The 72,089-nt window shown below is 43.2% G+C and overlaps 3 protein-coding genes and 1 long non-coding RNA gene across 4 annotated transcripts; 1 reads left to right on the forward strand and 3 right to left on the reverse strand.

Annotated features, from left to right (window-relative positions):
* Positions 1–18,670: 18,670 nt before the first annotated feature.
* On the forward strand, positions 18,671–28,071 carry LOC119654958 (odorant receptor 33a-like). Its single transcript, XM_038060616.1, has 3 exons — positions 18,671–19,432; positions 27,451–27,811; positions 27,876–28,071. The coding sequence occupies exons 1-3, from the start codon at positions 18,693–18,695 to the stop codon at positions 27,924–27,926; spliced, it is 1,152 nt and encodes a 383-aa protein (XP_037916544.1). The 5' UTR covers positions 18,671–18,692; the 3' UTR covers positions 27,927–28,071.
* An 11,769-nt stretch (positions 28,072–39,840) lies between these two features.
* On the reverse strand, positions 39,841–40,099 carry LOC119655792. Its single transcript, XR_005249955.1, has 2 exons — positions 39,996–40,099; positions 39,841–39,928 (listed from the first exon to the last, which is right to left on the reverse strand). It is a non-coding gene; the product is annotated as an uncharacterized LOC119655792 (long non-coding RNA).
* An 8,291-nt stretch (positions 40,100–48,390) lies between these two features.
* LOC119654113 (odorant receptor 33b-like) lies at positions 48,391–49,916 on the reverse strand. Its single transcript, XM_038059276.1, has 4 exons — positions 49,858–49,916; positions 49,177–49,806; positions 48,752–49,112; positions 48,391–48,689 (listed from the first exon to the last, which is right to left on the reverse strand). Exons 1-4 carry the CDS (start codon positions 49,914–49,916, stop codon positions 48,639–48,641), a joined length of 1,101 nt encoding a protein of 366 aa, XP_037915204.1. The 3' UTR covers positions 48,391–48,638.
* Positions 49,917–59,360: 9,444 nt separating this feature from the next.
* Positions 59,361–60,399, reverse strand: LOC119656189 (odorant receptor 59b-like). Its single transcript, XM_038062544.1, has 3 exons — positions 60,237–60,399; positions 59,672–60,032; positions 59,361–59,607 (listed from the first exon to the last, which is right to left on the reverse strand). The coding sequence occupies exons 1-3, from the start codon at positions 60,362–60,364 to the stop codon at positions 59,557–59,559; spliced, it is 540 nt and encodes a 179-aa protein (XP_037918472.1). The 5' UTR covers positions 60,365–60,399; the 3' UTR covers positions 59,361–59,556.
* Between the last annotated feature and the right edge of the window lie 11,690 nt (positions 60,400–72,089).

A 72,089-nucleotide genomic window follows, 5' to 3' on the forward strand; every position in this document is an offset into this window, starting at 1 on the left:
CTGACCAGCCCGTTCGTTAGAGTATTTCCTAGAGTTATGTCTAGTACATCCTGTCTAGTGCTGGTCACAAATGTTGGAGTGTTCCCTAAGTTATATATTTCTAACTTATTGCTAAGAATAAATTCAAGAAAGTACTCACCTCTACGATTGGTGTCGTTGCTTCTCCAGACTTCGTGGTGGGCATTGGCATCGCAGCCGAGGAGTAGCGGTAACGCCCTCTTCTCACAATACTTTTCCAGTTTAGTGACTTGTTCCAGTGGAACCCGGCTCTCGTCTCCTGGGAAGTATCCTGATGCCACGGCCACCTCCCGAGTGCTCCTCCCGGCCTCCAATGAGACTTGGATAGCCACAAGGTCCTGGTCAGGAAGTCTGAAAGACATATATATTTTAAATTATGTTTAATAATTACGCAAGCTCTTGGTTTTTCACGAAAGGACAGGGGCAGCAGGTCCCTAGTTGATTCAGTCCTTTCCGCCTCTATGGCTCACGAGATTTCTTGGGGACCTCGGTATGCTTTTCACATGGTGTCCTCTCCGAGGTGTCTTTCCTCGGCTTTTCCCTGTGCATAAGGAAGGGGTATGTTGCTAAATCGATAGTTGATATGGCAACTCCAACCTTTGATTGCCTCCAGAGATCGGTCATCTACCCCGATTGTGAGGAGTTAACTTACTCTTTCCCTCCACTTTGCTTCTGAAAACTCTCCATAATCGCGTATGGAAATCCTGATTCTGAGCGATTAGGAGGTCTATGAGATTTTCCGTCTCTATTGTCGCGGTTTTTGGGAGAAAAACTGTCACCATATGTACTTCTGGTATATCATTCCCAGCATATGTTGACAGTTCTGCTCCTTCTTAGCCTGGCAATTTAGGAACTATGGTCCTAAACCACTCTGCAGTGTCTTTCGTGGCGCAGTACACCAGTATATGACCTGGTCGTCCTAGTGAACACAAGTTCTGCAGTCTATCCCTTACACGTCTCTATGACCACAGGGTCTTCGATGATTTCCTGCTTCTCACGAGTGAGTATTTGCTCGGGAAACATTTTTGACAGTCATGCCAGCTAATGGGGGGCTTCCTGAGTCCTGCCTTCAACCCTGACCTGCCCGAGTTTTCGCCCCCGTACCATTTAGCACCTGCGCACACTGATATCTGTCTCCTTCCTAACCTCTGATATATTTATCTCTGACGTGCTTTTGCTAGTCCTTGCTTTTTGAGCAGTGGCATTTGGTGGTTGTTGTCCTCGCAATATACTAATGTAGACCTTGGATCTACTGCTTGACGTCCCAACTGCGCTCTACTTGGGCGTAATCACTTGCTCTCAATATTTCGGAGATGAGCCTCCGAGTGGTTAACCAGTTTGTGTGCGGTACGGGGTCCCGGTTTATTGGTTGTAGTTTTTTATTTTTATTACTGGCACTCATTTGATTCCCATGAGTATGGGGGTTAGGAGGTGCTATATTCCCTCGTAGCATGGTAAGGTCTAACTTACTCACTGAGGCGACCAGGTATCACTGAGGCTCCGTTTGAATACAGTCAGTTACCCCCTACTGCAAACTATCCAATGGGCACGGTTTGCATGCCACCCTGGATTAAGGCAGGTGTTTTCGATCTTCTATCGAATGAACCAGAGTTTTTCCACCGGAGAAGGAGGGCGAATCCAATCGGTGTGACAATGGACTCCCAAAAAACCACTATGAAGGAGCTGTACAGCAACGATGCGTATTGAGAGATGGGTTAAGCGAAAAGAAGGAAAACTGAGTTTCCACCTAATACACGGTGAATATACATAGTAAAAATATTTGCATCGCTTTGACTGTCTTCAAAGTGCCGCTTCATGTGAAGATCCGGAGCATGTTATGTTCCATTGTTCGAGATTCGCAATTCAAAGGGGGAGGTTAAACGACGCTCTATACGTAGTTATCGAACCCAATGATTTTGTAGAGGAGATTGGAAATTGGAGCGTGGTAAACATAATTTTCATTGCCATATACGACAGGCTCAGGAAACGCGACGAACTAGTGACTTAATCGTGCTGTTGTAAACCAGAACCTAATACCTACCTAATACTTCACGGTGGTCCCGCGGGGATATGGGCGGCGAAGTGGGCGTGATTTTAGTAGGTGAAAATCCCACAAAACCCACGCAGCTGGCGCAGCAACGTCTTTTTAAGATTTCCCTCTCTATGGACAATTCGCTAGGCTCCAGTAATACATACTTTGCATGCTGTGTTGTACTTTTCACTATTTTCTGGAGATGTTTTCACATCTCCTACCTTCAAAACGCAAAATGTTCTGCCCTCTTCTTTGAAAAAATAACGATGGAGATTTTTTATCGTATCTTAAGTCGGACGAAATACTTCCAAGCGCATATATAACCTTACTTGAGTCGAATAGATTGAAGTAAACTTTTTTGGTGCGATCAGGTCCGATCTAGTCCCTTGATAGCTATATGACCTAAGGCCAGCTAAAGTAAGGTATGTTTGGGCTCTAAGTCTATTAATCCTCCAGGAACTCAAGTATTTCAACAGAAAGTTTATTGAGTGATTATCGTTTTTAACTATTCATAAGCAGGATATGTCCTTACTGAGCTACTTACGGTGTAGACTCAGTTGTGCTCGCTGTGGAGGACCAATAATACGTCCAAGTTGTGCCAGTTATGGGTTCTGTAGAGATCGAAGACCAAGTCCCAGTGGCTATTGGAGAAGTTGTGGTCATTTCAGAAGTTGGTGTGGATGTCCCAGTAGTTATCAGCGGAGTTGTTGTCACTTCGGAAGTTGGAGTGGGAGTCCCAGTGGTTGTCAGCGGAGTTGTTGTCACTGTTGTACTTGGGGTTGTAGAGGTCGAGTTCCAAATCAAGTAGTCTGACATTGAAGACCAAGGTCCAATCGTTGTCGGCAGAATTGTTATAACTCCTGCCCAGATTGGGGCAACACAACCGAGAAACATAAAAGCTAAAGCGACTGATTTACCCTTCATTTTGTTGCCGGATAACAATGGGATTACTCTATAGCGATTTGAGCATGTTCAGGTTATTTATACCAACTTAAACGAATATCGGTCTTATCAGAACAACTTGAGCTTATCATAGTTAATTGCTTTCTTGATAGTATGGAATTAACGCAATGTATTGCGTGACATGATATCCAGTGGATATAACTAAGCTTTGATTGACTTTCGACAGTTTGATCATGGATAAAAAAAGGTACTCTTTATATATCTCCCTATTTATAAAAAGTCGGTGCATTAGATTAGCTAACATTGTACCGGAAATCAACCCAATTTACTTATCGGATAGCATTTTGCATTGATGCATGGGCTTGTAAGTATATTTGCGTGTGATGTAACATATGAGCATTTACCTTATATGACCTTTTACCTTATATGAACCACGCTGGAGCGGGGCCATAAAATCAATGCAATTGGCAACAAATCGGGAAATTGGAGGCTGCACACTTCGGATATGAAAGGTTTTCCTTACGAGTGGACATTTCCATTTTTTACGTTACTAAAAATTTAAGCTATTCCTTCATCTATTTCCAAGTTCGAAGATATGTATACATAATGAATACTTAAACGAAGCCCTCTGTCCTTAGGCTCAAAGGAAAATGGCGTTTCAGCTTGCATGTTAAGGGTTTCATGGACCACACATTCTACTCAAATTTCATAAAAACAGGTTGAGTCATTTTTGAATAAATTGTGTGTGATAGACAGAGAGAAATATTAAAGAAATGTATCTCTCTTACGGGTTTTGCAGATTCGGTACCACACTTCTCCTATGTGGAATTGTTTGGTTTATGTGGCATATATTTGCTCATCTCGGCTGCGTGAAGCAAGTGGTTATGGTAAGGTTACCTAGAATATAAAACTAGCATGGAAGACGAGAGGGCTCGGAACTCTAGGCTTGTTGAACTTTGGCAAACGTGTGAATCCACCATTAAAGTTGCTCAGTTCTCGGCAGGTCATTGCCGCTGATAGCGATAGTGCCTATTTCATTAAGGTTAGTCAAAAATGTCGAGAGGCACTTTTTTGATGAACATCAAAGCGTATATGGGAAATATTCAGCGGATTCTGCTTCCTCATTAAGCAGATAAGATAAGTACCATCTTGTAGAATTTTAATTCTGAATGTACATATGTCTAGAGACCAATCGGAATACACGATATAATAAATTTTTCTTGCTTTTCAATAAGATGAACTACATTTTTGTTTGGTTCTGACTGACAAATTTTGATATGTCCAGCGGCTCTAGAACTTGTCCTTATGGAAAACACATCCTCATTTGTTGATAGCAGCATTGGCTAATGCTGGTGACATTCAAATTAACGGCCAGGGAGAAATTGGAATTTCTTTAGGTCGATAGCGCTCAGAATGAAACCTACCGCTCTTTTCTTGGGTGGACAACCAAAGTAAACAAATTAACATTTTGCTAACGTAATAGCGATTTTGCAACACAAGAGGCACTTATTACCTCCTTCGGGAATGGGAAAAAGCAAATGATCGTCAAGATTCCGAAGAAAGTTAACCGCTCTACGTGTATTTATTAAAGGAATATTTGCATGTTTCCTGTAGTTGCAAAGGTGTTACACTTTTTGGGGGTCATATGAGGCATCACTCTCCTACACTTCACCCGGTATCAAATATGGGGCCAGTTACGAAAAGTACTAATTGAGCCCTTGATACCCAACATGGATGCATTCTGCGAAAAAAAATTGAACCCTCCATTCACATGTATGGGGAGGCCCCTTAAACTTAACACAAATGGTGCCACTTACTGTATGTAAAGGGAAGAATAAACCACATGCTCTCACCAATTTTCGTGACAATCGGTCTAGCTGTTTCCGAATAAAATGGGTGTGGCAGACAGACAATCAAACAGACAGACGAACCTTAAAAAACCACTGCTTACTACTATACTCTTTAGCTTGTGTTGTCATATATGTGAATGTAAAGTTCTGACCTCCTGTTTTTCTCGGCTAAATTTTCCCTCTTTTCCGTTGCGGCTAATAAATAATGGATAAATGAATATCTGAGCAAATTGAAAAGACTTAATTATTAAAATTGATTAAGCATTTCATTTAAAACTAATTCAGGTATACTTCCCGCTGCAATATCACCTCTCTACTGAAATCAATATCTTCAAAAATTGACTCTTAATTAGACCCCGGCACCCCTTCTCTACTCTTCTATGTCAAGCGTTCACAGGACAACCCACTTGTCGATCATTTTAGGAGAGACAATTTCAATGCATGGTGTAGCAAGTAGTGAAATTGTCGTCCTTACTTAATGTGTGACCTATTTACTGCCGATTTTGTCTTTCAATTACATCACGTACGGATGACAAGCGTGTTCGCCAACAATTACATCGGTTGGAATAGCATCAGACCAGCATACTCCGACGATACGTCAGAAGCAAGTGTTTGCGAAAGCGTAGAGTTTTCGAGTAACAGGGAAGATCACCTTACACGTACTACCCCCATATAACAACACAGAAAGGACATTAATATTTCCCAGTCTCTCTGATCTTGGTGCTGAGATAACTGCATTTCCAGATTTTAGACAGAGCAACAAGAGCGGATTTAGTGCTGTGAATGCGTTAAATGACCTCCAGTTTGGTGCACCGTCGTCAGAAACTACGCTCCCTAAACGTGGCACCATCGATAATGTGCCTATCAATGCATATAAGGAGGATGCGATGACTCTTCTGACTGAAAAATTTGGCCTTATTTATATATATCTTCAAACCAACTCTAGCTACTTTTCCTTCCAAAATCAGAGCCATTTGGACAAGGTCCATGACTCGTTGCAAGAGAAAATGTTATCAACGTAGTCGAGGTATTTGAAGAATTCCTTCACATCCTTTATGACAGCATGAATGACGCTACCCATAATAAGAAGAAATAATTTCGGTGACGAGATGCAATTCTGACGAACTCCGCTTTCGACCTAAAATTTGACTCATGGACTGGTACCCATGATATAGCATAAAGCCTGAGAAACGCCTACTAAAACAACATTAACAGAGCCTTAAGCAAATATCCCAAGGATTTTTGCTCTACTCAGATACCCAACATATTTTTCTTCCATTGAGCCAGATCCGGCATCTGGAGAAACGCTACATTACGAACTTCTGCATTAGAGTCGACGCAGTTGACTGAACTATCGGAAATTCGAACGCAAAATTATAAAAACGACTCAGGATTTTCAACATGCCTCTTCGTTGATATTATTGGAATTATCTCGAAAGTGACAGCGGCTTTTCGTGAAGCAGGAACTTCTGCAACACACCAAAATAAAATTCTAAGAACGTGCTTAAGGGTTTCAACACAACACGTCATTTTGCAACCATTGGTAACCGTGAGAACGGCGTGCTGCCAATCAGCAGCGGAGCGGCTTCGGTCATCACAGTCCCCCAGAAGCAAAATCTGGAGGAGTTCCTCAAGGTCATACAGAACTTCAAGAAGGATACTAAGACTCGGACATACTTGGCCCCAGCCGCTAAAGGAGTCGGAACGGCTGGTTTGACGATGAATGTAAGCTAGCAACGGAACGGAAGAATGCTGCATACCGAGCAATGTTGCATTCTCAAAGAACGCGGGCACGCGCAGAGACTCATCACGAACTCCGTCGAGCGGAGAAGCGACTTCACAAACGGAAAAAGGAAGCCTGGGAGAACCAACAAGTCTGTGAACTGGAAAAGTACAGGGAGCAGCCGCACCAGGCGCGGAAGTTTTACCAACAAGTCAGCAGGATGAAGCCTTATACACCTCGATGCTCATCCTGCCGAGACAAAGAGGGAAATCTGATTTCCGACAGAATGGGCATATTGGAGCGATGGGTTGAGTACTTTGATGAGCTACTGAACAACCAGAACATCGGCGAGATGGAGGTCCCGCTAACTGGAGATGACGGATAAATACTGCCACCACCAAGTTTAGGAGATACAGTCCGTGCAATTCATCGGCTAAAAAATCATAAGTCGCCAGGAGCCGATGGAATTACAGCCGAATTGGTTAAATATGGAGGCGACCAGTTACACCAAGTGGTTCATCAACTTGTGCTAAAGGTATGGGACAGCGAATCAATGCCTGACGATTGGCAACGAGGCATTATCTGTCTCATACATAAAAAGGGAGATATAACACAGTGCAGCAATTATAGAGGTATCACGTTGCTGAGTACCTATAAGATATTCTCCACTATCTTGCTAGGCCGGATAGCCCCATACGCCCAGAACATCATTGGCCCGTACCAAAGAGGCTTCACTCCAGGCAAATCACCAACAGATCAGATTTTCTCTCTGCGGCAAGCGATGGAAAGGCTGTTGGAATATGGACAACAGTTGCACCATCTGTTCATCGACGCTAAAGCCGCCTATGATAGCATAGCCAGGGTAAAACTGTACACGGCCATGGGAGAATTCGGTATCCCGACGAAATTAATAAGACTGACTAGGCTGACCCTGACCAATGTGCGAGGCCAGATGAAAGCAGCAGGATAACTCTCAAGACCATTCGACATCAACAACGGGGGCGCTATCATGCGTCCTCTTTAACCTGGCCCTCGAGAAAGTGAGCCGTGGTGCTGAGGTAAATGCAAGAGGTACGATCCTCTTCAAGTCCACCCAACTACTGGCCTATGCAGACGATATCGACATCATGGGAACCACCCGAGACGTACAAACTGCCTTCATCCAGATCGAGCAGGCGGTGATTGGCGCGAGATCTTGGGCTGCACATCAATGAAGGCAAGACAAAATATATGGTGGCAACGTCAGCACCGAAGACGAATCAACCAACAACTTCAAACCGCACTACTCAAACACGAAGAAGAATAAGGATAGGAGAATACAACTTTGAGACCATTGACAATTTCTCCTATCTAGGGTCGAAAATCACAACCGATAACAACTACGATGATGAAATCCGCGCACGGTTGTTGTCAGCCAACAGAGCCTATTTCAGCTTACAAAGACTGTTCCGCTCGAAACGTCTCACCATAGGGTCAGAGCTCTTACTGTACAAGACTATGATCTTGCCAGTCCTCATGTATTCCTCGGAAACTTGGGTTCTTAGCAAGAAAAATTGCGAACTCTTGGCCGCGTTCGAGAGAAGAATCCTCCGAAGAATTTTTGGCCCCCTACATGAGGATGGACGATTCCGTAGCCTACACAATGACGAAATCTATGAGCGATACCATGACCGTCCGGTTGTGGATAAAATCCGGCTCAATAGGTTACGGTGGGAGGGTCACTTAATCCGTATGGATGAGGATGATCCCACCCGGAAAGTCTATAAGGGCCATATCTATGGTAGAAAAAGAAGACGAGGCAGACCCTGCCTAAGATGGAGCGATGGCGTGGCTCAGGACGTCAGACAGCTTTTAGGGATATCGAATTGGTGGACCTCGGCGCCAAACCGGGATGTCTGGAGTTCCTTATTAAGGCAGTCCTAGACCGGATACCGGCCTGTGTGGAGTTGCCCCTGTGTGGAGTTGCCAAATCTCCCATCAGGCGCGTCCCTTCGTGCGGATAAGGGAATGCTCGGCGAATGTGTCATGGCCATGCACATGCACGCATCCGGAGATGTGCGTGTATGGGCATGTTTATGCGCAGGCCGGGTAGGTGGGAAGTAAACGCCCACCCGTGGATAAAAATTGGCTATGGGAAGGATACTCAGAAATAAAACCAAACATGGAGGAGCAGAAGAAGAATGAAGTTACGGTGTAGGGCTTCGGAAACCCAGTGCCAGCGGTTTTTGGGAGTGAGTAAGCGGGCTCCCGGCCGTCGATATCCAACGACCGCAGTGCCTCAGTAGTGGGAACCTTGGCTACTGTGGCATCTAATGTTACAAGCGTACGGGAGGAACTTGAACTGTCTCCAGTGATGGATCCGTTCAGAAGGAGCTCGATTTTTCGCAGATCCCCTCGCACATGGGCACAAGCCCCCACGATTGCTACCCCCAGTGGGAAGCGTATAGCGGGAGTCTTCGATGAGGAAGAATCACTGACGCCGATTCACCCGAGCGATGTTTTGGGCAATGATCAGTCTGGAGCTGTCTTTACTGCCCTCGGTAAAAAGATCATGGAGCTGTGTGAGTTTATCAAGGAGCGCAGGAACATTCACCAAAATATAAGGGCCATGATAAGAGGCATCCGTTTGACGTACGGCAAGGCCCAGGAAGAACGAGTAGGGAAGTCGCCGATTGGAAAAGTGAACCAGGCAACTCAAGTAACGCCGGTTCAAAACACAAAAGGGGAGAAACCGGGAAAGAGGCTGCGCGAGAAGCTGAATGACTCAACAGGCCAGCAAATCCCGAAAAGAAAAAAGGACTCAATTCCCAAAAAGGCGGAGTTCATGAAAAGTAAGTCTGAAGCTACCAGTCAAAACACTGCAGTGGCTACCTCGAGAAAAGGGATCGAACCTTCAAGGGCGGATGCGGAAGCTTGGAGGAAGGTAGAACCGCGGAAAAGAAATTATCGGAGGAAGATTAGACCGGAGGTGATTTTCATTTCCAAACGAGGAGAAGGGTCATACGCCGACATTCTCAGGAAAGTGAAGGCAGACCCCGAACTCACCAATTTGGGAGACAACGTCAGCCGTATTAGACGGTTGCAGAAGGGAGATCTTATGTTGGAACTTAAGAAATCCAAGAACGTAACCGCGGACAAATTCTTAAGCCAAATCGGGAAGACTTTAGGGCAGGAAGCCGACATAAGAGCTAGCAGGCCGGAGATCACTATAATCTGCAAAGATATAGATGAAATCACGACGAAGGAGGAGGTTCGCGAAGCGTTGGAGAAACAGTTCGATCTTGCCGGACTACAAGAGTCAGTGGTGAAAACGCTAAGGAAAGCCTATGGGGGAACACAAACCGCCATCATCAGCCTACCAGTGGAGAACGCACTCAAACTGTTAGCAGCAGGGAGAGTGAGAATAGGCTGGGTTATGTGTCGCCTTAGGGAACAGGTGGCGTTAAAACGGTGCTTTAGATGTCTTGGCTTTGGTCACATTGTGAAGTCATGCACTAACCCAAATGACAGGTTAAAGCAATGCAGTAGATGCGGAGTGGAAGGCCACATCAGCAAGGACTGCGGAGCTGACCCAAATTGTCTACTGTGCAAAGGAAAGGAGGGTGTGGACCATCGGCACATTGCGGGCAGCAGCAGGTGCCCGGAATACAGGAGAGCCCTTAGCATAAATCGCAGATGAGGTTGATACAAATCAATCTCAACCACTGCGAGGCGGCGCAGGATCTACTCGCGCAAACCATCCGCGAGAAAAACATCGATGTAGCCATACTAAGTGAACCATACCGAAACCGCGGTGGTAGCGTTTGGGTCAAAGACCAAACGGGCCAAGCAGCGCTGTGGACTTGTGGAGAACAAGCTTTCCAGGAAATAATGGAGCACCCGGAGGGGAGCTTCATCAGAGCGAAGGTGAAGGGCATCCACATCTACAGCTGCTATGTTCCACCCAGCGCTACACTCGTCGAGTATGAGCGGATGCTTGCTGCTCTTGTTTTGGATGCAAGAGGACGTTGGCCGATCATAATAGGAGGCGATTTCAATGCGTGGGCTCTTGAATGGGGCAGCCGGGTAACTAATGTCAGGGGACGTGTTCTCCTCGAAGCATTCGCGGAGCTGGACGTGGTACTGGCGAATGTTGGGTCTTCGTACACTTTCCGGGCAAGGGGCCTGGGGTCTATAGTGGACCTGACATACGTGGGTGCCACTTTAGCCAGTGGAACCGCTTGGCATGTCAGTGAGGACTATACTCATAGCGACCACCAGGCAATCTGCATAGAGATCAAGGGCGGATCGACCTCGAAAAAGAGTTTTCGCAGAATGCCGGGTGGTATGCTTGGCTGAACAGTGAAAGCGTTCGAGGGGGACACGTTTTCCGCGGTGCTTAAATCCGACATATCCCTGAATGGTACGGCTGGAGAGAAAGCCACCCAGATCACTCGATGGGTGACGGAAGCATGCGATGCTACTATGCCCAGAAGGCGATTGCTCCCCAGTAGGCAACCCAACTACTGGTGGAACAACGAAATCGCAAGTTTGCGAGCCGCATGTTTTCAGGCAAGGAGGCTTTGCCAGAGGCTCAGGGGAAAACCCGGTGGCGATGATCGAGAGGAGGCACACAAGCAATTGCGTGGCCGCCTAAAGGAAGCGATTCGGAGGAGCAAAAAGAACTGCTTCAAACAGCTGTGCGACCATGCCGACATAAACCCTTGGGCGAGGCTTACAGAGTGGTGATGAAAAGGCTGCGGAAATCACCCCAGGTGACCTGTCCGCGCCTCCTGAAACAGATTGTTACCACGAAAATAGGGGAAGGCAAAGTTTTCTCCAGCTAAATGACGGCATAATACCGCCTGTAACTGTGGAGGAGCTGCGGGAAATATGTGGTAGGTTCGGTGACAACAAGGCCCCAGGGTTGAATGGCATCCCCAACCGAGCTTTGAAACTGGCAGTGAAGACTAGGCCCGAACTTTTCGCCAACACCTTCGAGGCGTGCCTAAAAGAAGGAATATTCCCTGCCCAGTGGAAACAGCAAAAGTTGGTGTTGCTTCCGAAGCCTGGCAAGCCACCTGGAAACCCAGCGTCGTATCGTCCTATCTGCCTGTTGGATACAATGGGGAAGATGATGGAGAGAGTCATCTACAACATACTCCTACCCATCGTCGAAGCCAGCAATGGTTTGTCGGAACGCCAGTTTGGTTTCCGACGCGCCCACTCTACGGTGGACGCAATTGGCATGGTGGTAAGCCCTGGTGACGTTGGATGTCAAAAACGCATTCAACTCAGCCAACTGGAATAGAATTAAACGGGCGTTGGCTGACATAGGTGTCCCCGGATACTTAGCGAATTTGGTGGAAAACTACCTCTCAGAGAGGACTCTCTGGTACGGGACGGATGAGGGCCCCGAAGAATACATTATCACAGCCGGGGTACCACAGGGATCGGTACTTGGTCCCCTGTTATGGAATATCATGTATAATGGGGTGCTTGCTCTTCCCGTCCCAGAGGGGACTACGATTGTCGGCTTTGCTGATGACCTAGCTGTGGTTGTTGCAGCAAAACACCCAGAAGATGTGGAGGTTTACGCAACAGAAACAGTGAGAGCGGTAAAGTCCTGGCTAGAAAAGGCCGGGCTGACCTTGGCAGACGCGAAAACGGAAGCGGCCTTAATAACGAAACGCAGGCAAAATAACACTGTAAAAGTGGAGGTCGGTGGACATACGGTCGTATCAAAGCCGGCTATCAAATACCTGGGGGTAATAATTGACACCAAATTGAGTTTTAGGGAACACCTAGAGTATGCATGCCAAAAGGCAGCCAGTGCCACCACGGCACTTGCAAAAATGTTGCCAAATATTGGTGGGCCGAAACATTGCCGGAGGTTGGTGCTAGCCGGAGTGGTGCCCTCCATCCTGCTCTACTCGTCGCCTGTGTGGACAGAGGCGGTTGCAAACTCTCAGAGACGGAAGCAGGTGAACTCGGTTTACCGGCGGATGGCTTTGAGGGTTTGCAGTGCTTTTAGAACCACATCAGATGAGGCAGTATTGGTGGTGGCAGGCATGATCCCGGTTGACATTCCGGCCAAAGAAATGAGTGTCCTGTACAATGCAAGACATATGGAGGGGCATGCACAGCGTAGAAGTGCGGCAAGGTCAGAGTCGCTTGATCTCTGGCAACGCAGATGGAACGAGTCTGCAAAAGGTCGGTGGACGCACAGGCTCATTCCCAACATTAGGGTGTGGCTTGAGCGAAAACATGGGGAGACCAACTACCACATTACCCAGTTCCTCACGGGACACGGTGGTTGCTACAGGCAGTATCTGCACCGCTTTGGGTTGGATGATTTTCCGAACTGTCCCAGATGCGATGGCATACCGGAGGATCCAGAGCATGTGATGTTTCACTGCCCACGATTTGCGATGGAGAGAAGGAGCTTACACCAGGTACTGGGCAGGAGCGGGACCCCGGAGAGCTTGGTTACTGAGATGCTGGAGTCCGAGGAGAAGTGGCTTGCGGTTGGCTCCGCAATCATCCAAATGCAGGAGGAGTTGCTGAAGGAACAAAGAAGGAGGAAAGCTGCAAATAGGAGAAGGATGAGTGCCTAAGAGCAAACCTACCCCGCGAAGTAATACCTCAATGGTGGTCCCGCGGGGCTGGGGCTGGAGAGACCGGGGGTGGTTTTTAGTGGGTGTGATTCCCACACGCGCCCGCTGTAGTTCCGCCGTTCGGGCGTCGGACGTGTCTTTCTAAGATTTTCCACCTCTGTGTACGCACAAAAAAAAAAAAAAGACCGGATACCGGTTGTTGCGCCGTTGATAATGATGATGATACTAAGACTCGACATAACGAGCTTCACTTTCAAACAGAAAGTGGCAGTACTCCATAAAAAATGGAAGATTTGCGAAGACAGTCATTTTTCAACCAGAGGAACTTTTGCAGTATCTGACGGAATACGAAGAAACCCAGGCCAAATAATAAAAGCATCGAATTTGCAGAAAGGCTTTTGGATTTCATCAGGGGAACGGGGCACATTAGCGATTCAGCGGATGGAATTTTACAATCAACAGAATTAGATGCGGTCAGACTAGAACGGATTAAGATTCAAATGTTCGATGGAACTTGCTCAGCTTGGATTTCATTCAAAGACCTGATCAAATCTCTTGTTCATGACAACGGGAGACTGTCTGGGGTACGGAAGCTACAGTATCTTCGAGCATCAGAAAAGAGAGGAGCGTCTCAGCACAATAGGCATCTTATGATAATATGTCGGATGCCAACTATTCAGCAGCTTGGGATCTCTTGGGACACCAAGCGCATTATTGCCCAGCCACTTTTGGCCCAGTTTTGGAATATGAAAACCGATGTAAAAGCCGAAGGCATCCAAAGAATGATTGATACGACTAACGAGCTCATCACGAATTTCCAAAGTAGAACCATTCGACGCAGTCATGGTGGTTATTCTGAAGTGCAAGCTTGATCCAGAGTTGAGAGCAGAATGGCACCGGAAAATTGGCTACACAATAGACGTGCCTAAGTTAGAGGCATTCCTAGAATTCCTAGGAACTCAGTACCACGTCATTGAAGAAATGAATAAATGCTCCTGCCCTAAAAAATCCAGCAACGTGGGGACATATACCGTTACCCATAACGAACTCGAAAAGTGCGCAGTATGTAAATCAGACCACGGGTTATACAAGTACTCTATGTTCCAAGGCTACACCATATACAAGGGAAGAAAATTTGTTAAAACAAGCAACTTGCGTATCAAGGTAGCGTGTAAGACTTCCGGAATGTATCAACACTCTATGCTGCATCCTATGACTACTGACAAATTTGCAACGCCAAAAAAGTCAAACACGAACCATTCTGATTAATCCAAAAGCAACCTTGTGAATCGGGAAAATATGTGGACTGCTATTAGCAAAGGCAATAATTGAGCAGCGTAATGTCAACGGCGATCTCATCAAGCTGCGTGCACTAATAGACCAAGGTTCCCAGAATCCCCTCATTGCGGAGTACGCGGCAAATTTATTGGGGTTGAAATGAAAATGTGCCTCAGTGATTATATTGGGAATTGGAAGTGCAGAGGACAAATACCAATAACCATGAAGGAAAAATGGTCAAATGGTGAAATAAATACCATCGCGTTAGTCATTGATACAATCACAAATCCTCTTCCTTCCAGGACGATACGCATTATTGGTGACATTCGCCCGACCCGTGCAGACCTAGCTGATCCATATTCCGGGACCAAGGGAAGAAACGATGTTCTCCTTGACGCAGGTGTATACGGGGATATTTTATCTTTCGGAATCATTCATGGAACCCCCAGGAAGAAGAAGAATGTGAAGCTCACCATCAAGCAACCACCAAACGATTGGAAGAGGGACGATTCGCAGTGCATTCAAAGCTGTCCCAAGGACAATCCTGGCACCTGGTCTGTGATGCTGAAATATGAAGCGCACGAGAAGAAGATGCTAAAAACTCAAAATTGTTTCGAGAGTACAACGAATGCTTGCAAGACTATATAGACTGACACATGCAGGAAATACCAAAGGGCGAAGTTGGATTAGCATTACATTATCTACCATATCATGCGATTATCAAGGAATGTAATACAACGACTCAGGTGCGAGTGGTCTTCAATGCATCAGCAAAAACTGCATCTATGAGATCCTTGATCCTTGACAAATACAAGTCCCAAGCGAGGATACAGATCTCCAATGGATCGTGTGGTGACCCAACGAAGCAGATGTAACTAGTCATTACCGGTTGAAGAGAGTTACATTCGGAACGGCAAGCGCACAGTTTCAAGCCACTAGAAGACTGCAACACTTAGCCATGAACGAGTAATGTTTTATGTCGACGATCTAATGACCGGAATAGACACGGCCGAGAAGGGCAAGAGCCTCTACACGGAATTAACTCTTCTGCTTAGAATGGATGGGTTTGATCTGCCCAAGTGGAACCTAGACCAAGTATTGGCAGCCATACAAGAGCTCCACCGGGGGTCAGTATACCCACTTAATTTCAACATGGAAGACCGAGTAAAGGCACTCGGATTACAATGCCATCCTCAAGGAGACATGTTTATGTTCAACATTGATGAAAAGACCCTGCCCACAGGGGGGCTAGCTAAAAGGACAGTGACATCAGCGAACATTTTCGTCCCAGAGAGCTATATTCATTCTATCTATAGCGCAGCGCTCGACCCCACCAAGGCAATGATGGAAATTGTGTTGTCACGGCATACACTACGTTAGGCTTTTTTTACTTTGTACTTTTCCAAGCTTGAGCTATTGCGCGGATCTGCTCTCACAGCCAAGAATAAAGCTCTCAACTCCTTATCTTAAGCGATTCAGAGACAGCCAGGTCTTGTTACCTCCTATTAAAACAAGGCGGAATACTTCTTCCATACAAGAGACCAATTTGGGCGAAGACGTTTCTTTCCTCCGCGAACGGTACATTACGCAGGGGAGACAGAAGTAAGTGACCCTCAAACGATGGTCCCTTTCGTGGCCAATGATGACATGACTCTTTTATTTCGCACATTAAGAAGACAATTCATAAGTCCACTGCTGATCGCAATATTGTCAATCTCGTCGTTGTGGGTCTGTCTGTCTGTCTGTGGTGAAAATTGCAGAAATTTTCAAAAATTTCACCGTTGTTATTATATTTAACAAGACCATGCCTTTCCATCATATGTTCTGGCAAGGTACTGTCGGAGCATTCAGATCACCCATCACGATTACAACCTCCAAAAATTACTCTGGAAGACACATGTCGGAAGTACTTGTCGGAAAGCCACGAGGGTTCTGATGACTGGGGTGCGGGTGCCGGTGTCATTGGTCCAAGGAAAATGTACTTTGAGCCAATGGGCAGGTACACTAGCATATTCCAGGAGGAAATATACGCCATATACAAATGTGCCTCCTTTAATCTGCAAAGGAACTACAGGGGGCAGAACATAGCTGTTCTCACCGATAGCCAAGCAGCGATCAAGGCACTCAGGTCCAACCAGGTGAACTCTAAACTGGTATGGGAATGGCTTGAGAGACTGAATACACTCGGCTCGTCCAACAAGGTTTGGATACTTTGGGTTCCAGGCCATGCTGGGTTGGAAGGTAACGAGGCAGCGGGCGAACTAGCCAGGAAGGGAGCAGGGATGCCTTTACACGGTCCAGAACCCTTCTGTGGAATCGGAAACGGTTTCATCGCTATGAATCTAAGAAATGAAGAGAAACGGTTGAGGCAACTATATTGGGCGGGCCTACCAGGGATGGAGCAGTCCAGGGTGCTTATTGGGGGATACGAACCCATACGCACAAAGGATTGCACCAAAAAGAACCTCCGAATCATAGTGGGAATTCTCACTGGTCATTGTCGGCTGAACTATCACCTAGGGAAGCTAGGGACACTGCCTGCAGGTTTTGTGAGGAGGCGCGGAAACCTCTATGCACATCCTGGGACAGTGTCCAGCACTTGTGCAAAGTAGGTCGAGACATCTGAGAGAACACTTATTACCGGATGCAAAGCTGAAAGATCTGGAAGTAGGGAACATACTAAAGTTCCTAACGGTTACAGGCCTGCTTGAGATACTATGATCAATAGGTACACTATAACCAGTAAAAGAGGCACAATGGTTCTTTAAAGACGCCAACAGAATAATAATAATACAACCTTATTTTCTGATCACAGAAAGTATCGTTCCTCCTTTATCGGAAATCTCCGTTGATACGTAGTACTGTACAGATCTTCCTTAACCTAGAAAGGAATCTTGAAGTCAAAACCCTGTCCTTGCGGTAGCTGTCAGTAACAATCCGACACCTGGTCCGCGTCTGCCACCACTTGTCTATCCAGAGTGCAAAAGGGTAGCGCCCCACTTCGCTTAGGCTTAAAATGTCACCTGAGGTTATTTTGCTGGAATTCTCGCCTAAGGTAGAGCAAGGCAGCACTCTTCGGCCTTTAACAAAGTTATCAAGGAGTGTTTCCATATTCTGGAAATGTTTTCGATAGCCAAAGGTCGTAGCCTTTGGCAACGGGTTGTCCTTATCCGAAGCGTATTTGACATTTTTGAAGCGATTAGGAGAGAATACTTGAAGTGTACTCTTAAACAGCAACGAACGGAGCTTGGATATGATATGGGAATATTCCACCTTTTGGTATAAGAAAGCTACTTTCCAAGTGGAACCAGTATCCTCATTTCGAATAAAACAGCATCCACGGCGATTTCCGGTACCTAAGAGTTGGGCCCACGTCACCTTTTACCAGTGTAGGTTTGATCACCGCTCTTAACTTCCCGTTTCTCTCTCATATGTCTTCCCAGGAGTGAGCCCCTCCTAAGCTCCTTATTATAACATTATATATTATATTATAATCAATTGTACTGCTATATGGGCCTTTGTTCTAACTTATAAGCAGCTGGTTCCGAACTTAGATACATCCGATTTATGACCGAATGGCACTTTGTTGGGGCTGCACTTAGGTGCTAGCGAATCTGAACGGTCGAAATACACCTCTTTTCCTGTGCCGTTGTCAAGCTTCGTCCTTGCGGTTGATATTAGTCAACCTGAATGACCACTTTGAGTATCTTTTACCATCTCATTAATTAATTAATCAATGTCAGATATTTACGAATATAATATAAGACTTGAATGTCCTTCTAAGAAGACAATTACTCTTCCTTATCGCTCATTTTAGATTCATGTAAAAATGAGCGAATTTAAAAAAAAAAGCAAGTATGCAGTTAGCACTCTTACTATCCACAATAATCGATTGAGGTAATTTTCTCAACAATTTGCGAAATTGGCTCCCCAAAGCGTCAACGTTGCAATTGATTGAGGGATATCATCTGTATGCAAGAGTTAAGCCGTTGCATTTGAAATTTTTTCATGGGAAAATCTTCAGACCTTCCATCTAAGATTCACCTTTTAGTTGGAAAAAGGATTCCAACTATTACAGTGACCAACCATTTTGAAAAGTAAATTATATCTCAAGGATAACATTTGCTAGAGGTAATTCCGCTGGCATTAATGTTTAACTAGGACAAACGACGGGATTTTCTCACATTTTTTATTGAAAGCACCACGTAATCAGCAAAAATCGGGTATAAATTGAATTTATCGGAAACTTTTTACCTAGTGTACCATCAGCTTCACTTTGAAAAGTATTCAAAATGGTGGACAGTGTATTTTGCAGAAAAGTAAAAACCGTACGCTTTTTGGACAAGTTGTGGTATTTTGCGCGTATACATGGCTATTTTGCAAGTCAGAACTACAATTTCTGGCAAATTATAATTGTGGCCTACGTCATCCTCGTACCGAACTTCGTAACAATAATTTCCTTTGAGTTTCAGCTGCCCTTCATCCGTGACATGGAGCAGTTGTCTGAGAATTTTTATATGAACATGTCAGTCCTGACTTGCTGTTCCAAGTTTCTAATTATCCTGAAAATGCGTCCCAAGTTGATTAGCATCAATGACCTCTTTGGCAAACTGGACAACGTGGGATTGACAGCACAACAGAGTGATAAATTGCAAAAGGAAATATTGAACTGTAATCGATTGACGACCTTTGTCACTTTTTGGTATTGGTTGGTGTCGACTACCACGGCCTTTAATGCAAGCCTATCTAATGGCAAAATACTCATGTTTAATGTTTGGACCCCTTACGACTTCCAACAGTCTCCCTGGGTATACTGGATAACGCTTTTATTCCAGTACAGCTGCTTTATCATTGTGGCCACACAGAATATGACAAACGATCTGATCGGTCCTTTGTATTTTATAATGCTCAGGGCTCACCTTCAAATTTTAATTGAACGAATACAGAATATCGGATGGGATCCCATGAAAACGCAAGATGAAAACTACGAGGATTTAGTAAACTCTATTAAGGATCACAAGATAATAATGAAGTAAGTAGTAAAACTGATCCTTTTAGCATACCTTTCTAATATCACGATTGAATGTCCTCACTTTTGCAATTATATAATATTTTACTTTATTTGTCAGTGTTGTAGATAAGCTGCCAAAATAAAATTAATAACGCGTATCTCATAAAGTTGACAAGCACAAGGTATGCCAAAAAAATGCAGACACTTGCGCCATAATCAAAATGTCTGTGTCCCTTCCAAAATACTCCTCGCCCCCCACTATCAAACAATCATCCCAACGGTGTTTCTGCAACACAACAATTTGCCTTAATCTCAGATGTGCTTCACTCCTTTCTAAATTCAACCCCGTTCGCGAGGGGGAAAACATCCAGTCAATCTAAGTCATTGTCATACATCGCAACCTTCACGCTATTCCTCTTCACTATCCATTGGAGAGATGCTGAGATTTGACGGGGGTCGAATTTTTCATGAACCTCTTTAAATGCATAGCTAGGGTCTTCAAAATGCAAGAGGTGAGGCTGATTGGTCAAATGTTCTCCCGCCGCGCTTGCCCCCTTTTCGTTTCAAGGTGTAGTGTGATTGTCTAAGCGAAATACAGCTCAGATAAATCTCTATCGTAGGAGCCATGGATTGGCATTGTGCCATCTAAATTCATTTCTTTTTCTCAAACAATAAGGCTGCATGACTTCCAAGCCGGGTTTCGCCTGGTAATCGTTCCGGTTATAGCTGAAATGCATCTGAGTCAGCAGTGCCTGGGTCTTGTCAGATGGTTTCATCCAAAAATCCTCCGACTTTTTAAGGAAAAATGGGCTACTGCCTTGACTTGCCTTGACGAGTCTCGCAAAATTGCTGCTCTTTGATGGCGCGTCAAAACAAAGGTGACTTGATACGCTAGATGGGGATTTAAAACCTTCGTGACTGCCTTCAGATCAGGCATTTGGCAAGACTGATCACAACGAGCCTACCCCGCTTGTGAATGACAAACGCTGAACAAAAAAAAGAATAGATACAACTGATGGCCCACACTCTTAAGCAAGCTCTGTAATGACCATATGTAGCTTTGTCCGTTCCAGGGTCTAATACCAAATATGAATTGGTGGATACTTGAAAGACCATTCTAAGTGACCGGAGTCGACCAAGAGGGCAGAGCTATCCAAAAAACCTGAAAAGGGTGGTGAAATTAACCATGAAGGTCCGCTCACAATTATTGAAGCTCCAACAAATCGTTTCATCGACACAGGCATACTTGCCTCTTTGTTAGCAAGGTTCGGAAAAGTTGGGAGTGGGAGGAAGTAGTTTGAACACTTCAGTCCCTCACGTGTTAATGCATAAAACTTCACGTGCCCTTAAACGGAAGGGTTGTTCCCCCACCTGGAAAACAAACAAGAGGATATAACGCGAAACTATCGGAGCCGCAAGAATCGAGACCCGAGTGCCGCAAACGAGATTCCTGCCTAATTACATCCTCAATTGATGCTTTCGTTCAAGAGTTCAAGATATTCAAGAGGCGTAACCTTCGGGGTTCTCATTTGAGTTTTGCGTCGCCACCGCTTCTGCTAAAAAAATTCGTTCTCTATCCGCTTGGTATTGGTACAGTCTTACATGCAATAGCCTCAGAATCGAAAGTGTCGATTTTCTTGCAATTATCCGTGATGGGGCCAAATTAGTGTTTGTCAAATAAAAAAGTGCGGATCGCTTGAACACGACAATACTTAGAAGATGTCGTTGTAATCTTAACACAATCGTGTGTCTCCAATGCACCTTGGTAACTGTGGCTGGGCTTCCAAAATATAAATTCTAGATATAGGGGCTTAAATGTCTGTCGAAAACCGCAATAATGGAAGGATTTGAGATCTTCCAAACGATCCTTGTAAAAATGTCCTATCTGGCGATAATTCTAGTAGACCAAATCTGAATGACAATCCTGATATTTAAACTGAGGGTTTCCCGAGATATACTTAACATTCACTTCCCCTTCAGATTTAGCAAAATTGCGGTGTAATTAGACAGTGGGCCTACTTGAGAGATACTCCTCTAACTCTTCACTTTACTACAACAACTCTACCAAATTGTTTTTCGTTAAATAATTCCCGAGTCTCCTAGCTATCGAACGCAAGACTAAAAAGTAGCCGTCGTCAGTGGATATCCTATCTTCTCCAACAAATGAGTTTTTGAATTCCTGCCTCCTATTCGGTTCTTCCGACAGACTGGTGCCAATCTCAGTATCAATCTACTGCTCTATATCTGAATAGATCGATGTTCCCTAATAAGTTCGAGTTAACCAGGTCCTCCACACGTAACAAGAACAAATGGGCAAAGGTATTGGTGTGCTATCAAATGGGAGCTCCCAGGACGCTATAATATTGTACGGAATCCACAAAGATGGAATGAAGCGGTCATGCTTGACATCTAAGAGGTTAATTATCACCGCCTGAGGCATCAAAATCATACATGTAGGTCTGAATCTCTCGTTCTGTCCGTTAAAGTTCTGGGCCTGTTAAAACTTTTCAAGTTCCCTCTATCGTCATGCCTGTCTGTCATAAATGCGACAGGACTTGAAGGAGGGAGGGGGCGTGCGTATTTGAGCTCAAAGTTCCAAAAGTAGTCAAACGTTTTCGGACCAACGTATCCTGAATGACCAAAACGCACATTATCTCTCTTCGTGGCCTCGTGCCACCGTGAGTTGTCGCGGTGCGCCAGGAAGTCAAGACCCAAAAGAGCCTGAATATCCTGGCGGAAAAACAGGAGGAAGGTGACGTTGGTTACGATATCAGTAATCTCGTTTATGGGCTATATTGCGAGTCACCCAAGATCGTGGAAAATTAACAGATAGTAAAAGCCTACTCAACCGTCAAGAAACCAAGTCAAGATTACAAAAAAGAAAATATTGAAATTAGAGCACACTTAGTTGCGGAGGGACTAAAAGAGAAAACCGTAAGAAAAGGAAAAATTAACAAACCAATATATAAATAACGTGAAAACTGTGAACACGAAAAAAATGGTTCCCCAAAATAAAACAATTAAAGCAAACATTGTTAGTCATAAAAAAAAGGAAAAACTTTTCATAATCCTGAAAGTGAATGAAACTCGAGGACTACTTATTCCGGTATTTTTAACTCTTAAATGTCACCACCGCAGAACCCATGTATTTCATCAAGGGTTTACATCCTCACTTCATCCAGATGAAATAGAACAATTTTAAATATTTCAATCACGCAACGAAAAGATTGCCGTTCCACAGAAAAGTAAGGAAGGACGTTCCTCAGAAGCTCGGACGACGACAGCTTCCTTCCTTCCCTGTAGACACAGAGATTTCCCGAGGACAATCACCTACAAGACGCTACGTGTCAAAAATAAATACAAGGAATGACAAGCCCTTAGGGTATAATACCAAGAAAAGAATGGGAAACTTTGCAGGGTGGATTGAGAAAATATGGCTTAGGAGCACTTGCTTCCAGGGAAAGGGCATGTAACCTGAAAACTGAATTCAAGTACTCGCGGCACCTTGCCGGGAACCAAGTTGGGAAACTATTGTATTTCTATCCGACACACCAAAATGAACTTAGCAGCCGGGAAAAGGCAAGTTTCCACTGGCTTACCTAGAAGCAACCTAACGAATGTCGTGTCCCACGCTGGGTGCCATTTGTAATGACAGGGTCAAAAAATTTGTAATGACAGCGGCCAAAGCTGACAAAGAGCTGACGAAGCTGACCTTGAAAATCCGCTCCACCGAACTGTTCTGTGCCTCCCTCTAGTCTGTTTCCGTCGGATCCTCATTTTTCGCCTGGTTGACTTCCATTGACTGCACAAAATAGCTCCTGCAGGTTACGGTACTGTAATTGTGAAATGGGTTATGCCAATTCAAATCGCCGATCTCCAATTTCAAGGGATTCGAAGTGGTATGTCTAATTTAAAGATCCTTACGGCGAAAAATATATTGAAAACTGCAACCGATTCTAAATCGGAGAGTGGTTCTAGCTCCAGCCAGTGGTCCACTATGCGGATGATGAGATTCCAACTCATGTGCTCAAATCTGGATGATGAAGGCATTAGGTTCTGCTTGGGGTGTTTACCTAACGAGCTGCCTTTGATCCTGGATAATTGACAACACGGGTACAATTTCTTCAGTTGGTTTAGACTGACGACCAAACATAATTTAGCTTTACCAATTTAGAGAAGATAGTCTACGCTGTGCCTGGAAACAGTTCATGCATCACACCGCACCTTGCTGTTGGTAGCCTGGAATGACTCCAATTGAACCTGCCTACAACAATTTGTGCTCTTCATTATACTAAAGTGTTTCAATCTTTGAGTAATCCATAATTGAATTGTGGTGAACACTAGTTCTTTTTATGGGAGGCAAAGGATCATTACTAATGTTAGTAAGCTCCCTTGCTTCCAAAATGTAACACAAATAGTCTATTGCTAGTTTCTAGTAGTTTCTGGCCATCCCTTTTGTATTTATATGCTGCGGAGTAGAGCTCCTTCTAGTAGAAACCCAGCGAATCCTGGAAGTCTTTTTTGGAATACTCCTCGAATCAAAGTCCCTCTAAAAGCCCTGATGGACTTAATATCCGCTTTGTTATAAGGGATAACAAAAAAGGCGCTCTTGCCGCTATTTCTTTTGCAAATGGTCTTTTACCGCTCTGCCGTTATCTGGGGCTGCTTGCTGATGAGGAGGGAGTTTTCTTCACCTCTATGAAAGGTCTCCGGAAATTAGGAATATATAACCCGATCAAACCACACTAGGTTCAAGGTTGTCCACAGGGTGAGGTACTATCGCCGCGTATGTGGAATATGGCATTAGATGAATTCAGGATTACGCAGATGACATTGTTTTAATTTGTAGGTGCAAATATGTGGATACTCTATTCGATAGAATTCAACTGGGCTAAGGGTTAGTAGTGCCTGGTGTAGAAAGGTGGGACTGCGTATGAAGCCAGCCAAAACCACCATAGTACCATTTACTTGAAAACTTTACGTGACATGGAGGTTAAACGGGAAACAGAGGTCAAATATTTCGGAATTACGCTAGACTAAAAATTACTCCTAAGATGGAGCGATGGCGTAGGTCAGGACGCCAGACAGCTTTTAGGGATATCGAATTGGTGGACCTCGGCGTAAAACCGGGATGTCTGGAGTTTCTTATTAAGGCAGGCCTTGATCGGATACCGTTTGTTGCGCCGTTGATGATGATGAAAAATTACTCTGGAAGACGGATGTCGGAAACACTTGCCGGAAAACCACGAGGGCTCTGATGATTTGTAGGTCCATACCAGGAAAAAATAGGGTTACACTTACAGCCGATGATTACTTATTGGGCGGTAATTTGAGCAGGAATAACTGAACTCAGCACAAAATCCAGGGAGGCACACAAACTGTAAAGACTGGCTTGGGTGTTTATCATTGGGGTAACGAGGATATGCCCAACGGCATCTCTGGAGGTTCTTCTGGGATAAACCCCCTCCATTTGCATATACAGATAGATGTAGGCAAGGAGAACAATATTCAGGATGACCGGCAGAATCAATGTGGCGGTGACGCAAATTATCAATATCAAGGGATAACATGACAACGAGGTTTCACTTCGATAAGAAGTTTGCAAACATGTTGGAGTAACAAGGCAAATTAGGGGAGCGTGGCTTTGACATACGGCTTAAACCAGCAACTGATTACTTGGTACACTGATGGATGCCTCACAGCAGAAGGAGCGGGTATCGGTGTCAATAATCCAAGGAAAATATATTTAGAGCCAAAGGGTAAACACGGCGGCAATATTCGGCATAGACAGATGTACCTCCTTTAATCTCCAAAGGAACTATTGAAGGTGGAACATAGCTATTCTCACTGACAGTCAAGCAGCGATCAAGGCACTTAGGTCCAACCAGGTGAACTCTAAACTGGTACGGAAATGGCTTGATAGACTGAATTTGCTCGGCTTGTTCAAAAAGGTTTGGATACTCTGGGTTCCAGGCCATGATAGGTTGAAAGGCAATGAGGCAGCGGACAAACTATCTCTGGTTTGACAGCTCTACCGATCCTATGATTTCGGATATCAAGCATATGGTTTGCCGCTTCTTCAACGCTTCCTATATGTCTGACAATCTGACAATTGACGCCCTTCGAGAGATGGTAGCTCGAGTGCTCTTGACTATGTTGTATGTTACTCAATCTGACTTTTGCGAATTCCAAAATGGAGTCATTGCGGGTGCTTCCATAGTCATTACGAAATCAATGCTCCTATAGATTAAAAACTTGATATCATCCCAGCCCGTCACTACCCAACATGACTTCCCACACTTACTATTACCATTTCCAGCCTGGTCACACTTCTCGCTTGGTCACACTTTGGAAAACGGGTTGTTTGCTCAAGTTGGGGAGGTGCACTTCAGTCACTACACTGGATCTGAATTCTTTTGTGGTGATTTGAAAACTCCATCAACAAATATAGTGGGCGTAACATTGCAAGAGTTCTTAGGTGGTTGGCGTACTTTTTATTGGACGATGATGGGATTAATGTAAGCTCTGTGTAGGCACAGCAGAATTTCAGCCTTTTTATTGCGTCCTAGAGGTAGTTCTTGCTATATCTCTTTCAGCAGCCAGGATCTAATAGAATATTCCCACCATGTCTAATACTGAAGACCCCCGTAGAGTATTTACGTGAAACTTAGAATCTGCCCAATTGGGTACTTGATAATGTTGTTGAACCGTCACCTTCGGCATTTTCTTCGATCTGAATTCTTTATTTTTTATGCACCATATGAAAGGACGCAGCTCAAGGATTGTTTAAAGAACGTAATATGTAAGCCTAAAAGAATCATGGCATTGAATTCCTTTTTCACTATGTTCATTGTACCTTTAGCTAATTGCCCCTGTTTTAATATGTAGCCCTGGAGTTGTGACTATATCCGCTCCTTTCATCTCCTTCTAGTCTAGCTTATTTTGGGAAACGTTGCCAAAATCGCATGATATAGAGTTCCACCGGTGATCGCTAGGTGAGCCGAGTTCTCGATCGATATAAGCAAATAAATTTGCGGGTCTGGAAGAGGAAGAAAAACGGAAAAGGTCTATTCGAAGTGTGGATGCGGAAGGGGGTTCAAAATCAATTTGGAGTATGGTGGTTTCCCATTGAAAGCTGAAAACTCAAATTATGTGCCCTTATGTGTCCGTTAACTCGGTGCCATGTGATTGACTTCACAGGCTGAAACCATTATTTAATTGTATATAGCATCACTCGCGGTTCTGCTCCAGAACATGAGGGTGTTGGTGATTTGATTGTATTATTTTACAATGTTTAGACCTTGCCCGCTCAGTCTACTCCACCAGAGAGCAAATGGCAGACGTACAACCAATGGACTTAGCACGCCTGTGGAACTATGGTGTCACCATGACTCTGCAGGCGACAAACAAACTGTGTTTCATTGTCTTATCGTCCGCTCCTAGTTTTCACGGAACAACTTTATTAAGCTGACGGAGTCCGTATGCACTTAATGCAGAACCGAATTGCTAAGAAACTTATGGTTCACAGACCAGCTTAACCAAGCTACCAATTTTTTAAAAAGGACGGTTAATCCCTTCTGTTCAGAGTGAAGTTTTATAAATGAGAGCATCTTGTAACGAATTTTGGTTTCATTTCTTCCCAGACCGAGCGTCTGACGTCTCGTCCCTGTTCTATATGAAACCAATGTCGTCCTTACCGCTCTAATCATATTATGGGGTCATAGGGATTGAATTCTGGAAATGACTGTGGTCAATTTACCATGGCTGCATGGCTGCATGAGTCGGATTTTAAATCGGGTTCACCAGTTTGGTAGTCGCCAGACCTTGGTCTTCATATCCACATGTTGACAATATATCTTTTCAGAAATCAATTTAATATTTGATAATTACCAATTAGCTTCCACAAGAATAGCTTTTAGAGATAAAGATAAGATAAAAAAGGTACTTGGTAAACTTGCCTGAAAGTAATTCACATGAAAGGTTAGAGTTTGCAGCAAGGGCAGTCCTCATTACTTATTTTCTTCAATTTCTCGTTTCAGCATTTACAATATATTGCAAAACCTTATTTCCCTAACGATTTTCATCCAATTCGCGGACACAGCCATCGTGACGGCAATGCAGCTTCTCATAATACTTTTCTATGCAGTGAACTTTTCGCAAATCATAATGCTGATGGTATCATCGTTAGCTTCCATCATTGAAATCTTAATCTGTTGCTACTTCGCTGACAGTTTCACAGAAGTAACAAACAATTTGGTGAATGCAATTTATTCTGCAAATATTTTCGATCAATCAAGGAATTTTCAAAGAACTGCAATCATCTTCATGCAAATGACACAGGAGTCAAAAGTGGTTCTTGCTGGGAAAGTTCTACCGATAACATTGGTCACATTCGCATCGGTAAGTGTACTCATGGACAGGTCAGCATGTTTGAACGATAACTTTTGGTTTTTCTTTTTCATAGATTATGAAAACTTCGTACTCACTACTGACCCTAGCTAACCATATGCGTTGATCTTCATGAACCAGATACAATAAAAAAACTGAACGCTAGTAATTTGCACGACGCTATCTAGATCTATCAAATATTACAGTCTCTTGAAAGCACTGTCCTTGATACAAATGTATACTTTAACCTATTGTTTATTAAATGCTTAATGTTCATGAAAAAGGTATATTTATTATGATTCACTAGGACAAAGTTATCTCCATCAACGACGCCACAGTCCAAAGCCATCCTAAATCTGTAGCATCATTCACCTGCGGTATCGATCCATGGACCGTGGTATCGATCTATCGACTCTTCAGTTTGAAAATGTCGATAGAGTCCTCCCACAGGAACATCTAGGAATCCTTTTCTTCGCCATTTACTATAAGCCTCCGTCCGTTTTGTCTTCTGCAGTTTATTTAGGAAAGAGTCATCATCGGCTGCTTTGGTCACGAAAAAATATTCCACTGTAACGACGGGGCGGGTTGGAGAGTATGGGAGTAACACAACCTCTCTGTTCGAACCCTACAGCCACCAGCCTCTCTCTCTGTCTCATTAATTGATTTTAAGTCCGTGATAAGAATTTTAAATATATTGAACGCTATGAACGGAACAATTCAGAAAGAATGAGAATCAATCCGTCTAGTATGCAGCCATTTGCCTCTAGGATCTCCGAAATATCCAGGTTGTATCCTGCAACTTTTTAAAGAAGTCGCTCCAATATATTCATTATATACAGCGTGCAGACGTTCCAAGTACCAAGAGGGCATTTCAGTTTTTATTGTCAAACTAATTGCCATTTTCTCTAGGTCTCCAAGTGCCATAGCCTGGTTTTAAAACCTTCCCTGCTCTAGGCAGATGGATTTTTCCCATATTAAAAAAAATCTAACCACTGCCCACTGCCTGCAAAAGCGCTTACCATCCTACCTAGTCTCCATCTACCTCTCCGCGACAGGACACCAGCTTAAGGTTCCTGAGTAACCAACTAGACGTCCCTATCGATCCACGAATTTTGGGAACCTCAGATGTTTCTTCGCGGAGAATTCTATTCTCGCCACCTCGATAAAAAAACTAGGTTTAACACCTATGACACATTTACCCAAAGATAAAAGTGCACCGGCTCCTCTAAAAAAAGGGATAACCCCACTACGACTTAGATACTAACTACTTCCCAACAGGATTACCAACATTTTTTAGAAAATGGAAAAAGGAAATTTAAGACAAAAAAGCGTGAGGAGAGTACAGATTAAATCATGCATCTCAAAATCTTTTCCGGATCTACCAAGGAAAACTGAAGAAAAAGAAACTATGACAAAACAAATCCATGCCGGCTGGAAAGACGACTGACAGCCTGCGAAGATTTGTAGCTGAGGATCTGGGGATCTGTGCTATCAGTTGTGGCAATACCCGGAGAAATCATACGCAAGGAATCAGAGCCTTTGGCGCAATACTGGTGCCACCCCAATGCGGCCTGTACTGAACGTAAAATATATATCTCAGTCGCGGTAAATGCGTTAATGTGCTCCTTGCCAGGACCTACACCTCCCCGCGGGGATAAAACTGTTGTTTTAAGAAGTGTTTAAATCATCAAATGAGATACCCCAGATAGAAAGACGAAACCGAACAAGTTAGCAGACTCGCTTCCAATCGCATTCGTGGAAGTTTCGTTCAAGTATGGTAAATATCATGGGGCGATTTACTATCCTTCGGGAATGCCTGTTGAAAAACATATTGAAGCGTGAACCGAAGCCCAATTTGGAGGGCATTGATTAAACTACTTTAGAGTGGATTCGGTTCACAATCCCAGCGGTAAGTTCTGGCTAGGTAGGAAAAAGCATATCAGATATTAGAAGAACGATCCTGGAAGGAGGACAAGGGTCTGCATGGTGAATAAAATCCCACATAGATATCAAAGACTGAGGGGTAAAATTCATTGCTGCCAAAGAAAGGGAGGAGAAGATACGAGACATCGACGAATAAACTCCAGGTTCAACTGTGTTTATTTGAATTATCTCCCAAACTTTCAAAAGGAATATGCAATGACAAAATGGGTTGAAGCTGGTCATAAGATCATACTGAGTGGCTAGAGACCCAAAAACGTAAAAAGATAGCGAAAGTGACCGTGAAAGTGCGCCCATAAATGCTGAAGCTCCATCAAAGTGTTCCGCCAACATGTGCTTGCGCGCCTCTATGCTAGGCAGGCTTGGGAATGTAGGGGGCGTGCTTTGAGGACCTCGATTCCCCCTTGTGTCATCTCACCAAAATTCACGAATCCTTTCTGGTCCGTAGGTCCAAACCAGATCCTGAAAAATAAACACAGAGGAGATTCACGCAAGCCTATTTAATGCTCAACACACGAGCTAGATCTGAAAATAAAAATAGAAAAGAATAACGGCTCGACCGCGCAAGTGGAACCCTAAAACTCTGGCCCCGAGTGCCGCGATCGGGAGGAAATACCCACGACAAATCACATCCTCATTTGATGTTTCCCATGCCTAAGATGTAGTGTGAGGCGTGGACTTGGAGGTGAAGATCAAAAATTAAAAAAAATTCAAAATATTAAAAAAAATATTTTAAAATAAATTGTGATCTAGTTCATCCTCAATCGTCATCTTCTTTTTCTTCTTCATCGTGATCGGTTCCTCGATTTGCCATCTAGTTTTATCAAATGTTTGACCCGGATGTAATCGCGAGGATTTTAAATGCCCCATCGACTTTAATGTTCAGATCAATCTTGGGAAGTGAATTCTCGTTAGTACGAATTACGTGACCATTCCATCGAAGACGCCTCCCTAATAGTTCTTCCACGATCGGTACAACCCCATATCGAGCGCAGAGATCCTCATCTTGGGTGTGATCACAAGGTGTCACGCCACTAGTCCAAGGCAACATCTTCATCTCCATTACGGCAAGACGTCGTTCATTGTCTTTTATAGTCGGCCAATACTCAGAACCATAGACAGCGGTAGGACGGACGACATTGCAGTAAATTTTCGATTTGAGACGTTCGTTGATACCTCGCTCACAAAGAGCACCAGTTGTGGAACGCCACTTCATCCAGGTTGCGTTAATGCGTGAAGCAATTTCATAACGCAGTTCCCCATTGGCTGATAGCATTGACCCGACGTGTTTAAAATGCTCAGTTCTGGACAGGTCACTGCCGGTGACAGTGATTGTGCCTGTTTCATGGGGATCGGTCGTCAAAAATTCAGTTTTATTCAGATAAAATCTGAGACCGTTTTGCATGAGGCAATCATTCCATTTTTGGACAAGTTGCTCAAGATTATTTTTGTTATTACACGCTAGGAAAACTTCAGCTGCATAAAGCACCCACACAATGCGCTGGAAGTTTGATGTCCCGTGTGACACTATCCATAACAAGAACAAAGAGGAGTAGCGAGAGGGTGCCTCCTTGATGAACACCAACAGAGGCTCGAAGCGGTTTTTGATACGCCCGCCACATTTCTAACTTTACTCTTCAGATCGTGGTAGAGCAATTGAACCCAGCGCACGAGTTCTTCTGGCATTAAGTATTGTCGTAGAGCATACCAGGTGAGTTCGTGTGGCACACAATCAAACGCTTTTTCTTGATCCAGAAAGGCAATGTAAAGAGGGTGAGGCTTGTCAAGGAGTTTCTCCATGAGTAACCGCCCAGCGTGTATTGCGTCAGTGGCTCCACAGTTTTTGACAAATCCGGCTTATTCACGGTTATTTCAACGATTTCGCGAATGCGGTTGCCAACAATGCGTTCAAAAATCTTGACGGTATGGGAGAGTAACCGGATCGGACGGTAATTTGAACATTCTACTGCCTTTCTTTTTCCATATCGGAACAGTGGTACTTTCTTGCCAGTGAGATGGTGTTCTTCCTTTCTGAATAACCCTATTAAAGAATTCGAATTCACTGAGCCACACTGTTGGGTCCCAGCTCTTTGCTTTCCAGAGCTCAGATGCGATGTCATCAGGGCCTGTGGCTTTTCTCAATTTCTTTCGTTTTATTGCCTCCTCTACTTCAGTTACGCTGACAGTTACGTCGCCGGGTTTTACGTGGGTACCAGTCTCGTGGGCTTAACCCCATGGTTTTCTTAAGACTCGGATTGTTTTTATGCCCACAATCAGAGCCCCGCCGAAGCAAGCTACAACGGTACCAGTCTATACCCAGTGCATGGCTCAGCATTCATACTGGTGGATGCAAGAGCTACCAAAATCTCTACCGAACTAAGGAGTAGGGCACCCGTGTTGAAAAGCAACACCACGCTGAGACCCGAAGGTCTCTGTTCGCTTGAACGCAACCACAATCCCCACGAAGCTCCCACTAGGGGGCCAACCGTAAATAACCAAGCTGAACGCACATGTAACACCTGAAATATATGAATTCAGGGGTTATCTTGGTTCCTATGGTTCCAGTATAACCCTGGGAAGGTTTCGTGACTATTGCCACTTCAGATGAGTCCCCGTGCAGACGCGGGTTCAATCGCCCTAATAAGGCCTTTGGAGCATTCGCCTACTGCATCACGGCCGGCTAGCAAATGCGATACAGGGTCTCCCGGTGCCACCACTATGGAGGATCTCCTCGGCCACTTGGTTTTGATTCAGCTGACAGGGTTGTCCTCCCCGCTACCTCTGAGCACCAGTTGCACTGACAGGAGGAACTGCTCAAAATGTCGGCAATGATTGTGGAAGTGGAGGATAAGCAAATTCTTCAGTTGAAATCTGCTCGAAATATTCCCTCCATCTATCCGTTGCCATTGATCGGATGACAGCGATCGCTTTCTTTACTTTACAATGTACTTTGAGCCAGTGGGCAGGTACATTGGTATATTCCAGGCGGAAATATACGTCGTAGACAAATCTGCCTCCTTTAATCTGGAAAGGAACTACAGCGAGCAGAACATAGCTACTCTCACCGATAACCAAGCAGCGTGCAAAGCACTTAGGTCCAACCAGGTGAACTCTAAATTGGTGTGGGGAGTAGGCTGACATTTGTAGAGAACGGACGTGTCTACAAATTGATATTATTAATAAAAATAATTTAAAATTGAAATTAAATTAACTTTTATCAAGAATATAAAAAGATATTTATATTACTTAATTAATAATATATAATTTAAAACTTAATTGAAACTAATTTACTTTTGAGTTATTATCTAAGTTACTTTTCCTTAAAAAGTTTTGAGAAAAAATTCGTTTTTTTGGCTTGGAGGGAATGAACGGCGAGCCGCCGGCGGGTGGCGGACCAGACCGGCCCCCCACCATAAGGCCTAGGGGCACTCGGATCGGCCGTGGAGTCCGCAACGAGGAGGATCCAGACTTGAAAAGTGAGGATAGCCAATCTTGAAAGAAGAAATGGCGAGCTGGCGAAGACACTCGAAGATTTGAAAAAGCAAATGACAACATTGATAAAAAAAAATGAAAAACTTACAGAGCAGCTAATGGCTGGGGAGGCGGGCCCGCCGTCTCCAAAGGTAGCCAGAAAAAAGGTTAAGCTATCTTCGACTACTTTTGCAATCATGGAGCAACCGGGCTGCCTTGAAGGCGAACAAGTTCTCGACAGCGAATCTGTCCGTATGGAGGACATAGAGAGCAGTAAAGCAGACGATACGAGAGTCGGCGACAACGGTGGCAATGGAAATGTCCCAGAAGAGGATGCTAACCAGGCAAGTTGCAATTGTGAAGATGGAAAATTGGGTGAGTTTTTGGTCTATGTTTCCAAAAAATTAAAGAAAAAAAACAAAACTCAAAAAAAAATGTTAAATAATGTTAAAAATAATGCAAGTACGAGTGAAAATTTAAAAAATGGTCCGACTGGGGATACAATTAGCACCCGAAATAAAGAAAAGGGGGAAAGGGTGCCCCCCATTAATGTTTATAAATTAGGTGGTAGAGATTTAGCCACTCTACTTAATGGGAGCGCGGGGCTCTCGAATTTTGTTATTAAAAAGATGGGGGCCGAGAGAGTCCAAGTCAAATGTAACAAAATTGCAGATTACAAACAAAGCACGGGAGGTCCTCGAGCGAGTGAAGGCTCCTCACTTCACCTACACTCTAAAGGAAGAGAAGGTGCAAACCTTCCTTCTGAAAGGCTTGGATGCGGAGGAAGAGCCCGATGAGGTGCTCAAAATGCTCCGGGAGACAGGAACTGAGGTTAAGTTCCTCTCAGTGTCACGGTTTAGTACGAGGAGGTCCGTTTTGGAAAAACGAATCCTGCCGCACTTCCTCGTGCAGATAAGCCCGGAGAGCCGGGGAAGCGATCTGATCGGCATCAGGCCGCTTAATTACCAGGCCATTCGTTTTGAGCGCCTGCTAAGGGGCGAAATAGTCCAGTGTCAAAGATGCCAGCGCTATGGTACCTCGGTAGTAAATTGTCAAATCACCTTATGATGTGTAAAGTGCGGGAAAGACCATACCGCAGCTGAATGTTCGCTGACTGAAGCAGATGGCAAGGAAAAAACTTTCTGTGTTAACTGCGGAAGCGGAGGGCATCCGGCTTCGTACCGTGGATGTCCTGCATACCGCAATGTTAAGGTCACAAGGCAGCAAGCACCGAAATCGGCTCAAAGAACGAAGGTGTCAGCGGCGTTGGACGGTACCGTCCCTTCGGCACCAATCGTCTCGGGGATCCCATTTGCAGAAGTAGTTCGACAAGGGGGAGCTAAGAAGCCCCAACAAGATGCAAGTGGCGGGATGAACACTATCCTCAATAAAATACTAACCATGTGTGAAAACATGCAGCATACCCTACACGTACACAATACAAAAATAAATAGCATAACAGAATATTTACACAAACAGCATGTCCGCTGCTAGGTCTGCAGTCACAGCGGTACCACTGGATGGTCTCCGGATCATCGCGATTAATGTGAATTCCATCGTAGGAATCCATCGAAGAGCGGAGCTCCTTGATTTCGCTGCCAAACGACAGCCTGACATAGTCTTGATTTCAGAAACCCACCTCAATCCGAGGCATTCGATAACATTCAAGGATTTTGAATTCGTGAGGAACGATAGACGAAATTCTGGTGGGTGAGGTGGTACCGGAATACTTGTGGGTCGCCATTATCGTTTCAGGCATATTAATAGGCCTGAATTTGAAACCTTTGAGTGTATCGAAGTCTCATGTATTCTTTTTTCACTGCCTAGAGGAGGGAATTTATACATTCTGTCAGTCTATGCAGTGGGAAACAACCGAGCCAAGTTCAAGGAGGAATTCCATTCTCTGTTTACGATACTGGAACTGAATAGGCTGCATAATTACTATATTATAGCTGGCGACTTGAATGTTAAGCATACCTCGTGGCTAAACGCCACAAACAATCCCAGAGGGGTATTCCTCAAATCTTGGATAGAGCAATACCAGATAGAGTATAAATGCGAATTATATGGGTCAGAGAGTCCAACCTGGCCCAGGCCAAATTCCTATCTGGATTTGTGCATTGCTGACGCGCGCTTGAACTTTAATTTTAGGAATCCTCAACGGAAACTACAGACTCTTCCTTACGATAGCGATCATAACGCTATTCTTATTGAAGTTCTGTTTGATGGACGAAGAGTTCGCCTTCTGCCGATGGACAGTGGCGTCCACAGGCTGAACTTTACACAAACAAATTGGAAGAAATTCCAAGAGAGGTTTATTCGGGGATATCGAGAGGAATGCCCACCTCTTTATGGGGAAAACGATAGTACAATTGCACCAGGTGACAGGAACTTGAGCAACGAGGAAATACTTTAGTATCTTCTCAAGCTGGAGAACTTGACGCTGGAAACAATTGAACAAGTCGTCCCTAAGATTAAACCTCGCAATAATATGGAAGGATATGAAACTGCAACCATAAAACGGTTGAAAAAAGTGAAAAGCCTTCTGCTCACTCGCGTCAGCAAAATCTATCGGAGATATGGGGACTATCATCATCCCATATTGGTTGAGTTCAAATCACTTCTAAAGATCGCGCGGGATCTTATCCGTCAACATTACGTAAATGAAGTGAACTCCCAATGGCGGGAGAAGTTAAAGGGTATTTCACCAAGCGATCCAGATTCCATGTTTACTAAGATAAATACGTTATTCCGGAAGATGTCACGAATAACTGCACCGAGAATTAAAGTCGGTGGCAGCGAGATACAACACCTTATTGACTCAGGTATAGACACGAATAGCGTAACTGCTGATGCGCAAGGCAATTACATCGTGATGGATGATGCTCTGAAACCCGAACTTATAGGGGAGCACTTTGAATCGGTGCATCGGCCCAGAACGGACTTAGAGCCAACGCAACTTTCGGAAATTGTAGAACGAGAAATATAGCCTGAATGGCACCACAGTTCTCCAATTTAGCTCTGCATTGCAGGCTGATCTCATACCGAGTGATAATCTGCTTGATTACTTTGTCTCATGTGTTGAGTTAACTTCCATATTCAGAAGAGTAAACAATAAGAGATCATCCGGTATGGATGGCATTCCCAACGTGGTCCTCAGGTATTTACCAGACATTGCCATTCGTAATTATTGCATTTTGTTCAATAATTTATTGAACAATTCCTTCTTTCCAGGACAATGGAAGAAAGCCCGAGTATTCCCGATTTTAAAGAGAGGGAAGGATTCATCCAGCCCTCAAAGCTACCGCCCAATCAGTTTGCTGCCTAACATCAGCAAGGTGTTTGAGGTTTTGGTATTAAAAGCCTTGAACGGGCATATAAAGAAGAAGGAATTATTGTCGAACGCGCAATTCGGATTTCGATCTTGACATTCGACAATACATGCAATAACGAAGGTAACGTCTGATATTTGCTGGCGGATTAACAATGGTGAGTGCGTAGGCGCTTGCCTTATAGACATGGAGAAAGCCTTTGATACCGTCTGGTTGGATGGACTGATTTTCAGGCTCCTGAAGAATGAGTTTCCCAGTCACCTCGTAGCGATGATGTGTAGTATGCTGTATGGCAAGTGCTTTGTCATTACGGACGGAAATCTCACTACTAGCAGAGAATTTCATGTTCTGAATGGATTACAGCAAGGGGCAGTGACTGCGCCTATACTTTTTGCGGTATTTGCCGGCGAATTGCTCAATTCTTTCGATTTTAATAAATCTCCTAAAAGGTCGTTGGTTGCCTTTGCTGACGATCTGATAGCCTACATGGCGCACAAGAAGCTAACTGAGGTGCAAGTTGAACTTCAGAAGATGTTCAATGATATTAAGCTCTTCACGAACAGTTGGCGGATGAAAATCAATGCGCAAAAGTGTCAAACGATTCTGTTTCGAAATTCCTTGGCGTATGGCAGTAGGAACTTGAAAAGGAATTGGAGAGATTTCCACATTGTCGCGAACGAGGATAGTTCTGAGCGCATTCCTCATAAGAAGTGCGTTAAATACCTGGGTGTGCGTCTTGACGAGCGTCTCCAATTTAACGAGCACGTTAAAGTCGCGCTAGAAAGCACTCGCAAGGCATTCATGTCTCTTCGAAGACTCTTTTATGCTCCACATCTTAGCCGGAAGGTTAATATTATTTGTTATCTTACTTTGGTTAGACCGGTGCTCACCTACGGGTGTGCTATCTAGTTTAATATGAGTGCTAGCCAAATGGAGAAAATAAGGATCTTTGAAAGGAAATGTCTGCGTGTTTGCACGGGGCTTAATAAGACTGCTTCGTCAAACTATGAGCACGATATAACTAATGAAGTGATGTATGCAGCTGCTGCTGTGTCAAGAATCGACACAGTCATCGTCAGATTGATTCGGAATCATATAGTACGATCTGCTTCGCATGGTGAGAACCCTTGGGTTTCGCAGCCGTTCTACCCAAATGATGGGAATTTCGAGAAAGCTCTCACGACAGGGTTCATACCTCCCGAAGCGTTCGTGTATCTTGACAGTAATGGTCTAATTCTTGATTCTGCCGGTGATCCGGTTATGTATCATATACATAGACGGACCACGGACAAAGGATAGAATACCCCCCGAATTTGACAGTGGGGGCTCCGGGATTCGACTGGAGATACTCCAGAGCGAGAGCAATTGATATTAAGCGGGATGAAAAAGAGAAATCTTGGTACTGGTGGCTGCGGGATGCCGGTTAGCGGTGGCCGTGCTCAGTTCTGCCATTTGTTTCTTGGTGGGGCTTTGTAAATATGTACATATTGAACGGGTGCTGATTTTGTCTCCAGTTGTAACTTATAAATACATATGTTATTATTCTTTGTTTTTTTTGTATGGATGTTATTGTAAAAAAAAGAAAAAATGTGTAATATAAAATATATAATTATGATAGTTTTAAGAACAATAATTTAAGTTAAAAGTATCTTTTGAAGCGATCAAATATTTATTATTACTTTTATATTTCTTTATTTGCCACTAAGGCCAAGTGAATTCTGTCGGGTTTTTGACCATTTCCCGACAACTTATTGTAAAATTAGATTTTCATTTCTTACTGTTTCTCTTCTCTGTCTGTAAATCGTTATTCAAAAATTTTGAGAGCCCACAGTGGCCATTAGATTTAAGTTATTTTTGTTATTTTAAAAGATTGTTTTTTATTGTTCATTTTTCCAATCTATATACTATTGTTACCTATTTCTTAAAAATAAAAATGATTTTAAAAACAAAAACAAAAAATTGGTGTGGGAATGCCTCGAGAGACTGAATACACTCGGCTCGTCCAACAAGGTCTGGATACTTTGGGTTCCAGGCCATGCTGGGTAGGAAGGTAACGAGGCAGCGGATGAACTAGCCAAGAAGGGAGCAGCCTTTACACCGGCCAGAACCCTTCTGTGGAATCGGAAACGGTTTCAAGGCCATGACTCTAAGAAATGAAGAGCAACGGTTGAGGGAACTATACTGGGCAGGCCTACCAGGGATGCGGCAGTCGGGGGTGCTTATTGGGTGATACGAACCTATGCGCACAAAGGATTGCTTAAACCTCACCAAACAGAACCTCTCAATCGTAGTGGGAATTTTCACTGGTCTTGTCGCTAAACTATCACCTAGGGAAGCTAGGGATATCTACGGACACTGCCTGCAGGTGTTGTAAGGAGTATAACGAAACCTGTATACACGTCTTAGGACAGTGTCTGGCACTTGTGCAAAGTAGGTCGAGGCACCTGGGAGGACACTTAATATCGGATACAAAGCTGAAAGATCTGGAAGTAGGGAACATGCTAAAGTTCCTGACGGTTATAGGCCTGCTTGAGATACAATGATCAATAGGTACACTATAACCAGTAAAAGGGGCACAATTGTTCTTTAAGGACGCGGTGCGACTTTCCCTCAACAGAATAATCATAAACATGAAGGTCAACTGGGGAGAATAACGATAGGACAAAATGTATCATCGTAGGGTCGAACTTATTTCATTGTTTAGGACAATGATCTTGCCAATCCTCACAAATTGGCCGGAGACTTGCGTTGTTAACAAAAAATGCTGTGAATTCTTAGCTGCGGTTGAGAAAAATTCCCCTGAAATTTATGAGTTGTACTACAACCATCTGGTCGTGGATAAAATGTGATTCAAAAGGATGCGGTGGAGGTCACCTTTTTCAAACGGGTAAGGCTGACTCAGAGTAGAAAGTTTATAAGAACCCTGGCTGGCATGGAGCAATGGTGTAAGCTGTTAAGGATATAGAATTGGAAGACCTCGGGATGGCTGAGTGTCCTTGCAAAGACAGACCTAGACCGGACACCGATTATTGGGCCGTTGATGATGATGATTCAAGAAGTTAGATGGGATTTAGAAGAACGAAGCAAATATATTTGCATGTTAGTGACTTCTATATTTTTTTCTCAACATGTTACATTGATTGTTATCATTGAATGGTGATTGCAGTGTGTATTAATGGCGAAAAGTGGTGAAACTTCAACTTCACAAATATGTAGTTCTCACCCTAGTGCTAGTAGAGTTAGGTAGTTGGGGTGTTGTTTAATAAGCTCCGGTAGGGGGTAAACCGAAATATTTTAACCATTCCACTTGGACTTCCAGCATTATATCTTCAATTTAGCGCAGTTGATTGGCCACAGTCAAAATTGAATACGAAGTTCTCATAATCTGCAATAGATAAAATAATGAATATATGTATCTTTTAGTGGAATTAACTGTCCTTCTTTGACCTTACCGAAGCAAATGTAGTCAAGGTAACCGGAAACATTTTTCCTGCCATAACAACTTTCGGTTTTTGGGTCATTTGCATGAAAATGATGGCAGTTTTCCTGAATTGCATGGACTGATCAAAAAGATTTGAGAAATAAATTGCAGTCACCAATTCGTTTGTTACTACTGTGAAGTTGTTGACATAGTAGCAGCAAAAAAGGATTTGAATGGTAGCTGCCAAAGTGGTTATGAGTAACATCACGATTTGCGTAAAATTTATGGCGAAGAGGAGGATGACAAGTATTTCTATTGCAACGACAATCGCAGTACTGGCAAACTGAATGAAGATGGTTGATGAAATGGTGTTTTGTAATATGTTGTAGATTCTGCAATAAACATACTTGCGTTTAATCCAGAGAGGTTTACTTCTAGATTGATCTAAACTCAAGTCAATTTGGAAAGTTGCTAACCAAGAGAGTACAAACTTTTCAAATCCCGGAGGATTCAATTTTCTGGTCAACAATAGGATTGTCTGGAGTTTCTTCAATTTAATTTAATTAACATTAAAAGCATATTCCACTGAATTCGAAAAAAATCTACTAATTCCGAAAAATTCTTCACTTACTCCATTACAATTCGATGGTCTTCTATGCAACCAATAAAGTCCTTATAATTTTCCTCTTGCGTTTTCAAAGGATCCCAGCCGATATTCTTAATTCGTTCCATTACAATTTCCAGGTGAGCTCGCAACATTATGAAGTACAAAGGAGCTGTCAAATCGTTTGTTAAATTCTCAAGGGCTAGGATGATAAAACAGAAATATTGAAACAGGAGCGTGGTCCAATAAATCCACATTGACTGCCGGAAGTCATACGGGATCCAAACATTGAACATAAGAATTCGCTCACGGGACGAAGCTGCATTAATAGCGGTTGAAGTTGAGACTAGCGTATACAATACCGCCACTACTGAAGTAAGCCGATTACAGAATAATATTAGCCCCTGCAACTTGACGACTTGACGCTCCGACAGCCTCATACCGTCCAGTTTCGCGAAATATTCGTTTATGTCACCAACTAACTTTACACGCATTCTCAATATAACTAAAAACTTCAATAGACAAGTCACTACAGATATATTCATTGGAAAGTTATCTGCAAATTCCTTTATGTCACGGATATAAAACAATTGGATTAGAAACGATAACATCGTTCCGATATTCACCCAGATAACAACAAACCCAACAAATCCTTTTTGCCACAACTTATACTCCAAATCAGGAAAAAATCCGTGGAATTTTGCATAGTACCATATTCCGTGTAAAAATCTTTCAGTATTCACCTTGCTTTGAGCAATTTCCACTTCCATATTGAATACGTTTAGGTGAACAGTTTAACATGAACAAGGTGTGAAGCACAGCACCTTATATACCCCTACTTCCAGGTGTCAATTAGATATCGTGCCAGTTTCCTTAATAAAAAATATGAGAAAGTTACGCAGGTGCCACTGTTGCTGTAAATTATTGAAAGAAATGGTTAAAATAATTGGTCAACACCCACCTCGAAGGAACCCTAAAGATACTGAAAATTAGATTTATTGAATTAGAATTAGATCTCCTGAAAGCTAGTTGCTAGCGAATACTTCACATAAAAAAATTCGGAGAAATTTCCGCTCGTGCTTTCTTTGTAATTATGGGTTTGGATGAACTCTTGGAAATTCAGGATCCCAATAAATACTTTATAAATCAGATATTCATACGTAATTTGAACATTTTCATTACTTAGACGAAAAAAGGAAAATCAATAGGAGATGTTGGTGAAAACAGTGAAAATTAGTTTTTCGTATTGTACGCTATCGACAGTTTTAGTGATGCTTTACACTGTACTGTATTTACAAGACTTGACCCTTTATTCCAAGACCCCTAGACCTCGACATTTGTCAGTTCAATCTATTATTTGCAACAATTCAAATAATAAATATGTAAGTATGTAATATTATAATAATATTGATGCTTAGGAATAGAGAAATCACCATTTGGAGTGGCTATCATGCTATGCTAAGAACAGTGAAAATAGCGAAAATTCATCATGAAAGTCGTACAGTACCCTTGCATACCGCTCTTTGAGCCTGTTCTGGGAATATGTGAGGAACCTTCAGTCTCTCACAAGCGTGTATGTATGTATACCTCGCGTCGTTTCTCAGAACGAGTCCTTGAAATAAATGACCCGTACCTGACACTTACACTCCTCTTCTTCGGAACTAATGTCAAAACTAATATTGGTGTTAAAAAGCACAAATCGAGACCTTTGATTCGACATTCCACATGGTTACATTCCGTGAAAAAAAAATGTGCAGCCTTCTGAACCCCCCTTAAGTTCAACGGGGTACAATGTAATTCACCGACCGACCGACCGAGTTCCAACTTTTCTGCCAAATTTGGTGACAATAAGTGAAATCATTTTTTAGGAAAAGTACGTGTGACAGACAGACAGACAAAGCAATGCAAGAAGCCGCATATTACTCGAAGCATTTTGACGTTCGAATGTCGTCCTGGCAAATACCGGCGGATTCAATACTTTTCGAAGACTGGGATTGGTAATGGACTTTACATTTTTTGGCGATACGTTATCCAAGGATTTGACTTGGCAGGTAAGCGAAGAATATACCCCCGCGGTCATGGGGCAATCATCTTCCAGGTGGAGCGTAGGACCAGAGGTAAATGTAGCAGGAAAACTGCAGTGGCAAGTTAGAAATCCAAGAAACTTAATAAGCAAATGCATGAGACGATGCCGATGGGAAGCGCAGAAGAAAAGGTGACGCAGGTTGTTAAGAAGATGCAGACAGCATGTGACGCTTCCATGCTACGTCGAACTGTATTCAAAAAACGAATAGACAGCTTTTAGTGGAAATCCGAAGTTGATGGATGTCATAAAGTTTGCCTTAAAGCCAATTAACGTAGCACGAGCCGACCTGAGTCTGAAGAGTTATAAAACCAATAAAGAAAAGCGAGAAAAGGACTACAAGCAGCTATTTATATATATAAAACCGAACACTTCAAGAGGTTATGAAAGAAGGCGGACTCCGACCCATGGAGCGGTGCGTGCAAGATAGTCATGACATCGATCAAGGATAAACGGTCACTGCCGACCAAGACCCTGATTTTTAAGAAGATTGTCTTCCCACAAGTCCCAGGTTAATCGACCCTACCCAGTGTTAAGGCCGATCTCGATGAAATTCCCGACGTAATCACAGAAAAGGTTCTTGATACTGCAAAGAAAATAGCCGAAAATAAAACTCCATGTTTGGATAGCATCCGGAATAAGGCAATTCTAGTGACAGTTCCAAATTGGCTTGGACAAATATTCATAGCGCGCTTCTAAAAAGGGATTTCCCGGGAAAAGTGGAAACAACCGAAGCTAATGCTACCTGCGAAGGCAAATAAGCCTTTAGGAGAGTGAAATTATGCGGTGTTTCCAACGATTAATTAATTGAAATAATAAAACTTGTTGTTTCTTTTTCGTTGGTGTGGGTATTTATTCTTGCAAATACCGATATTTCGGGAACCACTTGTTCCCTTCATCAGTGCAAACTTGTTTTATTATTTCAAGCCTTTAGGAGATCCTTCGTCTGGTAGGCCTATATGCCCCTTGAACGGAATTGCCAAACTCTTCGAATGGGTCATCAACAGCAGGCTTGTAGCGATCACAGAATGGTAGGGTGGCCTCTCGGACGAGCAGTTTGGATTCCGAAAAGCGTTAGCTACTGTCAATACGATCAGTATGGAAATGAAAATTGCGGAAGCAGCTATGGAAGCCAATAAATACTGCGCGGTAGTTACCCTCGATGAATATAATGTTTTCAATTCTGCAAACTGGCATATAATAATTGAGCCTTTAAACGAATTAGGCACTCTCAAATACCTGGTGCGCATCATCATAGAGTTTCTCCGGGAGAGGCCGTTGTGTTACGATTCGGACGATGGACCGAAGACACATCGGGCAATTTGCTGGTTTCCACAAGGATCGCTCCTGGATCCTCTCTCATGAATAATAATGTACGAGGGAATGTTGAGGCTTCAGCTCTCCAAAAGGGTGACTGTTTTTGATTTCTCAGACAATTTCCGGGTGACTGGCCTGCCACAAGACATCAAGGAGATCGAGGTTTTGACAAACGAGGCTATTTGAGAAATCAGATACTAACTAGAAGACGCTGGTCTGGCGCTCGCAGAGCATAAAATGGGGGTAGCTCTAAGCACCAGACGAAGGAAGCAAACGCCGATGAAGACCAGAAATGGCGAACATACTATACACTTGCAACCAGGGCTCAAATATCTCGGAATCATGATTGACCAACAATTAAGTTTCAGGCTACATCTTAGAATTTTTGCAATAAAACCATCCGAATTGACAACAAGCAAAGCCGTCGGATCGTTAGCTCAATTTTCCTTCAGGTAACTCCTGCCAGAGCATTGGAACAAGAAGCAAATTGAAAAAAGATTGCACACCCATACGGATTAAGTACATTGCAGAAATCATGCGCTTACAGTACAAAATCTGACGAAACAATATACGTGATAGCAGGCAATCATCATCATCGACGGCGTAACAACCAACCGGTCTTAGCCTGCCTTAATAAGGAACTCCAGAAATCCCCGTTTTTCGTCGAAATCCACCAATTCGACATGCCTAACTGCTAGCTGGCAATAAACTACCGGCCCGTATCCATCCTTTCCTCGTTCTCCAAAATTTTTTAAAGATACCCACACTGTATATAGATCTCATGTTTTCGGGCCCGTACCGTGACATTCTTACCAAGTGAATTCCTAACTTGGATCGGAAAGTCATCATTTTTGCCCAAGCAAACATTAGATCGGTTTCTGTGTCCTTCAGATTTTGCTAACATATCCGCCTAGATCTTTTACATGGGGTCAGCTTTGACCTTTTTTAGTATCTCTGTGTACGACAGATTGCTCTTACTAGAGGTAACAATTGCCTCTGGGCGAATTCACACTTTGCTTTTTGTGATTAAACTTGGTCCATCCTCCATTTTTGGTTACCTGAGGTTTCGTATCAATCACCGATGGTCGCACTAAGGGTTCAGGTTTCCTCATTTCTGAGTTTTTAGCTTCGTTCATCGGGACTAACACATGATTTTTTTCCTCTAAGGCGCCTGCTGATTCGCTAGTGCGTCACTATTTTTCTCCCGTACCTTTTTATGTGGTATTAGGTCGATGACACTATGGTTAAGTGTCACTTGGGTCACCCATGGCCGGTTTTAGCTTTTGCTTGGGTGCTCTTTTCTCCTCCTGCGACATATTATAGAGGACCCTAATGGCCGGATAGCTGAGTGGTTAGAGCACAAGACTGTCGTACGCTGGCGGCAGTGGGATTTGTATCGTGATTTGACGTCGGATACCAGTCGACTCAGCTGTAAATGAGTACTTGAGTCAAATCAGGGTAATAATCTCGGGCGAGCGTAATGCTGACCACATTGCCTCCTACAGTGTTCTGTAGTGTACCGTTACGGTCTTGAATGAAGTGCTCTAACACACTTCAAGGTCCTAATTCAATATGGATTGTTGTACCAACGATTATTAATAATGACTCTTACCATGTTTTTGATAGCTTGACGAACGTTATACTTGTCATTTTATTAACTCGGACAGCTCAACTATTTCTGCTGCAAGCTGGATGAAGGGTAGTTTCTGCATGTCAGGACTCTGTTCTTAAAGAGTTCCGATCGGATCACCCCTTTAAACACTCCGTCACCCTTAGCCTTTAATGTACTTTGCTGACTTTTTGCCGTCGTTGGTATCGGTGGGGATCGAACAAATTGAGGAATTCCTACTGAATAGGTTAAACCCTTGATTTTGGAGTATCTTACGCGTCGAAACCGCCTTCATGGGTCAGCGATTTCCATCCAGCCCATCATTGTTCGCCTTCGTTATTGATGTTCTTGGCAATGTCTTGCTTCGCTTGAACACCTCAGTTTCCAAATCTAAATCACGTGTAGCATTTTATAACACAGTGTAGGCGCGGTCAAGCGATATCGGCAACCGCTGCTCACTCCCAAAGGCCGCCGGTGCCGGAGTTCCGAGACCCTGCACAGTAACTTTCCTTTTTCTTACTTCTTCCATGTTGGTTTTATTTTCCGGGTATCCTTCTCTTAGCCATTTTTGTCAACGCACCAGAGATGATCAAATACTAGCCCATGCACAGTTAGAAAAGAAAAGTACATGAACACGTATTTTAACGTCAATAGGCATGCTCCTATCCGCCAGCTGGGGTTGCGTCTGATGGGAGATTTGGAAATTTCTCACAAGCTGTCTATCTGTCTGTTTGTTATAGTCAATTTACTTGGAAACTGATAAACCAATTGTCACGAAATCTTTTGAGAATATGTAGTCTGTGAATTCCTTACCATGCAACGAGTGACATCACTTTGCTCCCCACACATGTGGAAGGAGTGTATGAATTTTGTTTTTTTTTCACAGAATATGGTCAATTAGTATTTTTCGGAGTTGATAATATTTTTGAAACTGAGTAAAAAACCGAGGACCGTTGGCTCAAAATGTGTGCTCCAAAAAATCTCCCATCTCTCGTTCTCAAAAAAATCAAAATGGTGTATCCACACGAAATCTAGGCCTCGAAATACATCCTACTCCGTTATCTGCTTAAATGAAGGTAATAATAGGGTATTACTATATTTTAGAAATTTACCCGAAAACCCCTCTTTAGTCCATCCTAGAAGTACAAAGTTGGGTACAGTTATAACCAATAACATGATGCGTAATTTTGGAAAATGGACAAAAATTCAACTATTATTAACAAAGTTATAGAATGTCAAAATTGTGTATTTCACGTGAATTTATCGCAATCTAAGACGTGTATGACGTCATCATCATACAAAGCGAGCTCATATGAATGGCGGAGTTGGATTTTGGAAATACATGTCATGTATATCAAAAAATATTCTGAATAGGGAAACGTCAATAGGAAGTTTCTCACACAAGATGAATACAAAGTCTTTATACCCGAAGCGTTCAGCTTCCAGAATTCTGACTTATTTTTTGAATACGGGCGACATACACCCATTAAAGAAGAAAAGAGATCTCTTGACAAATGCAAACAGAAGCTAAAGGAGATATCCAAGGAATTACTACGATGACATTCAGTGATCAAAAAGTACCGGGAAATTATTATTTATGCGAACCGGGCATGACAGAACCAGTAATTTGGCGGTATATGTCTGACGTTTCTTACATCAGCCAAGTTTTTACCTTTTGTGGAATTTTGTTGAGCAAAGAGTTTGTTTAAAATTTTGTGTTACTAATGAAACATCGGAAGACGGTTGCTAAGGACATGAGCTTTGAAGCGAATAATGCCCCAACTTCATGAAACGCATAATTACTGATGATGAGGCAGTGGTCAATCTACTAGTTTGACATGTAGACAACATAGTTTGTTTAAGAATTGAGGGGTCCTAAGTCCGCATCCACTTGACGTCGGACCCGACCATGTGGGAAGCAACTTACTTCCTCATTTTTTGGTCCACGGACCAAACTTCAAAAATATTAGGCGAAGACGGTTTTACGGTCATGTCGTTTTCTGCGAATTATATAAAAAAGCATTGAACATCTGCGAGCCGCTTCGGTCACGCTGCTTCCAGGGCAGAGAGGAGGCAACGTCTGAAGATTTGCCTTTGCCCTGGTAAGAAACCGTAAAGCCGTCTGCGCCTAATATTTCATAAAGGCAAGTCAAATGAGGATGGACGATTCCGTAGCCTACATAACGCCGAAATCTATGAGCGATACCATGACCGGTTGTGGATAAAATCCGGCTCAATAGGTTACGGTGGGCGGGTCACTTAATCCGTATGGATGAGGATGATCCAGCCGGAAAAGTCTATAAGGGCAATATCTATGGTTGAAAAAGAAGACGAGGCAGATCCCGCCTAAGATGGAGCGATGGCGTAGGCCAGAATGCCAGACAGCTTTTAGGGATATTGAATTGGTGGACCTCGGCGCAAAACGGGGATGTCTGGAGTTCCTTATTAAGGCAGGCCTAGACCGTATACCGGTTGTTGCGCCGTTGATGATGATGATGAGGTCAATAAGGATCAGAGTGGGGCTTTGAAAATGAGTCAAAGCAGAATGCGAGGACATAACCAAAAATTCCTTTGGCGGTCGTCAGGTGGATGCTATTTTGTTGAATATAAAATATATTTGCCTTAAAATTAAGTCGTTTCTGTTTTATTCATGAATTTCCGGCACTTTTTGATCATAGGGTCTTGTTGAGGGAATTCGAATAATGAGGAGTTGTGGTGTTAATAATAAGTCTTAATTTTAATTTTGAATTTACGCTAAAAGCATTCAGGATATTAGGAAGGATTTAAAAAAATAAAGCGAGTATGTATGCATGTTAGTGAATTTTATATTTTTCTCTAAAAGCAGACACCAATTGCCATTGGGTGGTGATATGTGAATGTGGATTGTGGTGATACTCATTTATTTTGTGTTATAAAGGTGGTGAATGGACAAGAGGCTGAACCTGAAAATATATCGACTTCTACCGAATTTTCAATTCACAAAGCATCTGAGGTAGCTAATGAATCGAACGCCGAAATATTAGTATCATTTCACGTGGACCTGCAGCATAATATCTTCAATTTATCGCAGTTGATTGGCCACAGTCAAAATTGAATACGAAGTTCTCATAATCTGCAATAAGAAAATAATGAATGTATCTTTTAGCGGAATTAATTATCCTTTTGTGGTCTTACTGACGCAAATGTAACCAAGGTAACTGGGAACATCTTTCCTGCGAGAACAACTTTCGGTTTTTGGGTCATTTGCATAAAAATGATGGCAGTTTTCCTGAATTGCATTGACTGATCAAAAATATTTGAGAAATAAATTGCAGTCACCAATTCGTTTGTTACTACTGTGAAGTTGTTGACATAGTAGCAGCAAAAAAGGATTTGCGCGGCGGCCGCTACAGTGGATATGAAAAGCATCATGAGTTGTGTAAAGTTTATTACAAAAAAGAGGATGACAAGTATTTCCATGGCAACGGCAACCGCAGTGCTAGCAAATTGTATGAAGATGGTCGACGAAATAGCGTTTTGCAATGTTTTATAGATCCTGAAATTGGTGAAGCGTTATTTTTCTAATGTCTGAGGTATAAAATTTAAAAAAGGTCACTTACTCCATTATAATCCGATGGTCCTCTATACAACCAATGAAATCTTCATAATTTTCCTCTTGTGTTTTCGTAGGATCCCAGCCAACATTTTGAATCCGCTCTATTAGAATTTCGAGGTGAGCCCGTAATATTATGAAGTACAAAGGAGCGGTCAAATCGTTTGTTAAATTCTGAAGACTTAAAACACAAAAACAGGAATATTGGAACAAAAGAGTTGTCCAATAAATACACATTGACTGTCGGAAGTCATACGGGGTCCAAACATTGAACATAAGGATTTTACCATTGGACAAGGCTGCGTTAAGAGCGGTTGATGCTGACACTAGCGAATAGAATATCGCCACTACTGAAGTGAGTCGATTACAGAACAATATTAACCCCTCCAGCTTTTCGACTTGACGCTCTGTAAGTCCCATACTGTCCAGTTTGGCAAAATGATCGTTGATACCAATTAACTTTAGCCGCATTTTCAAAATAACTGAAAACTTGAGTAGACACGTCACAACAGTTATGTTCATTGGAAAGTTATCTGAAAATTCTTTTATGTCCCGAATATAAAACAATTGAGTTAGAAAGGATAAAATCGTTACAATATTGGGCACGACCAGAACAAACGTCACAAATGCTTTTTGCCTGAAATTATACTTCAAATCAGGATAAAATCCGTGGAATTTTGCATAATACCATATTCCATTTAAAAATCGTTCGGTATTCACTTTACTTCGAATAATTTGCACTTCCATATTGAATACGTTCAGGTGAACAGTTTAACCTGAACTAGGTGTGAAGCACGCCATCTTATATACCCCATATTTGTGGGTGTTAATTAGGCCTCGTGCCAGTTTCCTTAATAAAAGATATGGGAAAGTTACACAAGAGCCCTTGTTCCTGTAAATTATTGAAAGAAGTAATGAAAATAACTGGTCAACAGTCGCCTCCAACGAACCCCGAAACCATTGGCAATTAGATTTATTGAAGTAGTATTAGGTCTCATGAAATTTGTGGTAGGAAATGTTGAACATTGCGGAAATTTTCACTCATGATTTCTTTATAATTATACTGTTGAAATTCGAAGAAATGAACCCTGGATAATTCAGCAGATCCAAACAAGACTTGGTGAAAAAAAGTTCTTCGAGAAGGTAACCACCCGTTCTTCACATTTACTCCCTCAGTATATAGGGAAACTGATCTCGTTATAAGAGGGTTAGGTAACTCTTACTCTAGCGACAGGGTGCTAAAAGAAGTTCTTGGTCAATGGATAATAGAGACAGCAACCGCTCGCACTGCCTTTTCTTTATTTATACCTGAGTCGGTCAACAAAAAGCGACTTAGTCACTCATCATAAGGCCAAGAAGCCGCCAACCAGTAAGGAACCCAAACCCTCCTTTAAGCAAATACCCATACCTACGCTTCAGTTGTCAAGGCACGGAGACCCAATATCAATCTCCACCTCGACTCAGAAGTCAAACTTATATTGCAGATAGGGCACACTAGCACTTTCATTGAGCAATTTTGAACGCCCATACAACTTTTTGCACCTTTTGTCGTTCGATGAAACCGGAGGTGCATTAGACGCTGTCTTTGGCAGTTTTCAGTCATTTGGGGTGGAGAACTTCGGATGCCCAAGTTTTACAACACACTTCATCGATGTCGATAGTAAAAAACAATTAAGTGATCACATTCAAAAAGATCACCTATACTGAGATCAATTAGATGCTGGCTTTGGGAGTCGTTGAACAGTCACAAAAGTCTTGGTCTTTACTCGTCACCCCATATGATAGATCTTGGAAAAATCCGCGTTTGCATTGTTTTCCGAAGTGAACATTTTCACCATGAAGTACGATCATCTTTACATCTCATTCAGGGGATTTTCAGCCGGGTATATTCCTCCCAGGTCTAGATCTGGAGGATGCATTCTGGCGAATTCCACTAGATATAGCGGCTAAGGGTAAGGCCGCTTCCACAGTTCCAAAGTTCCAAAGGTCCAAAGGTCATGCCGTTTGGGCTCCGCATGCAGCGACTGATAGTTAAGCCACTCTTGCCTATTTGCGGCACAAGGGATTCGTATGCTGATGATGGCTTGCTGTTCATCAAGCAGACTTTTGATGCGCACCACTCTGCGAAGTACCTCTCATCAGGGAAGTAAATTCATCCCGGGACTATTATTGGTTATGGCACGATTTTAAGCACAAGGTACGTACCGCCTTAGATTTTCTGCATATAAGAGACGACGCTGACTTCTTGGAAAGTAGAGATGGTATCAATGATTTGTAATCCACCGTTGGCAAACATGTTTTCGAAGAAGCGTCATTTTCGTTGATCTAAAAAAAAAGCTACTTTGCATTTTAACACGTAAGACGCGGCTTTAGTCTTGCATAGTTCTGACTTCGCTGAACTTTTCGCAATACAATATTCCTTGTTGTTAACGGTGACGTTCAGCGAACCATGGTACCCTTCAACGTACACTATAAATAGCCTGACGAATAGATGGCCACTCGTTTATCTATGGATTTATGTCCCGGTCCGTTTTTTTCTTGATGACTTGAGAAATGCCCGAAGCTGCTCCAAAACCGATTCCCATTGTCTCTAATTGCACAAAGTCAATATGCAAATTGCCGCTGTCACTTTAATTTTATTTCTTCTATAGAAATACCGATCCCTCCGATTGGCGATTGGACCGGTGTCCGACATTTCCTGAATCAAAAGCATCCCGCTACAAACAGATCGCCCAGGGCTGATTCGAGGGTCGATCATGGCAATAGATAGGTGCCATCAGCTCCCTTCGATCCCATTCAGCCTAGACTGAATCACAGTTAGCCGAAATATCACATTCAAAATCCTCAGTAAACTGTAAAATTACACGTAAATGAATGCGGCATGTTTTGGTGAAAAACGCTAGCAACTCGTGAACAGTTGTGAACTGACTGTCAACTTCAATTATTTTTTTACATTTTTTTCTTATCAGATATATAGGCTTACTCCGCCGCGAAGAACACCGGTGGTGGCATCTGTCAGTAGAATTAACAACATTCGAAATTTATTCGAAATTTAGTTCGAATGTTGTTAACCCTGCTGCGCCACAAGTTAAAACAACGAAACAAGTCGGAAACCGGAAGCGTGCGCTTCGGATACGAAAGGTTTTGTCTCTTCCTTATTAACATAATTTGAGGACATGTCTGTATGGTGGGTATTTTGTGGCGTCGACATCATATAGCGGTAGCTTCATATTTTTTTCTCAGATTTTTCGGTTGGGTAGTTTCTGAGAATGGATCCGTAAAAGGAATTGTCATTTTCGAACCCCCGCCCTCCTTTAATTTGATATACAGCACATGACTGGTGAAAAAATTGGTGGAAAAAAATGTATACCCCACATGAATATATTTGGTGGGTAAAAACTGTACATCCCCCTTTTGCATGTTTTGGAGACCCCCTTAAATCAAATGTAGAAGGATGCAACACTGCGTGTATAGGGCGTTCATAGTATCCACCTTCTAATCAAATTTCGGTTCAACCGGTATAGCCGTTTCTGATAAAAGTGGGTGTAACAGACACACAAAACCTTAAAAGAGCATAAAGTAGACACGGTCTACTCCCTACTAAACTTTTTCGATCACGGAAAAAGCACTCGTTCAAAACCAATGCAGCAGACACATAAAGAAACTCCTTCATGCCTCAGCTGAAACCGAAACGGATAAACAGTAGCTCAACATAGTGATTTAAGAGCACTTCAACTCCACCCAGATCAGGCCTATTACGGAGGAGAATAGTCCAATCGATCGAACACTACTTTCAAGGGGCCTAAAAATTACTGTCTCCGCCTGAGGGTGATAGGGAAGTGTAACCTTGCGATACATACGAAGGGTATGGAGATGGGCTAAAGTTGTCTTCATTCCCTTCTTAACAGGCTTCATACTAAAAGCAGCGAAGAAAACAAACTAATGTCCTAATGTCCATCCTTACAAATGTGCTTATGGCTTAGGTCGGTAGGTAAAGTAATGTATGCGTTATTGAACAAGAAAGTGCTTTCGATTGTGGATAATTCATTTACCACTTTTGCGAAGAAAAGTCTGAATATCATTTAGAGCCCTTTGATCTCGCTCTGTTTTGGTTATTGGCAGAGACAGGTGCGTGAAGCCTAACAACCTAAGAGCGCTACCACAATTAAAGACTACACGGCGATTTGGGCACAACTCTTTTAAAAACCTTCAAGAAAGCCAACCGCCCGGGAACACATCACATCATCACGAACTCTCCTCGGAAATATGCTCCCAGAGGACCATCCCCGTACCAAATAACCTTAAACACTAAGATCTCTTGTGGAATGAGGGCTGATTGCTCTCAGCTCCACATCATTTGCTTACCGCATCGATGAACAGCGATTCGATATGAATACAGCGTTTCCCAGTGCTACCTTCTAGGGTTCTCGTTCAGCCACTTGATTTTGACTCCCCAGGCAGCGTTGCCTCCCCATTTGGTCCTCGCCACTATGCAAACGAAACCGTATAATAATAAGTTGGCGCAACGATCCAATTGGATCAGGGTCTTGAAGTGGGTTAGAGCACTTCATTAAAGACCATAACGACACACTACAGGATTACAATACCCTATAAGAGGCAATGTAGTCAGCATTGCGTTCACCCGAAATTATTACCCTGATTTGACTCAGGTACTCATTCACAGCTGAGTCGACTGGTATCCCACGTCAAATCTCAATACAAATTCTCACTGTCACCAGTGAGAGTTGAACCGTACCCTTCCGTCTGATACAGCCTTAGTTTCAAATATAGGATGAAATTACTAAGCGATTAGAATCGTGAATAAAAGCCACATGAGTTCCGCAAAACGAACTTTGAAAATATTAAGACTGCGAACGTTGTATTCACGCCCACTTATATGGAAGGCTATTGAGCAGTATACCAGCATCTATCAAAGTTGGTGTAGAGGTGTCATGTTATGAAAAACTGAGCGGTCAAGACAAGATGATTAATGCAGATTCTTTTTTTAAGAAAGGAGAACTAGCAAACTTCCTATGAACTGACTCAATTTTATGACTATCACAATTGTAATGAAGAAAAGAATTAAAAATTATGATAGCGGAGGGTGAGCGTGTCGACATAATGATGGGTAAATCGAAGCTTCCTACCAAGTGTCATCCCAAGATCCCGGTGAAAAACAATTGCTCACGCGGAAGGGGGGTATCCATACATGCAAAAGGGAGGTATACATTTTTTTTTCATCAAATATGGTCATGTAGGGTATCAAATGATAGGTCTCTCTTCTGATATACCCTCCATATCGATATCAGTTTAAAAAAAATAATAATAATATCATTATAATTTTAAACTGCGAAGCCCTCATTAAGTTAAGTTAGAATCAGGAAATTTTGCAGCAATGTAGGTTACAACATATCGCACTATTATCAACAAAGTTATAATAAGTCCAGTTGTTGCTTCTGTGCAAATTCAAGACTTTGAATGTCAGTATCACTCGAAAATGGATACTCTCACATAATGTATGGAGATTTTACGTGCTAGGTTCTAATGGGGCACTCCAATCAAATGTTTTTATAAAAGATATACACAGAACCTTCCATACCTGTAGCGTCCAGCTTCCGGTTTCCCGCCTTGTTTATATCTTTTTTATACCTTTTATACCCTCGGACAAACTCCTCTTAAAAACACGCATTTTTAAGAAAAAATCGGCTAGGCCGGTAGGACCATAACCGCCGTGATCATCAAAACTCTGGATACGAAATTCAACAATGGAAGGATTTAGAAGAGGAATGAACGGTGTGCTGGCTATGGGAGGATCATATAAGTCGCGAAAATTAAAGGAAGAAGGAATGGAAGTAAAAATTGAAAAAAAAAAATTATCTGGGAGAAGCTGTGAGCTCAGATGTTCGAAGTTGGCAATAAATTCGGCGAGTATTATAATGGGAACGAGAGGAGCGGGGCTAGAACAAGAAGTGCGGGCATGCGGCCAGAATAAGCAGAATTCACGGCGCTCAAGTCAGCCTTCAGTCCTCGCTAACTACTGGGAGTGCGGTTTCTTTATAAAGGCTTTATTAGGCGACATTAAAACTAAAAAGATAGTCGGATCTGTGAAACTACCTGAACCACGGAATAGCAACCGAGTTAGATGTTCCGCACGCAGGATATCACGCCTATTAGCGGCAAATCAAACATAGGAGCAACAAGAGAAGGGAGCAAAAGAGGGACGATTTCATGAGAAGAAAACAGAAATGATCTCACTTACGCGAGTACCAGCCATGACAAATGTGGAAGAATCGTAGAACCAAGGCACGATCCATAAAGCGGGATCACGAAGCCAGGTAAGTCGTTCATCAACCGAGATACGTGGCTCTGGAATGAAGATGTTGAGATAATGGCCTCTGCCACATGTTTCCAGATAACAAAACGCTGGCCAATTGGCAAATTTAAAAGAATGTTAACTGGGAAGCGAAAAGAACCATCTCCGGTGGATTTAAACGGTAAAATTTGTTCATCCTCCACCTTCACAAACGTTGCCGGCATTTGGTGCAATTCCACCTGTCTGGCCGACCGCGTGCTCGGAGGTGGCAGTGAGGAAGACGAACCAACAACTTTGTCGGCCAAACCAACACCAAGTGGTCGAGGAGAATCTGAAATGGTGGCACCGGAAAACGCTGTATTCATTTTGGTTTGGTGGCCGTAATACAATAGGCGTTTCGGGTGCTGATTTTCCCCAATCTTATATACGGCAAATAAAATAGTATTTGAAACTCCATCATCAACGGCGCAACAACCGGTATCCGGTCTAGGCCTGCCTTAATAAGGAACTCCAGACATCCCGGTTTTGCGCCGAGGTCCACCAATTCGATATCCCTAAAAGCTGTCTGGCGTCCTGACCCACGCCATCGCTCCATCTTAGGCAGGGTCTGCCTCGTCTTTCCGGGAGGGATCATCCTCATCCATACGGATTAAGTGACCCGCCCACCGTAACCTATTGAGCCGGATTTTATCCACAACCGGACGGTCATGGTATCGCTCATAGATTTCGTCATTGTGTAGGCTACGGAATCGTCCATCCTCATGTAGGGGGCCAAAAATTCTTCGGGGGATTCTTCTCTCGAACGCGGCCAAGAGTTCGCAATTTTTCTTGCTAAGAACCCAAGTTTCCGAGGAATACATGAGGACTGGCAAGATCATAGTCTTGTACAGTAAGAGCTTTGACCCTATGGTGAGACGTTTCGAGCGGAACAGTCTTTGTAAGCTGAAATAGGCTCTGTTGATAGATAACAACCGTGCGCGGATTTCGTCATCGTAGTTTTTATCGGTTGTGATTTTTGACCCTAGATAGGAGAAATTGTCAACGGTCTCAAAGTTGTATTCTCCTATCCTTATTCTTCTTCGTGTTTGTGTTTGACCAGTGCGGTTTGATGTTGTTGGTTCATTCGTCTTCGGTGTTGACGTTGCCACCATATATTTTGTCTTGCCTTCATTGATGTCCAGCCCAAGATCTCGCGCCGCCTGCTCGATCTGGATGAAGGCAGTTTGTACATCTCGGATCGTTCTTCCCATGATGTCGATATCGTCTGCATAGGCCAGTAGTTGCGTGGACTTGAAGAGGATCGTACCTCTTGCATTTACGTCGGCATCACGGATCACTTTCTCGAGGGCCAGGTGAAAGAGGACGCATGATAGCGCATCCCCTTGTCGTAGACCGTTGTTGATGTCGAATGGTCTTGAGAGTGATCCTGCTGCTTTTATCTGGCCTCGCACATTGGTCAGGGTCAGCCTAGTCAGTCTTATTAATTTGAAAACTTGATTACTATTATTCGCAATTTATTTATTTATATCAAGATTATACATACTTTATTCTACGATTATCTAGGGTTTTGTCATTCCGTTGTTACTTTACTATTTTTATGTCTTTTAATGTTCGGCGAACTGGACTCGAGTGTTTTTAATGAGAATGTTGACAAATCTCTGATTTTGACATTTGTCACCCCAGTCTTATGTTAGTCCGTCAGCTGTGACTGCGGTCATTAAATGAAGCGGCGGAGGCGAATTTATACTGATGCTTAGGTTAGAGCCTCCGATGTGCCGCCATTGGGGAATTCTCCAAAGGCTTTTTACGGCGATCAGACCGGAGTCTGCACGGGGACTCATCTGAAGTGGCAATAGGTCAAGAAACCTTACCAGAGGTATACTGAATTCACAAGTTTGAAGAGTATTCCGGTTGGCTCCTTAGTAGGTTTCATGGGGATCATGGTTACGTTCAAGCAACCAGAGACCATCGGGCCTGAAACGTGGTGCAGTGTTTCAACAAGGGTGCTATACTCTATAATTCGGTAGAGACTTAGGTAGTTCTTGGTAGTGGTAGTGTTACGCTTCTTTTAACGGGGCTCTGATGTGTCACAAAATCTATCCGTGTCTTAAAAAACCGTGGAATTAACTCTACGAGACGTTAAACTACAGAAACGTAACTATCTGCGCGACTGAAGTCGAAGATGCAATAAAACGAATGAAATTGGGGAAGGCAGCAGGACCTGATGACATCGCATCTGAGCTCTGGAAAGCAAAGAGCTGGGACCCAACACTGGGGCTCAACGAATTCTTTAATCGAGTTGTTGAGGGAGGTAGGATCGTTGTAATATAGAAAAAGACAGGTGGTTCAACAGAATAATTAAATTACCGCCCGATCCGAGTGCAGTTCTACACCCTGAAAATTTTAGGACACATTCGCGATAATCCTATTGGCAAAATCGTTAAAAAATCGTGGATCAAGCTGGCTTTGTCAAGAACTGCGGAGCTGCTCATGAAGAAACGCCGTGAGAAGCATCGCCCTCTGTACATTGCATTTCTGGATCTAGAGAAATCGTTTGAGAGTGTGCCACGTGAACTCATCTCCTCTTTGTTCTTGTTGAGGACACTGTCACACGGGACATTGAACGTTCAACGCCCTATATCCTGCTTTATGAAGTCTCAGGTTGAATCTGAATAAAACAGAATTTTTGATGGCCGAGCCGCATGAAACGCATTGCAACTCTCAATATCAGCAACCTACCCAGAACTGAATGATTTAAGTATCTCGGGTCAATACTATCAGTCAATGAAGAATTGAGTTATGAAATTGCTTCACGCATTAGTGCAACCTGGATAAAATGATTTTTCACAGTTGGTGTTCTGTGTGATCGACGCAATGAACGTGTCAATCCAAAATTTACCTAATGTCGTCTTCTCAGTGACTCTCTATGATTCTGAGTGTTGGCCGACTATAAAGCACAATGAACGGTGTCTTGCGGTAATTGAGAAGAAAGATGTTGCGTTGGAACAAAGGTCGATGATAAGCCACCAAAAGGCCAGCTAAAACAATGATGGATTTGAAAGTCTCACGACTGCATTCAGATCGAGCCATTAATGGAATGAAATGATGAAACCGATCACGACAAGGCGACCTAGCTTATGAACGGGGTCTTTCATCAAGTCCTCCATGGGGAATATGGATTTGGTAAGAGAATCAAACAGGATCGTACTGAAAATTAACACCTACGAAACCAAGGTTCTCAGTCTGACTGATAATCACAGTTTTCCCATTTCCATTGGTGGAGAGAGTGTTGAAGGTGTCCATCGACTGTTCGTATGAAGAAAGCCTTGTTTCGGCCAACAACGGTAGCACCGAACTTGTTACCCCTCGACTCATAAACAGCTCTAAATCCGCCTCAGCTGCTTTGTCCAAATCTTGGAAATCCCTTATGCCGGGATGACCGACAGGGAGGGACAAAAACCCTTGACAAACAAAAGTGGCAGTCCTAGAAGGCGTTGAAACATATTTCAGTTAACCGTCAACGATGGCGCGGTGGCGTGTTTGGCACCCTATACCTCATTCAGACGTAATTGGCAAGGATAAAAATATATAATTTCAATTTAATTTCGAATTTACACTAGAAGTAATCAGTATTTTGCTTAAGGTTTGAAAATAAACAAACATATTTGCAAGTGGTGACTTTTATATTTTCACTGAACATATGTGATGAATTTTCATTGGATGGTGATATGTGCGTGCATGCACAGTGTTTATTAATTACTTACGGTGGAAAGAGGAGTTACTCAATTCTTTGTGTTATAAATGGAGAATTATACTAAATAGGGTGAATTGGCAAATGTGCCGATTTTTCCGAATTTTCAAAATTGCTGACACGAGATTTGTTATAAATTCTCTTTGACGGAGTTTTAATTCGCAAAACTTTTTTTTGGAATTTACAATTTTACACGTAGTTAGCATCCAGTGTCAACGAAGTTAGGGAATTAGGGTGCAGAGTAATAAACTGAGGAAGGTGACAAATTGAACACTGAAATGTTATTACAATGCTACGTGGATCTCCAGCACAATATCTTCAATTTATCGCATTTGATTGGCCACAGTCAAAATTGAATACGAAATTCTCATAATCTGCAATAGATAAAGTAATGAGTCAATTTTTTTAGCGGGAATAATTATCCTTTTTTGGTCTTACCGAAGCAAATGTAGTTAAGGTAATCGGGAACACTTTTCCTGCCAGAACAATTTTCGGTTTTTGGGTCATTTGCATAAAAATGATGGCAGTTTTTTTGAACTCCTTTGACTGATCGAAAATATTTGAGGAATAAATGGCAGTCACCAATTCGCCTGTTACTACTGTGAAGTTGTTGACATAGTAGCAGCAGAAAAGGATTTGAATAGTAAACGCTACAGCGGCTATGAAAAGCATCATGACTTGTGTAAAGTTTACTGCATAAAACAGGATCACAAATATTTCGATGGCAACGGCGGTCGCAGTACTGGCAAACTGAATGAAGATGGTAATCGAAATGGTGTTTTGCAATATGTTGTAAATCCTGCAATTGGTATTATCATATTTGAGTGTCTAAACCAGGAAGGTTTCCGTCCAAATTGATGTAAACTCAAGTCAATACTCAAAGTTGCTAACCAGCAAGTTAAATGACAAATCTCTAGCAGTCCTACTTCTTGGTCAGCAATAGGTTTGCCTGGAGTTACTTCAATTGTATCTTAATAACTTTTGAATCATCAAATTCACTTACTCCATTATAATCCGATGGTCCTCAATACAACCAATGAGATCTTCATAATTTTCCTTTTGTGTTTTCGTAGGATCCCAGCCGACATTTTGAATTCGTTCTATTATAATCTCAAGGTGACCCCGTAACATTATGAAGTACAAAGGAGCGGTCAAATCGTTTATTAAATCCTCAATAGCTAGGAGCACAAAACAAAAATATTGGAACAAAAGGGTTGTCCAATAAATCCACATCGACTGCCGGAAGTCATACGGGGTCCATACATTGAACATAAGAATTTTTCCATTGGACAAGGCTGCGTTAAATGCGGCGGAAGATGATACCAGGAAATACCAAATTGCCACAAATGAAGTCAGGCGATTACAGAACAATATTAACTTCTCCAACTTTTCGACTTGACGCTCTGAGAGTCCCATACTGTCCAGAGTCTCGAAGTGCTCGTTGATACCAATTAACTTTAGGCGCATTTTTAAAATAACTACAAACTTCAGGAAACACGTCACTATAGTTGTGTTCATTGGAAAATTATCTGAAAATTCTTTTATGTCCTGGACATAAAACAATTGAATTAAAAACGATAGAATTATTACAATATTCACCACTACAAGAACAAACGCCAGAAATGCGTTTTGCCAGAAATTATACTTCAAATCAGGAAAAAATCCGTTGATTTGCCCGTAAAACCATATTCCGTGTAAAAATCGTTCGGTAACCACCTTCCTTCGAATGATTTGCACTTCCATATTGAATACGTTCTAGTGAGAAGTCTAACCTGAAATAGGTGTGAACGGTACGTACGGCACCTTATATACTCCCTAATTCCAGGTGTCAAGTAGTTATCGTGTCAGTTTCCTTAATAAAAAATATGAGAAAGTTACATAAGGGCCAGTTTTTCTTTAAATTATTGAAAGGAGTGATTTAAGTAACTGGTCAGCAACCCCCTACAAGGAACTCTCAAATTGCTGGATATTAGATTGGTTTAAATTGAATTAGATCTCATGACTCTTATGGCAACAGATATTAGACATATCAAATTTCCGGGAAAAATTCACTCCTACTTTCTTCGTAACTACAAATTTCGCGGAATTGGTGGTAAAATTTCAAGAAATGAGCTCCTGAAAATGTAAGATCCCAATAATTGAATCCCAATGGGTGAATAAGATATTCATCATTTAAACTTTAAGCAACAGCCCAGGGATCGTCCTCCCTGCACTGGAAAAAGTGCTAATAGGACCCCAAGCCAAGGTGGAACAGTATACGCCGAGGGCTGCGTGGCCAATGAGGAGCTTGGTCTTTAATATGCGAACTCTGAATACCTTTGGCACCTTCAGTTTCAAATAAGTCCCTTACCCGGACCACTCGTGCGACCAAGACTTATTTTAAAAATAAAAAGAACCGACGATAGGAGAAGAGAAGATAATACCAGGCGCATCATCGGACGATGAGCTGCTGCCATCCGGCCAGGAGACAGAGAAGCCGTCGAGAGCAGTACACTCGGTGCCAGCCGTAGTACCGCTGTGCTGAAACCAACCACAGGGACCTCCCGGAGCAAGGCGGCAGATGGACTAGTGGCTTCCAGCCTGCAATCCACGGGCGTCAAACTGAGTGTAGCGAGTACCAGATATAGTATTCTTAACCCGGTATCCTCGACGTCGAAGGATCAAACAAAAGTGAAAACCGACAAAAACGTCCGTCGTCGGAAACTGACTAAGAAGCGAAGGCTTAATGAGGTCCTGCTCAAGAGCCGGATGAAAAATACCAGGCGATTGATGAAAAATACAACAGCAAACGCCTGACAGACGAGCAGAAGGCGAAACCCATCGCTCTGAAACGCAATCGATCTCAAGTCGAGGTCGCGCATGATCATAAGCAGAGCAGAGTGGGTTTGAGCTCAGACGCTAAGTAATATCTGAAGAAAAGTATACAGCAACAGTCAGCCGACGAGCCACAAACTGCGAAACCCTTCAGTAACGTGGCCAGGAGCCACTTACGTGTGGCGCTGGCAAACTATCGCCGGAGATGTGGACCAGTGTTGAGCCCCGGCTATCGGAGATGCTCATTGAGCATATCTTGGACACCGAAGGCACACATGGGAATCATCCCCTGCTTTGATTCCTATGAGGTGATCCGTGCGTTTCACGTGATAGCTTGTGAGGATAAATTCTCTAGGAACTTTCCCGGTTCGCTAAGATCAGCGACACCTGGGAGGGCAAAAAGCTCAATGTCATCCCTGACGACGAGATTCCCAGGAGACTGGGCGCTCGCATCTGTTTGCCGAAGATCCGCGTGGATAAGGGCAAGGACGACTGGGTTGTTATCAAGGACGAGGAATCCCAGACAAACAGCCAAGGGAGAGTGTTTGGAGGCAGTAGAAAAGTGCGGTTCAGAATCAAGAACGCAAAGGTGACCTAGATCCAATCGACCCCATCAATAAGTTGCGTCTGGACCTGAACTCCATCCGATCCGTCGCAGTCAAGCTGGAGCAGGCGGAGGCAGAGAACGTGTATATTTCCTCGGCTTACATGGCTTACGACCGATCAGCTCCGCCAGAAGGATTACAACATTTGACGCGCACCATAGCAACAAAGAAGGCCAGGCTGTTGATAGGCTGCGAAGCCAATGCAAGGCATACTTCATTCTTTGATTTTATTATTACTTCAAACCTATCGGTGTGTAATAGGGACAGTATACCAACCTTCCATTTCGCCAGCTCGGAGAACTGTGACGGTAGAGAGGAGGTCCTTGATATCACTCTAACAACCGACAACGGGATTGTTAGGGTGAAGAACTGGAGAGTGTGTGACCCGAGATCCTTCTCAGAACACAGTCGGATACTTTTCAGTGTAGATCTCGCCACGGAAGTCTCAAAACTGTTCGGAGACCCTAGAAGGATCGACTGGAGAAATTTTGGTAAAGTAATTAAGAACAAATTCTACGGTGCGCAAATTGGTAAGATTGGACAAACTGGAGTCAAAAGTCGGGGCTCTGGGAAAACCATTCGATTTTGTCTTTAAAGTCTCATGCCTTACTAAGTGCAGCAAAAGGACACTGACACCGTGATGGAATGAAGATCCCTTCAGCTTCAGGAAGCTGACCAGCGAAATGAAGATTCTGCTACAGGCATAAATATTGGCAGCCATTCAAGCAATGCCTGAAGAAGTACAAGTTGGCCATCAAGACCGCCAAGAGGTGGTCTTGGTTAGACTATTGTCAGAACATCGAAACCACCAGTAAAGCCCAGTAAGATTCAGTCCAAGTAACGTAAGAGCTATCCTTTCTTGAAAGGTCGGAAGGCTTCAGGACGGAATCCTCTAGTGAAACCCGTCAGCGAGGAGGACTGTGAGTCAGAAGTTTGCTTGGAGAGTTTGCAACCATGCCAGCTGTGGAAGGTTATCAAATCTTTAATTACCGACGATAAGATCAGCTAGGCTATAAACAGCTTCCCCGCATATAAATCTCCGAGCCCAGATGACATCATGCCAGTCATGCTACAGACATTTTCTGGTTGGTACTTAGAATGCAAGGTTTCCGCAGAACCCCGACTTTCGGGGTAACAAGTTTATAGCAAATCATCACGGGTACTCATTTACCTCGTTGACTAGGTTCTGCCAGCGACTAGCTTTGCTTTTATTTATCGTACTGCGAAGTCTTCTTTTTTCTGATCTATTCTCTGCCTTCCTGGCGGAACTTATGACAATCCTTGCGCGTAAGTCCACAATTTCCAGTACATAGAAGGCTTGTCATGGCTGGGCCACTCCGGGGCATGGAAACCTTACACACTGTCGATATCGCGTGCTTCACTGAAGTAACGCCAGTGTCATCTGTAACGCTACCATCCCTCGAAGCGCTCTCCAGCGTGATTCTGCCTATTCCAAGAGCTTCAACAAATTTCCCACAGTTCACCCTCATGCCGTTCCACACGCATGGAGAGCGCCTGGCTTGTGCACGCCTCTAAGTAGCGTCAACCTCTTTGAACGCAATGTACTGATGAGCCTTTCTCTGGTAAGTGCATGTTAATTTGTAGGATGGGGATCATACCAGTCTAGCTCTAGCTGTTTCTAGTTCAAAGTTCAAAGTTCAAAGATTGGACACTCCTCCGAACCCGCAATGTGTGCAACGCTTTCACCAGATACCCCGTGATCTTCGCTTGGTGACCTGCATGACAGCATCTACGGCTGCTGCCAACGTGTGTCCATAATCCAAACACATGTAGCACTTGGTGGGGTTATCCGCATTCGAATCCTGTAAAATACCAATCCATTATTTTCCTGCTGTTAGGCGGTTTCCTCGCATATGGTTCGGGGATTTTTACTACATCGAATTTTTGCCTACGAGTATTTACAGAAGTTATGCCTATCCGGGCATTGATTACCTCTTTGCATTCACTTCGAACTTTTCTGTGAGGCAGTCAAAATCTGGGATTTCTAAAGAGCACATGGGCTCTAAACTAGAAATGAGAGCGTTCTCCTCAAGTAGCATTTCGACTGCTTTGCAAGACATACTCTTCCAAGTGCCTTCGAGCCTAGTTCGACGGGGACTTCGCCATCGTTTGTTTTCCGTATGAAAAACACTTCTGCTCCATTGTCTTTGGGTTTTATCTTGTAGTGGATTTCACTGAGGGTTCCGCAGATGCCTTGGCTTCCGGCGGCTCAATGAGCAGAGCCCTCCGTCTAGTCCTACTTCGTTTCGACGTCTTTTCTGTTGCTGGTTTTCGATTTGTAGCTTCTTTGCCTTTGGGCGGATGGGTCTCAGGCGGTGCAGCGAGTTCTTTCCTTTTGTGCTTCTTTTTTTGGACCCTGGAAACTACGTAGATCAAGTCTCCTTCAGGCGTGTCTTCCTCTTTCCGCTTTTCCCCAGTTCGCTTTGCAGTGGGCTATCTGCGATCCGTTTGACGCTTGCAGTGTTCTCAGCGGGAAATGCAGCGCTTTCTGTTTTCGCGCGTGTTCGACTGATGTCCACCTTCGAAGATACGAGCCAGTGGTTCTTCCAGTTCCATCAGCCAGTTTTTGACGTTCATCTGGAAGAACGTTACCGACCGCATACGCTTCTCCACTGTCGCGTATTTGCTGATGAGCTTTGTCTTTAGCTAGAATGGTGGACTGCACTTCCATTCGGTTCATGTCCGAATACACCTGCTCAGGACTGGCGATTTTCGCTTGCCTTTTTTTCGGAATACGGACACAGTATGGTGTTGGAGTGTCCGTCCCCGCATCATCAGTCGCGTCATTTTGTTAGACTTCCCCGGTGTCACTTTGGATGTTTCAACCCTCGCTGCCTCTCGCACTAGTCGCTGCGATCGTGCTTTAAAATGCAGTCAGCTCTTCCTCCTAGCTTGATATTTTATCGATCTTTTATTTTTGATATGTTTGTTCCACCTCACCAGCCCATCGTGTGCAAAAGAGTGGGCCGCAATAGTCAGGAATACGTCTACCCTCGGAAACTGCTGATGTGGTGGCGGCATACGCAAAGGCTTGGCTATTGGCGTACCCTGAGCCCTATTTGTTTTGCCTTGGCAATACATTTTTGTGAAATATTAGTTGCAGCGCATCAGATTAGCGAGAATGGAAAAACAAATGCAACCCGAATTTACGAAGCATAATGCAACCGCAAAGTTACGAATATATATTAGTACGAGTATCTTAAGGTGATACCATGAACTTTGAGTAATAGTAAAGTACGAGGTAAGTAATTAGGTAGCTTTTTCTCTATAAACCTTAATTAACCACAGAAAAAAATGATTAGTCGCAAATACGGTTTCAGTTCCACCTTGCATTCATTAATTGATTGGATGTCTCATGGCTGTAAAAAGGAGTATATTTTTGGATAATCGTTACATACTCGGATACTCGTAGATAATTATCAACCATACATATACCGTTCTAAAACGTAAAAAAATTAACAAAAATGTGGGTGTCCTGGTAACTATTAATTCCTTTTCTTATACTTTTTATGTAGCATTTTTGAAGAAACGGTACAATTCATCCCTTAAGTGAGGCGTTTATTGTAGCAACAAAACCACCCAAATGTATCAGCTGTAATTATTACCTTAGCTGTGGCTTTGTCTTCTTTTAAACTTCTTACGAAAATTTAATTGGAATGAATGTCTTACGTCCAAGTCTCCCATATTTTTTATTAAAGGATAAATGTTTACGCATGCCATTAACACCCAGCAAGTACGTACTACGTAAAAGCTATCATTCGTAGGTGTCGTTCAGTTCAACTGGAAATTTTTATTCAAAGGAGTCACGTCATGGAAGGTGGTATTCCAAGCAGAAAAGTAGAAACGGAACATTTCCTAGACCGAATGTGGTTTTTCGCGAAGTTGCACGCTTATTACCCCGTTATCCAATATACTTTTTGGCATATCCTTCACGCGGTTGCAGTGATAGTTTTCGTTGACATTTTCTCATTGATAATGTTCATCTTTCAAGTATTCTTCATCAGCACCATGTAACAGTTGTTGAGCAATTTACCAATGAATGTGAGCGTGATAGCTTGTACCATAAAATTTGGTACTCTTTTGAAAATGCGTTCCCGTCTTATTGGTGTCATGGATCTTTTCGCAGAGCTTGATTCCAAGGATCTTCCAACTACGCAAATAGAATTTTTAAAAAGGAGGATATTGTTCTGTCAAAGGGTCTCTCTGGTATTTACTATCGCATATTCTTTAGTGGTGACAACATCTACTCTAAATGCTGCGTTATCTAAAGGATATAATTTAATGTTCTACGTCTGGACACCGTATGACTACCGTCAGGCCGAATGGCTCTATTGGGCAACATTGGGATTTCAGTACTTCACTATGATGTGGCTCGCTCGGGAGAACATGACAAACGACCTAATCGGCCCTTTGTATTTCATTATGCTGAATGCACATCTAAAAATTGTCATAGAATGAATGAAAGCTATTGGAAGGAACAGGACGAAAACGAAGGAAGAAAACTATCGCGAACTTTTGGAATGCATTGAAGATCACCGACTTGACTTGACACTGAGCCCAAAAAAGTCGATACAGATATTCTTCACAATAATGCCTAATTTCTCTATTTCCAGGATACTTAACGTTATAGAAAACGATCTTTCTTTCGCATTGTTCACTCAATTTGCCAGCACCGCTTTCACCGTCGCTATGGAGCTAATGTTTGCTATATTCTACCCATTTAGTTTCACTCAAGTTTCGATGCTTCCGGTCACAGCCTTTCCCTCTGCTCTGGAAATCCTGCCATGTTGCTACTATTCAAATAATTTCATGATACAAACGAACGGTATTGTGACTGCAATTTATACTTGAAATTTCTACGAACAATCAATGAAGTTTCAGAAGACCATGATTATCTTCATACAAATGACACAAAAGGCAAAAGTTATTTTTGCAGGAAAGGTGTTTCCTGTTTGCAATGGTAAGATACTTTAGAATACTTGAATTTCATATGGACCAGTTTGATTGGTTTCCTCTATTCTAGATAATGAAAACGTCCTACACATTACTGACTGTGGCCCGTCAGTTACGTTAGATACCCGCAGGATTGCATTGACCGTATCATATCTAACGAAATTGTCCTTCACAAATAGATGTTATCTTTTTACATTCCCTAGCTTTTCCCTTTCTGCTGAATGATTGTACAGGTGTGCGGTCCCAAAGTATGTTACTCTATGGTTTGTTCAATTGTTCAGTTGTCAACGGTTTGTACAATTGAGCTATTATCCTGATGTTATGCACTTGAATATGCCGTTTTCGCTATCACTTGCAAAGCATAAACTGCAAGCCTTACGAAACCGAATTTAGTGCCTATTATTTATCTATTAGTTACGATTGCAAAAGGTGCAAAAATAGAGAGATATACCATGACTAAGTACAGATCCGGGAAAATACTCAAGTTTAATCCAGATATAGTGAAGAGAGCATGGTTACTCAAAAGTAATCAAGGAGCCGATAAAGAAGCAACTCACCAGTAGATCCTCAACGGTTGACGGAGGGACAATAATTGGCTAGAAATGTTAGCGTTGTTACCATTTTAAATATTCTAAATGAGTCAAAACTATCTCAATAATCAAGAGTGTTTCAGTGGCTAGGCGAGATAAGGTACAGATATTTCGTTAGATCGATAAATCACCTCAATAAAAGTACACAGGCATTGAATGACGACTACTAGGACTACGGTCCGGCATTAAGTTGATGCAGACTTAGGACCCCACAATTCTCAAAAAAATACAGAGCAATGCTCTTTTAGACCGAGATCCGTAGATTATTTGATCCAACACGATACCAATTTGGTATTGGTACGCCTCGAGGTTTGTGTTTTTATGTTTTATCACACAAGTTTTAGAAGAGCATACCCGTTTCAGCGCGAAATCATATAGGTTACGTCCGGACTAGACTAGGCCTTATGGAAGGCAGCCGCGTAAAGCACTACATAGCTGTGAGGCTCTTTAACCTAGACTGGTAGTTAAAATCTCGTCAGAAAATAGCTCTCAGGGTATGAGAAGGCACTTTGCATCACATGTCAGTAACCGATAGACACCAGTTTTACGCCTACCCAGAGTGTAAAAGCGCAGTGCCGAAAAAGGCAGAGAGATCTACATCACACATCACTTAGGCATACAGAATAGCGGCTCATATTATCGGAATTGTCCTTACTTTTGCCGGAATTTCCCCTCGAGTTCGGGATGCGATCATTCTAGGAGCCTTTGATACCGTTGTCGAAGAGTGTACGCACATTACAGAAAAAAATCATTTAGCGTTTTCGATAGCCATAGGTCGCAGCATTTCTCCTATCTAGGGTCGAAAATCACAACCGATAACAGCTACGATGATAAAATCGGCGCACGGTTGTTGGCAGGCAACAGAGCCTATTTCAGCTTACAAAAACTGTTTCGCTCGAAATGTCTCCCCATAGGGCCAAAGCTCTTACTATAAAAGACGGAGACTTGGGTTCTTAGGAAGAAAAATTGGGAAATCTTGACCGCATTCGAGAGAAGAATCCTCCGAAGAATTTTTGGCCCCTTACATGAGGATGGACGATTCCGTAGCCTACATAACGACGAAATCCATGAGCGATACCATAACCGTCAGGTTGTGGATAAAATCCGGCTCAATAGCTTACGGTGGGCGGATCACTTAATCCGTATGGATGAGGATGATCCAGCCGGGAAAGTTTATAAGGGCAATGTCTACATTAGAAAAAGAAGACGAGGGTGTGCCTCGAGATGGAGCGATGGCGTTGGTCAGGATGCCAGACAGCTTTTAGGGATATCCAATTGGTGGACCTCGGCGCAAAACCGGGATGTCTGGAGTTCTTTATTAAGGCAAGCCTAGACCGAATACCGGTTGTTGATGATATGATGATAGGTCGCAGCCAAGTCAGTTCTTATCTGCGCCGCTAACCTACACTTTTGGTTCATCTAGACTTGGGATAGACTATAGTATTTTTGGTTTGTCATCCATAGTCCTCAAGTACCGCTTCGTATACTTTCTGAGATCAACTCTTTCGAAGATTGTGGCTAGTTTTCTAAAGACGTCAACTAATATCCCAGCAATATTACATATAAAAAAGAATATCTGGGATTCCTTGTAATATTATAGCCAATACTTTTACCCTCCCTCACCCTCAACGATCGCTTCCCTTGTCGTGATGAGCTATGCGAAAATCAAAATCCCAAGCCAATGTGTAACTACCGAGGCCTGAATGGTCACAGCAAAACGGGGAGGTCAAGCTATGAAAAAATTAAAAACCTGGAACACAAAACAAAACAACAACACTTCGATCATGACGAACCAACCCACAGTGAAGGAGTAACCCTGAGTCCATCGATGGAGAACCTAAGTCTACACTCAGATTTCTTTCGCTAATTCAAATGTGAATCAACTCAATTCGGACCCAGCCCTTAATGGGCGAGCCAAAGCAGTCCCGTTTTGTCAGCACTCCTTATCCCGGTTTTCAGTCGGCGTCACCTGCCTATGGGTAAGCAGCTACCTTCGGATAGAAAACAGCCTCCGGGCGAACGGCCTTCGGGCTGGGCAATGCCTCCGAGCAAACCGCCTCCGAGCAAACCGCCTCCGAAAAAACGGGTTGTGCCAATGTTGAAGGGAAAGGTTCGTCCGGGGCATCTGTAGCTAAAGACAAACCCAAGCGACAGCGGTCTTCTGACGATCCCAACTCTTCGACTCAAATGGTAGCAAGGAGGGCTCGGCCAGTAACGACCAAGTCTTAACTTCGAGCCAAGGCTATCGAAGGCGATGGATGGGTCTTGTATGATGACACCAATCCATGCGGCTACGATATTGAGATGTGCTAGGAGCTTAGTAGGATGCTTCTCCTAGCTGTATGAACTGCATTCTCGCAAGGGGTTATACCACGCTTTGAGTTACTAGCAATCAATATACCGTGAAATGTTACGGATAAACTTTGCCGACGGAAGCCCGAACGATTGGCTCAGGGAGTACTGCTCCTCCTTCGATGATGTGGGCGAAGGTGCGTGATTGACCCCCCTACCATCGTTTAAAAAGTGCTTTCTCTTATTTACAGAAGAGAAGCGTAATTGCGCTGAGGTCCTCAAACAACTTGGAGTCCAGAATAACCTCAACACCTGTATTGGATGCTGTTAGGCAGCAAACCAGGAGAAAAAACCGAAAGACCGCAGACTTTTCTCACTATCGTCGCTCCTGAACCGGAGCCGGCTCTACTAGGGGCTTGGGACCATCACATTATAAGTGTTGGCTCCTAAACCCATCGAAAGAGACGTTCAGCCTACGGTATCTTGATCCGAATCGTAGGTAAAGTGCCATATCTCCTAAATAAATTTGGGGCGACATATTAGTCGGCCGTTTTGGAAGAGTGGATTCCACTGCATGGCATAGCTCGCAATGAAATTGCCACCCCTCCTTAATGCGTGACCTATCCACTGCCGTCTTTCTAACAAATCGCATACGAATGCCAAGTCTGTGCGCCGACCAAGTTATTCGTTTGAGATAGTGTCAGCTCGTAGATACGGCGCAGACTCGCCACTTCCAAAATTTTGTGGAAGTCAGAGCATAGGGGGGGCTTTGTACTCAGCGGTAACATCCTCTATCGTGACAGGCAGTGCAGAAATATTCTGAGTAGTCTCTGCGCACGTTCAAGGTCACTCTCCTCTGGGTTCCCGGTCATGGGAACATAGAGAGGAATGAGCGGGTTGACATGTTGGCCAGGCGGCATTCTTTGGCGGGAGCAGTCTGTGTCTCGCTGGCGATTGTCAAGCGTGGACCTCAAATGGCGAAAGCTGAACCGCCTGTGTCGAGGAAAGGATTATTTGGCTTCCGTATAACAAAACCCGATCGGTAGAGAGTCTGTGCCAGACGCGCGCAAATGAATACAAGATTACGACGACTAGCACGGAAAACTGGTCCTTGGGGGACCATGCGGAGAAGAGGGAGAAACTCTCACGCACTTCTTTTGCGATTGCCCAGCTCTAGCTAGAGTTAGGCTACCGCTTCACTCCAGGCAAATTAGCAAAAGGAATATGGAATATGGCATCAGTTGTATCTTTTCGCCGACATACATGTTGGCGACCCTGGGAGAATTCGGTATCCTGACGAAATCGATAAGACTGACTAGGTTGACCCTGACCAATGGGCGAGGCCAGAGCGGCGGGCGGCAATCGCGAAATGTTGGGCTGCACTTTAATGAAGGCAAAACAAAATACAGGGTGATAACGTCAACAGAAAAAATGAAAGAACCAAAAACACCAAATGGCAGGGGTCAAACGAGATAATTTCTCCTGATTTAGGTACTATGGGGGAAATTCTAGAGCCTATGTTGCTTATTAGACACCCAATTTGGTTGTCGTACAATCAGACCACACATTAATATCATCAAA

Source organism: Hermetia illucens, chromosome 4 (assembly GCF_905115235.1).
Source record: "Hermetia illucens chromosome 4, iHerIll2.2.curated.20191125, whole genome shotgun sequence".
In the NCBI taxonomy this organism is placed as follows: Eukaryota; Metazoa; Arthropoda; class Insecta; order Diptera; family Stratiomyidae; genus Hermetia; species Hermetia illucens.

What these genes read in the sequence shown, in the direction of transcription:
- LOC119654958 (XM_038060616.1), top strand. Translation starts at nt 18,693, where the DNA reads ATGGTGGACAGTGTATTTTGCAGAAAAGTAAAAACCGTACGCTTTTTG. An exon ending in GATCACAAGATAATAATGAA is followed by an intron (nt 19,433 to 27,450) that starts GTAAGTAGTAAA and finishes TTCTCGTTTCAG; the next exon opens with CATTTACAATATATTGCAAA. An exon ending in CATTGGTCACATTCGCATCG is followed by an intron (nt 27,812 to 27,875) that starts GTAAGTGTACTC and finishes TCTTTTTCATAG; the next exon opens with ATTATGAAAACTTCGTACTC.
- LOC119654113 (XM_038059276.1), bottom strand. Translation starts at nt 49,916, where the DNA reads ATGGAAGTGCAAATTATTCGAAGTAAAGTGAATACCGAACGATTTTTA. An exon ending in CGATTTTTAAATGGAATATG is followed by an intron (nt 49,807 to 49,857) that starts GTATTATGCAAA and finishes GTATAATTTCAG; the next exon opens with GCAAAAAGCATTTGTGACGT. An exon ending in GACCATCGGATTATAATGGA is followed by an intron (nt 49,113 to 49,176) that starts GTAAGTGACCTT and finishes CACCAATTTCAG; the next exon opens with GATCTATAAAACATTGCAAA.
- LOC119656189 (XM_038062544.1), bottom strand. Translation starts at nt 60,364, where the DNA reads ATGTTACGGGGTCACCTTGAGATTATAATAGAACGAATTCAAAATGTC. An exon ending in GACCATCGGATTATAATGGA is followed by an intron (nt 60,033 to 60,236) that starts GTAAGTGAATTT and finishes TACCAATTGCAG; the next exon opens with GATTTACAACATATTGCAAA. An exon ending in CCTTAACTACATTTGCTTCG is followed by an intron (nt 59,608 to 59,671) that starts GTAAGACCAAAA and finishes TATCTATTGCAG; the next exon opens with ATTATGAGAATTTCGTATTC.